The sequence below is a fragment of the Rhinopithecus roxellana genome, chromosome 5 (genome assembly GCF_007565055.1).
Source record: "Rhinopithecus roxellana isolate Shanxi Qingling chromosome 5, ASM756505v1, whole genome shotgun sequence".
In the NCBI taxonomy this organism is placed as follows: Eukaryota; Metazoa; Chordata; class Mammalia; order Primates; family Cercopithecidae; genus Rhinopithecus; species Rhinopithecus roxellana.
In genome coordinates this window covers 61,384,563-61,456,218 of record NC_044553.1, presented here as the reverse complement: position 1 = coordinate 61,456,218, position 71,656 = coordinate 61,384,563, and the positions used below count along the sequence as shown (strand labels likewise).

Genomic DNA, 71,656 nt, shown 5'->3' with positions numbered 1-71,656 from the left:
GAGCTGTGCCTTTGGCAGGTCACTAACCGCCCACCGCCTCAGTTTCCCAGTGGGACCAACTCTCTCTCATGGGTAGTTTAAGAACCAGGCTTTCTTTGGCATTGTATACCTGCCACGTGCCAGACTGTGTCCTGCTCTGGGGATTCAGTCTCTGTGCAAACTATGACCCCATACAGATGAAGTCCAAGAACAGGCAAAACGCATCACAGGTGATAGAAATTAGGGAACTGTTTGCTCTGGGGTAGGATGGATTGAAAAGGGGCATGAGGAAACCTTCAGGGGTGATGGAAATGTTCCATATCTTTATCTTGGGTGATGGCTAAATGGGTGTGTGTATATAGATACATCTCAAATGCATCATTAGTGCATTTTCTTCTACGTAAATTATGCCTCAAGAAAGTACTGCTCCCATTAAATACACACACACACACACACACACACACACACAAACACAGTTTCTGTCTTCAAGGAGCTAACAGTCCAGTGAGTAGTGGGTATGAAAGAGATGTGTTAACGGCTGCAATTGCAAGACAGAGGCTTTTGTTATTATACTCTCTTCAGGCAGGAGTCCTCAAGCCAGGCGGCAGACAGGATAACCAACTGTTTGTCCCTAAGTGTCACTGCCCCTCACTAGCCTTCTCTCCTGGGGCCTTTAATTTTTCTGAGTCCCCACGTGTTATTATTCACATAGAGATAAAAATACCTGCCCACCTATTCTCAGTGTTGTTGAAAGGACTGAAAGCAATCATGGGTGTGGAATGCTTAGTAAACTGAAATCCCAATGCAAATATGAAGTGCGAATGCATCAGAATGCCCAGAAAGACGAACCATGACCCGAGTGAGATGGGTTGGGTGGGGTCAGATGGCACTGCCATACTGAGAAAAAAGTGGGCTGGCTGCGGCTTCACGCAGCCCAGGACAGCTCAGAACTCCCCAGGCTATGCCGGTGCGCTGGTGTTTCTCATAGTGTGTGGCCACCTCTCCAGTCACTTCGGCCCCAGGAGCTTCTTGTTACATCATGATTTTGTCACTACCTCTGCAGCTTCCCACCTCCTGCTTCCAGCTTCTGGAAGGAAGCGCGTGATGGAGGGGAAATGACGGAGCCAGGAGACAGTGGTCAGGCAGGGCCGAGTTTCTGACAGAAGCCAACACTTCTGGCCCCACAGTGCTCACGGCCTCCCTGACTCTCTTCACATCACAGCTGAAAAGGCTCATGTCTTATCTCTCCTCTCAACCCCTGGGGGCTTCTCTGCTTTCAGAAGGACCCCCTGGAGCCCCTGGCAGGACACATCTGAAAGCACGGAGCCAGACCTCTGCACCCCCTCCAGCGGGCAGGTTCTGTGGGTAGCCATCTCCTCACAGGCCAGAACACCCCACATCACTCCAGGAGGGTTTCACCACCTTTGAGAAGAGAGGAGTCCAGTGTCTGTTTGCTCTGGAAACGTGGCCATGTTCCCATTCCAAAAGCGATAGGATCCGAGGAGGGATCATTCCCATTTTCAAAGCCTTCCTAAAATCCCACTGAGTAGTGGGGAAGAGTGCAAGTCTACCCTTTCCCTGAACCGCCCACATGAAATTTAGCAACAACAAAAAAGGAAAATATTACAGCAAGATCATATAAGCGTAAGAAGACAAGGTTGGCAGGACCTAAGTCTAGGTAGATGAAGGAATATGGTTTACATAATGGGAAGCACCTAGTCTCCATTTCATGCTTCCAGTCTTGATGGGAGGAAAGTAGGTAAACCTTAAAAGGGACTTCTTTCCAATGGAGGCTGCAAGATTCTATTTTTACCAACCTCTAAGGTGTCCACCTTATCCTTGCTGACCCAAGTTATTCCAGTGACTTACCAAGGGACATGGGTGGAACGACATCCTTATCTGGACTCCTTATTAACAATACCCTGCATCTGTACAACACCAAAGCAAACATCACCTCTTTTGATCAGAATGATAAACCCAAGTGGTAGGCAGAGTATTCTCTCCCCTTTTACAAATGAGATGCACATGGAGTGGCTTGCACAGGATCACGGTGAACTAGGCCCTGATCCCCACCAGACTCAGATCCCAGTCTTTCCACCAAACTCTGTGGACTCAGAAATACCAAGTGCTTCCAGATTCAGCCATCAGAGGAAGGAGCATGAACTGAGTGGCATTCTGAGGCCTCCTAAGACTAAGTGTCTTGTCTCCTGCCTCTGTGGCCCTTCCCTCTTTCTGACTCTGCCTGCATGGATTTGATCCCCCTTCAGGATAAGATCAGAATGGCAAAGCAGAGTTCTGTACCTTTAGGAGGCACTCCCTCAATAAATATCTGATGTTGCCAGGCGCGGTGGCTCACGCCTGTAATCCCAGCACTTTGGGAAGCCGAGGCGGGCAAATCACTTGAGGTCAGGAGTTCAAGACTAGCCTGGCAAACACGGTGAAACCCCGTCTCTACTAAAAATACAAAAAATTAGCCAGGTGTGGTGGCGGCCGCCTGTAATCCCAGCTACTTGGGAGGCTGAGGCAGGAGAATTGCTTGAACCCAGGAGGCGGAGATTGCAGTGGGCCGAGATCACGCCATTGCACTCCAGCCTGGGCAACAGAGCAAGACTCCATCTAAAAACAACAACAAAAAAAATCATCCACTACTCAAGCATATGCCAATGGGGATAACTAAAGTAATATCCAGACACACACCCCATGGCTAGTCCCTTCGCTGACTCTTTCTCAGCTGTCAGATCTCAGCCTAAAGGTCACCTGGTCAGAGAGGTCCTTCCTAACCACTCTAAGCAGCTCCCTCCCCAGCCCCATTTACTGTCACATTATATTGTTTACTGCTTCTTTCCTTTACTCCACTCACAACAAAATTATTTCATTTATGTAATAATTTGGCTCTCTTCCCTACTGGAATTTAAGGCTCAGAAAGTGAGGCGTCTTGTCCATTCTGATCACTTTTGTAGCACTTAACTCAAGGTAAGCAAAAATTGAAAGGAAGGGGTAAAACAGAAAGAATAAGCTCTGCCATCAGATGTCTCTTATTTACACCCTGACACTAGATTGGGGTTAAATGTTGATAATCATTGAAGCTGTTAGACATATGGGAGCTGGCTAGCCTTTTGACGTGTGTGTATACGCACACATGAGGGAAAATTTCAATTAAAAGTTAAAAACAAAGTTGTTTATCCCTGGGATTTAACAGTCCTGAATAGCAGGCCTCAAAGGGGGCTCCTAGGGTGCTCTCTCCCCTTCTCCTAGGGACAGCCAGGCCTGCCATTGGCCACCACAGTGCTTTAGCTGAAAGTCAGTGAAATGGATGTGCAGCTGAGGGAGAAAAGCAGTATGTCGTGGATCCTCACAGCTTCTGGCAAGCGCTGAAAGGAATGAATGACACATTTGTAGAGCAATTACATTAACATGTTTTCACGTACGTTTTGTTGGCATAACCACAGTATGAAGTATTATTATCCCCATGCTTATTTTATGATTTATCTCATTCAAAGCCTAACCCAAATGCTTTCAGCTAGACAGAAATAAGATTCAAACCTAACACTTGCTGAGTCTCCATTTCCTCATCAGGAAAATAAGAATGCCACCCACCTCCTTCATGCAATGATAGGGAAACGTAACTAACAGGAGGGTGCTTAACAGTTTGCCAGACATGTGGCCCACGCTCACTCACTCCTCTCACTCACTCCTCAACAGGAAGGGCTGTGTCTTATCTTTTCTAATGCCATGCACTACCTAGCACAAAGCCTAAGTGTGTAATTATTTGCTAAATTTTAGAGACAAAAGGTCAACAGACAGTGAGTGGCAGAACAAGTCCTCGAATCAACACTTTCAGATCAAAGTGTTTTCCGCAACACCAAGCTGCCTCTCTGGTGGTTTGAAAATACTTTTTTAAAATCCCATTGACAGAACTTGGACCTACCTATAAATTCAATGTAAGTAAATAAAATACTTCGTTTAGTCCTTCAAAAGCTTCCTCCCACTTTTTTCCTACTCCCTCCTCCAAGATCCTTGTTCTAGAAAGTGTTTTCTCCCACAGGAGAAATCCATTTTTTATATTTGTTAAAAACTTTTAAATAAACCGTAGTTATTAAGTCATTTCACACTCAAACTTTTATTATAGACTCCCAGAGCTGAGCTGCAACCCAACAAGACAGGAGAGCAGCAGAGTCTCCTGCTAAGTTTGTAAACAAGCTCCCTGGCCTCTCTAACCTCCAACACCAGGGAGCACGCCTCTGTGACCTCCCCAAGTATTTTCTAGCCATCACAACAAAAGTGTTTTGAAGCCCAAGATGAAAGGATGTGATCACAAGAGGCCGAAGGTATAGGCTGCTAAGAGAAGAAAACAAGAGAGATGGTTTCCATGTGATAGGGGCCAGGAAACGTGTGGGCAGGAGGTGCTCAGGGCTGGGCTTCCCACCACTGCAAAGAATGGCAGGGAATAGACTTTCCACAGTGTTTGTGGTGAATGGCTTCCGGCCCCATAAAAGAGCGCAGAAAATAAAAATAAACCACCCCACAGAGGTGTTAAGCAAGGGGGAGCAGGAAATGCTAGGGTCTACCTCACTCGCCATGCAGTAGTACTCAAAATCAACTCCTTCAACGCACTTCAGCTGAAACAACACCAAAGAATCAGAAACGCAATGGGGCTTGGGGGTGTGTCTTTAAGTTCGAGACAGGGTCTCGCTCTGTTGCCCAGGCTGAAGTACAGTGGTGCCATCATGCAGTCTCTACCTCCTGGGCTCAAGTGACTCTCCCAACTCAGCCTCCCAAGTAGCTGGGACTACAGAGGTGCACCATCATGCCCAGCTAATTTTTTTTGTTTTTGTACAGACAGGGACTCACTGTGTTGCCCAGGTTGGTCTTGAACTCCTGAGTTCAAGCCATTCTTCCACCTTGGCCTCCCACAGTTCTGGGATTACAGGGGTTAGCCACTGCACCTGGCGTTTTTTCAGTGTTGTTTCATTTTTTTTGTCGTTTTTTTGTTTTTGTGACTAAGTTTCGTTTTTGTTGCCCAGGCTGGAGTGCAATGGCACAATCTTGGCTCCCTACAACATCTGCCTACCAGGTTCAAGCGATTCTCCTCAGACTCCTGAGTAGCTGGGATTACAGGCACAAGCCACCACACCTGGCTAATTTTGGATTTTTAGTAGAGACGGGTTTCGTCATATTGATCAGGCTGGTCTCCTGACCTCAGGTGATCCGCCCACCTCGGCCTCCCAAAGTGCTGGGATTACAGGCATGAACTACCATGCTTGGCCTTTTAAGAACAGGGTCTCACACTGTTGCTTAGGCTGGAGTGCAGTGGCTACTCACAGGTCCACAGTTAATTCTTCAGTACGTGTGAAATTGAGAACCATAAAGCAAATCAACAGAAGCATAAAAACAAGAGTTACCTATAATGAGCCTTTAACTAAATCTAATCCCAAGACTTCTAAAGCAGTCTGTAGGTTTTACCCCTGAAGCGAATATTGGAAAGACACATCAAAGATGAATGTTTCCCGTTGATGGTAACTGGCTTGGGTAAATCACAACCTCTGAGACCACAGCTGACCTGGCAAATGGGAATTTAATACCTGTCCCATGTACCTCAAGATCATTATGAAAAAATAAACAAAATCTGTATATTAAAGACTCTGCAATTACAATGTCTTCCTTCATAAAATTACTATTATTCCCAGTTTTCAACCCATGTCTCAAAGTTCAGATGCTTTTCTTATTCAAAATTCCAATTTCTCTACACTAAAAATTATCCAAAAGCCACCTGATAAGGTCTATGACATCTGTATATAAGTTTGAAAACAGATTAGGCCAGGCACGGTGGCTCACACCTATAATCCCAGCACTTCAGGAGGCCAAGGCGGGCGGATCACCTGAAGTCGGGAGTTTGAGACCAGCCTGACCAACATGGAGAAACCCCCTCTCTACTAAAAATACAAAATTAGCAGGGTGTGGTGGCGCATGCCTATAATCCCAGCTACTGAGGAGGCTGAGGCAGGAGAATTGCTTGAACCCAGGAGGCAGAGGTTGCAGTGAGCCAAGATTGCACCATTGCACTCCAGCCTGGACAACAAGAACAAAACTCCGTCTCACAAAAAAAAAAAAAAAAAAAAAAAAAAAAGCAGATTAAACTGCTCAATCATAATCTCGGTGAACCAGTATCACTTAAGAATGGCAAACCATGACCCACATAGCCACAGCCAATTTTCGTAAAGTGACAGTGGAACATAGCCATGCCCATTTTTTAAGGAAAAGCTTGCTGACTCCTGACTCAGTGTGCTATCAGTTAGGCAAAGAGCTAATAAGGAACATACAGGCCCAACCTTTTCACTAAGTTCCTAGGTAATCTTGAGACACACCAAAATGTGAGAACCACTGCTCCAGATCAGGGCTTCTCAAATCTTATCGTCCACATAAATCACCTGAGGACCTTGTTAAAATGAAGATTTTGCTTCTGTAGGTTTAGGGTGAGGCCTGTGCTCCCAGGTGATGCCAATACTGGTAGTCAATGACTACATTTTGAGTAGCAAGAATCCAGAGCAGTGTTTCTCCGATTTGCTGTGCTCTGGAATCACCTGGGTAGCTTTACAAACTACAGATGCCACCCCAAGAGATTTTTACGTAATTGGTCTGGGGTGTGGCCTGGACGTCAGGATTTTCTTTTTACATTCCCCAAGTCATGCTAACGTGCAGCCAAGTTGGAGAAGCTCGCAACTCATCATTCTCGGTAGTTGGCTAAATTTAAGTAGTGGCATTCTCAACATAGCTTCCACCCCATATATAGCAACCCGACAGCACCCAAGATGAAAACAGGGCTGCGAGCATGACACACATCAATAAGCCCAGACTTCAGCCAGCAGACCTACGTTCCACCCAAGCTTTGTCATGAACTCTGATCTTAAGCAAGTCACAAATCTGAGTTTAAATTTCCTCACCTAACTAATGAGGACAGGAACCCCTAAGGTAATTGCAAGAATAAAATGACAGAATATTTGTGAAGGTGCTTTGAAGAATATCGTATCTTATAAGTCAATACATAACCCCATTTTTCACTGTTTACATTGCCTAAGAAAAACATACTTCACTTTTACCACTAAAACATGTTGAAACAGATGTAAATGTGGAAGCACATACTTAGTTCAATTTCTGGCAAAGTGCTTAATGATGCAGTTCCAGGAATGCACTGTTATAAGAGTGGAAGCACCTGTAATAATCGAAGGATTAGTAAAGGATTACCTGCTCCAGGAAGAAGACAAAGGACTGCCATTTCCCAGGGTTGTCATCACTGCCTTTTGCCATTAACTTCAAATACACTTAATGAAAACAAGGAGGCAGGTTCACAGATGTAAGTTACCAACTCATAGAGTTCAGCACAGCGGACTGAAGGGAAAACAAGGATTCTGATACCAGTAAAGAATAAAAACAGAGCCAGAGGCATAAAGAGGAGTGGCATGGAGTTCTTTAATTAGGAAGGCAAAAGGTTACATTTAATGAAACGCAGGTTGGATTAATAAATGTTTGTTAGAAAGTTGTTCTGACACAGAGTGAACTCTGGGCTTTTCTCCTGCATAAAAATCAGAGCTAGCAGTAAGTGCAAATCTGAAGAAAATCCATGTGTCCAACAAGCTGCCATCTCCAGGACTCTTATCCAGGAAATTCAAAGAGTGAACCTAGAAGAAAAAAGCAGCAAGGTTAAATGTCTTATGATACTAGAGACAGGGCCCCAAATCCTTCCATCTAAATTCTAACCCACCAGACAGTTATGGGGTTCCTACACTCAGGACAACATTTAAAACAGGCGAGAAAAACTAGAAAGAAGCAAGTATTTCTCAGAGAACGTTTTATGGGAGTACTATCCAGAAAAATTAACGTTCAAAACTGAATTTCAAGCACACCAAGGCAAAACCAACTAGGAGCTGGGAGACGTGTGTTCTAACTCCAGCGCTACCATTCATTAGCCGTGTGACTTCACAGAAGTCACTCTGACTTCCCTGGCCCACAAATTCTTTGAGGTGAGAGGGCTGTAGTTCAACCTAAAGAGCTTTCCGGAATCTAAAATGCTTATAAAGCACAGATTTCCATTGGCGGGGAGGCAGGGTAGGGAGTAAGGATTCAAGAAAGAAAGAAAAATTCCCAATCTCAGCTGTAACAAAGGACCAAAATACAAGAAATAATGTGGTTTTCATTTAAAGATAAGTTTATTTTTGGCAAGAAAAAGGTGAAGAAAGAGTAACCCCAACAGAAGTGGCTACATTGCTGCTAGAGCCAAATGGAACTGCTATCTGTGAGTTGTGAGGTGGAACCCTCACCACAAGACACAGGCTTCCTTTAGTCCCTCAAAGCACAGCCTCGCACCTACTGGACTCCAGCACGGGTCTGGCTGGAAAACCTCCGGCCCTAGGGGCTCCAATGTCTCCAGCCATAAGCAGCTGATTTTCCCAGTGTGCCATAAAAATACTGTAATCTCCTATGTGTACCATGACTCAAAAAAGCTGGGAAATACTACCTTTCAGAAGAACCTGGCTGCCCCAGGAGGTAAAAGGGCACTACCTTATTTGGTATATTGGGTCAAGTAAATAACCTGGAGATTCTGGCATCAGAGCTTAAAGGACAGATTTTAGACTTTCAGCCAGAATGCGTTTATTTCACTAACAACGGTATTTAGAGAAATGCTACATAATTGCAAAACATTCCTGAATCAGTGGTATTGTAAGAAATGTGTAAAAGAGCGAGCAGTAACAGGAAGCAAAAGGTGTTCATAGTGCCAAACAAAACCAAACAGACCTATTCAAACTCAACTATTCATTCCATCAAATTTCTTAAAGCAAACTCTCTGGCAACAGACTATAAACCAATGTAACATTACAGTTTTTTTCAAGACAGATTTTTGTGCTTATTGTCCAGGCTGGAGTGCAATGGCACCATCTCGGCTCACCACAACCTCTGCCTCCCAGGTTCAGGCAATTCTCCTGCTTCAGCCTGCTGAGTAGCTAGGATTACAGGCATGCACCACCACGCCCAGCTAATTTTTGCATTTTTAGTAGAGATGGGGTTTCACCACGTTGGTCAGGCTGGTCTCGAACTGCTGACCTCAGGTGATCCACCTGCCCCAGACTCCCAAAGTGCTGGGATTACAAGCGTGAGCCACCGCGCCTGGCTACATGACAGTTCTAATGGCCAAGGTGAGAGAGGACTAGAGCATAAAGCCATTTTCAGGGAACAAAGCCTTGACACTTTTAGAAATATAAAAGAAATCCTAGTTTAGTACAAAATCAAAGTTTCAAGATTTTATGATATTAAAACATTTAAATATAAGATGCTGAGGCCAGTCCACGTGAAAGGCAAAAATTGACTCATAAGTCTCTTTGATAGCGGTTTTCAGAAAATCCTATTTACAAAGATCTGCTCCCCCTCTTTTAAAGCAGATCTATTTACCAGACATTATTCTAAAAGCAGAGGTTCTAGGATTCTTTGAAATGTTAGCTCACACAATTGACTATTCAACAGCTAAGAAGAATGGTTTCAACTGTTAACCAGGGCATAAAGGTTTCAGGAAACTGACTAATAAAATCTCCTCCCCTGATATCAAGACATGCAAAATGGAAGACACCTACTGAGAACAGTTAGCGTGACTTCAGTCTATTTCACCTGGGCAGAAAAGACGGTGCCATTTAATCAGTTTGTTGTAATCATCTTAAAAGAAGGCAAGGCATAACACAAAGAACTGTTAAAAATGACTCTGTAGAGACAGAAAAGATAATGCCAGCCAGGGTCATTTCTATTTGGAATCTGTATTCTTCTCCAGCAACATCTCTATTCAGACACTAGCAATGGGCAGATATGTTCAAATACTGATTTTCCTTCAAATTCATCTCAATTATTCCTCGTCACCCAATTAAAACTGAAATTAGAAATAATGTGAATCAAAGACCATTCTGTAGAAATTCTAGGTTTACAGCTCAATTTGAATCACCAGTTTTAGAAAGCACAGACTGTATATTTCTAAAAAATGAAAGGAGCTTTGGAGATCAGCTTCTTTAATCCTTTCATTACAGAGATGAGAAAACTGTGACCTGACAGTGTTGACAAATTTGTCCAGAGCTGTGCTGTCCAACACCACAGCAATTAGCCACAGGTGACTATTTAAACTTAGTCAAAGTTAAATTAAAAACTCAATTCTTCAGTCTGTTAGCCACACTTCAAATGTTCAATAACCACATGTGGCTAGTGGTTACCATAACGCGCAGTGCAGACCCTGAATGTTTCCCCACTGCAGAAAGCTCTATTGGACAGTGCTGGTCCAGAATCACCCTCAGTAGCCAGAGTCAGGTCTCCTGACCTGCCTTCTCCTCCATTTCTCCTGGACCATATTAAGTATGGCCAACTATGCAGAAACATTTGAGATAGCCAGCCTTCATCCTTTCCTATCAATCTCTCCCAAATTTTTCCCATTTAAAAAAGAAAAGCATCCAGTCTGATGGTTCGGACGAAAATTTAAAATAAATAAAAATTTCTTAAAAAGAAAAGCAAATTTAACATTTTTAATGAAAACCCTCTAACATGACATATATATAAAGCCATCATCTGAAAGTCCTAAACATAACTGGAAGGAATTTAAAGGTTCAGAGTCCAAATGTCTGTTATCCAGTCCCCCTCAGTCACTTATTAGTTCCACGGCCTGGATACATCAACTTAAGTCTCACCAAGGTGTAATTACCTAGGTGTAAAAAGAGAATACTACTATTTGTCTATCTCCACATCACTGGGTAGGAAAGAAGGATCACACATGAGCTGATGTATGTAAAAGTATATGTGGAACGTATGTGAATCCTACAAGCTTGTTAATGTGGGAACTATAAGACATTTTACAAAAGTTTATTCTTGTAAAAAGTTTCATACAAATATGTGCATCTAGTTATAATCACATTTAACTTTCTACCTCCTATAAATTGATAATGGGAATCTGAAAATATGAATAAAAAGCAACAATTAAGGAGAAAACAGAAAGCAAAGCCCAATTGAGGAGTCACAAAAACAGTACAATCCTCCTCAAACACAAAAGAACCATCAAGAATTATGCTGAGAGGCATTAACAGTGGCAAGAGACTTTGATGAACATCCAGGCCAATCCTCTCACAGTGCAGACAGAGAAACTGAGGCTCAGAGGTAAGTTTATTTGTCCATTCAACTAGTTAACAGAGCAAAGGCTACAACACAAGTCTTCTGATTTTTTTTTTTTTTTTTTTTTTTTTTGAGACAGGGTCTCACTCTGTCACTCAGGCTGGAGTGCAGTGGCATGATCACAGTTCACTGCAGCCTTGACCTCCCATGCTCAATTAATTCTCCCACCTCAGCCTTCTGAGTAGCTGGGACCCCAGGCACACGTCACCACGCCCCTCTAATTCTTTTGATTTTTGGAAGAGACAAGGTCTTGCTATTGTATCGCCCATGCTGGTCTCAAACTCTTGGGCTCAGGCGATCCTCCCACCTTGGCCTCCCCAAGTGCTGGGATTACAGGCCTAAGCCACCGCACCCAGCCCCTCCTCGGACTTCTTGTCTCATGCTCTTCCCCACTCCGCAGCCTCTCCCACGAATCTCTGCCTTGGCTTTTTTTCTTTCGTAGCACCTTCCATGTTTTAGCATCCAAGTAACTTATGCTTTTTCTTGCAGTTAAAAATTGTTTATTTGGTCGGGCACAGTGGCTCATGCCTATAATTCCAGCACTTTGGGAGGCTAAGGTGGGCGGATCACAAAGTCAAGAGATTGAGACCATACTGGCCAACATGGTAAAACCACATCTCTTCTAAAAATACAAAAATTAGCCAGGCATGGTAGCACATGCTTGTAGTCCCAGCTACTCGGGAGTCTGAGGCAGGAGAATCGCTTGAACCCGGGAGGCAGAGGTTGCGGTGAGCTGAGATCATGCCACTGCACCACAGCCTGGGCAACAAAGAGAGACTCCATCTCAAAAAAAAAAAGAACAAAAAGGGTTTATTCATTCATACACTCATTCAACAAACACACACTGTTACTGTTCACAATTGAGTCCAGTGGACGAGAGAAGAAAGTGAATGAGTAGTTTCACAACAAGGTGATAAGTGCAGCATTGGAGGTATGCAGTAGACTAAGGGCCCGGAGAAGAGGCTCCTATGCAACCTGAGGGGTGGGAATGCTTTGGGTGATAGGAGTCATCCAAGCTGGGAGGATGGAGAAAATAAGGCAGTAGAGTTAGGACAGCAATGAAATTCATAAACACAATTCTATTTCGATATTCTTTTTTTCTTTGGTAGTCTTAAAAAATAGACTAAATATAAAATAGAGTTCAATAAACAAGTAGAGTCATCAATTAGCACTTTTTAGCAAATAAAAAAGTAGATTCAAAGTTTTAAGAATGAAAGGTAAAGAACTAATCTCAGAGCCAGGCACTGTGACACACCTGTAGGTCCAGCTACACGGGAGCCTCAGGCAGGAGGATCACTTGACCCCAGGGATTTCCCAGCTTGGGCAACATAGAAAGACCCCATCACATAAAAATATATATATAATTAATCTCACCACCTAAACAGAGAAAAATGAGTTGAAAAAAGTTATGATGTGACTTCTCACAAGATTTCCTACAAATTTAGGACAGTTCCCTTGGAGAGAGCTTATTTGGTGGCAGGACCTAATTCAATGTAAGGTGGAAATATCAAAGAGAAAATGAAATAAAAACTAAATGGGCCCCTCTACCAACAAAAAATTAAAGATTATTGCCAGTAGGAGGTCACCACTGAGTATAAAAGATGTAGACCAAACCAAAAAAGGAAGCTCTCAAACTGACAAGGTGAAAAAAAAGAAAACAAAGGGGAAACCTGAGGGTCTATGTGCACAGTCTTGGTCTTCCCCTATGCAACAAAATCTAGGGCCACTTTAGGGTTCTATGCCCTTTTGTTCCTAACTCGACATTGCCCACTTCTGGCCAGAATGTAAAGCAACCCCCAACCCAGCATCTAAGCCCACCTGGACCTCTGCTGCCCCCCAATGACTGGAAAGAAAGTAGGTTTTATAACACAGGTATCAGTAGCTTCTTCCCCCAAATTCAACTCCTCTTATGTTTTGTAGTAGTCTCTCAACACATGAAACATATGATCCACTAGGTGGCAGCAAAGCCTACAGAATAACATCAAGATCCCCTTCCAGAGGTAATTTTCTAGATTACTATACTTAACTGAATTCGAAAAGCCAACACAATTGCATGTTTGTAAACAGTGCTGCCAGTCAGTTTAAAACGTTCTGCCCAACCCTGTAGCCCCCTTGTTCCAGCTAGGATCAAACACTGAATTTTTTAAGACTTGTGTGAGAATGGTCTCCATTATAAAAACAAAACAACGCTAACCAGGCACAGGCATTTGGCAACTATCTGCCTGGGAGTTGAGCACATTTTCAAGCAAGGTTTTGTCCCTTTGGGCCCAGTTCACCCTTCCTTCTGATCCAGGGTCCAATTCATCAGGAACTTTAATTCTCAAACTGTGATCCAATCCAGTTCTGTCCTTCTTTTCCTCATTACCCTTCAGAACACCTGAGATGGACTAAGATTTTTTTTTAAAAAGTATTTCACAGGCCAGGTGCAGTGGCTCATGCCTGTAATCCCAGCATTTTGGGAGGCCAAAGCAGGTGGATCACGAGGTCAGGAGTTCGAGACCAGCTTGGCCAACATAGTAAAACCCCGTCTCTACTAAAAATACAAAAATTAGCCCGGCATGATGGCAAGTGCCTGTAGTCCCAGCTACTCGGGGAGGCTGAGGCAGGAGAATTGCTTGAACCTGGGCGGCAGGGCTGCAGTGAGCCAAGATTACACCACTGCACTCTAGCCTGGGCAAGAGAGTAAGACTCTGTCTCAAAACAAAAACAAAAAAAAAAAAAAAAAAGAATTTCACAAAGAAACACAGAAAAACAAACGAAAAAACTAAAGTATATAAATTTTTAAATACTGAAATCCACTGAGCTTCTTTCTGTCATGCATTCATTCAAAAATATGCTGCCGCCTACACACCAAAATCTGATCATCATTTCAGGTGTGCATGGATTTCTGGGGGTCAGAAGCCCACTGGGAGCATTTTTCCTTTTGTATTTTCATTTGTACAGTCTAAAAAATACTGAGTCTTTCTTGATGACCTGGATAGAAACATTAGTTATAAGATTTCTAGCAAGGCGCTCTTTTTTTTTTTTTTTTTTTTAAAAGACAGTCTTACTCCTGCCAGGCTGGAGTGCAATGGCGTAATTTTGGCTCACTGCAACCTCTGCCTCCCGGGTTCAAGCGATTCTCCTGCCTCAGTCTCCCAACTAGATGGGATTACAGGCATCGGCCACCACGCCCAGCTAATTTTTGTATTTTTCGTAGAGACGAGGTTTCACCATATTGGCCAAGCTAGTCTTGAACTCCTGACCTCAGGTGATCTACCTGTCTCAGCCTCCCAAAGTGCTGGGATTACAGGCGTGAGCCACCACGCCCGGCCGTCCTAGCAAGGCTCTCTCAACTTCAGTTCCTCATCTGTAAGTGAGAACAGCAAACCTATCCTCGTGAAATTATCCCAAAAATAAAATGATATAGAACAAGAAGTACTTAAAGCATAGCACACACTGAGCACTCATTATCTGTTAACTTCCTTACTTCCCCATGAATTATTTTTTTTTAACCCAATGCCATTTTCTTTTGATCTTCCTCTTTCAGAGTTGTTCAGAGTTTGTCACCCCCAAATTCATGTAAGATCAGCCATATTACAGATGTTTATTTTTTTAATATCAAACTCTCAACTTAGTTGGAAAATATGAAGACGTTCCATCTGTTTTGTTCTACCTTCTGAGCTGCTATAAATATTGAGAATTTACTTGGAACTGTTTTTAAAGTGCTGTGGCACACTGCACATATAGCTGAGTTAAAAGCACATAAAAGGAGCAAATAAAAGTATATGTTTAAAACCTGAGAGTAGGACAGTGTAGTATATGTCAAATGAAGGATCTCTATGAAAAAGAATCTGGGCAATCCCCCAGAGAGAAGGATTTTTCTATGAACATACTCTCCATAGAATGATTTAACACTGCAATCTGGGATTGAGGACTTTGCTATGCTTTGGGCCCATAATTCCCAGCTGAACAACAGGTGGTCCTAGGTTGTTAATATGGTCTGCAGTACACAGTTTCTGCTGAGACTGCTTTTTTGTCTCTGCTTTTGTCATAATTTTGAAATAACTAAGCTCTCTGCAGTACAGTCCTCCTCCAATCATGACAGCCCTAAGAAATAATTTTCCATGATTTGGTATCTCCCTGAGCCTAGAAAACATCCTTGAAATGTTTGCTCTGTCCCCTTCCTAAGTACACACCATGACTCATCTAGAAAAAAAAGAACTTCAGAAATCTAGAGTAAGCAATCAGAAGACTTATGACCTTTCCAGAAGGCTCTATCAGGAAGCCCAAGGGTTACTCATAGTTGCAAGCGTGAGAAGGTCAATGTTGGTGGGTCAGTTTTCTACCTGCATTCAAGGTTATCCACTGGTAACAGTTAATTGTAACTGGCAATAGTTGTTATCCATTGGTCAGATAACTCATCTGCTGCCCCTGCTCCCAGATGGTACAGAAGAGAAGATGCTCTCTTCTCTGGATTTATTGCAGCACTTTGTTCAGACCTTTAGTGAGGCCCTAACAAGGCTGTAAGTTAACTGTTATGTTTACATATTCTCCCCTACTAGACTGTACATGTCTTGAAGACAGAAGCCAGTTTGGGGTTTTTTTAAATTGAGATAAGTTCTTGCTATTTTGCCCATGCTAGCCTCAAATTCTTGAGCTCAAGCAACCTGTCCACCTCGGCTTCCCAAAGTGCTGGGATTATAGGCATGAGCCACCACGCCCAGCCAACAATATTGTTTATATTCCCAGCAACAAGACATTGGCGGGTACATAGAAGGGGAGGGAGGAAGGGAGGGAAGAGGACAACTCAAGTCTTAATCAGGTCTCTAAGGAGTTAAATTGTATTAAAATAACAGAACAAAGTGGTTCTTAAAGTTTTTCACTGAAATAAACCTCTCTCTCAACTTACCACTACCAAAATGATACCTTATCTGAACTAACAGAACTGTTTTTGAGGCACTATCAAAGGAAAGGATTTATGTAACATATTATAAGTAAATGACTAATTCACGTCAGAAAATGAAGTATAGTCACTGTCACATTATTGCATCCACTTTGCACATAGATGCTCTAAAACTCTTGTACTAGATTTCTGCTGATTAGTATAAAAATGACAGCTTTCCAAGTGGTGACAGGAAGAGGCTGGTCCTAGGATATCCTTCCCCCAAATAGGGTGAGATTTCCTAAGGTTCTCTTTTCTCTACCACCCAGAACATTAAATTTTGCAATGCAACGGCAAACATTGCATGCATTCATCAGTAAGCTACATGGGATACTGGAAGGAGTACTGGGCCAAGAACACCGCTAGACTAGAGCACTTCACTGCAAACACTTAACTATGCGGCCAGGGAAGGCCCATGGATTGTTCTAGGCCTCTGTTGTCCCATATATAAAGTAACAGTGTTGACATACGGTATGGAAACAGCCATATATTTATTAAAGCTTTAGAACTCTGCTTGGGAGGGAGGGATGCAGGGGAGGGCATACTATACATGAAGGGAAAGGCCAAGCAGAGAGGGCTTTTCAATTTCTGCCCATCAAAAAAACTCCAATTCTACTTCTGCTTTATATACCAAGATTCTTTTTGTAAAAGTTTGTTTGGGAGAAGGGAGAAAGAACACTACTGCTAAAAAATGGAAAATGGCAAATGAACCAAGCAGCATCCCATCTTACATTTTAAAGTCTTCTCCCAAGTTAACCCAATTTCCCCATTTGTTTCTACTTTAAGGCACATATTAGCAAATGCCCACAGTCATTCATTCAACATACACTGGATGCTATCAAATTTAAGTGCCATGAAAACAATGGTCCAGATTTAAAGTCATCTGAGATCAAAATCAGAAAAAAAAAAACTAACAAATCTAAAGCCAAAACCTACCATTTATGTCTCTTCCAAAATCTCTGAGTTATTTTCATGGAGTTATTGGTGCAGAAATTATTGTACTAGCTACAAACACTAATTTCCTGTTATCTTAATGATTTGAAGAACAATAAGACAAGGCAATGACCACGAGTGGTAGCACTGATTAATTATGATATTAATGCATACTTTGCAGACCAATGGAAAATTCTGCAAGTGTCAACAGCAGTATGGGAGACTTGCCAACCACGATCAAAACTAGTCCCATCCAATTTGTCTTCCTAAAATCAACATTACAGGACAAGGACTATGATCATCACTTACATTCTTTTAGTCTGCTACTCCTCAATTACGTAAATGGGAATGATTCAGCCAACAAAGTTCATGACAACAAGGTGCAGGATGGTGCTGGCAAAGAGAAAATCAGCAAAGGCTCGCTCTGGGGAGATGCCTTGGAAGTCCGCTTTGTTCTGTGGGTTGATCTGTATTCTCAGGCAAACTGCACAAGAAGCAAAACACAAAAAATGATTACATGGAAGTATGAAATAAATATGACTGCTAATGAATACAGACATACCCTAGGACCCAACAATTCTACTCTAACAGAAATGAATGCATACATAGATCAAAGGGCATATACACAAATGATAGCCAGATAGCCCCAAACTGAAAGCAATCTAAACATCTATCAACAGTAAAATGGATAAATTACGGCATATGCAAACAATAGAATATTACACTGCAATGAAGAAGAACTTCTGCTATACACAAAAATGGATGAACTGCACAAGTAAGTGGCGCAACACAATCAAAACTTTATTTTTTTGGAGGGCGGGGACAGAGTCTTGCTCTGTTGCCCAGGCTGGAATGCAGTGGCACGATCTCGGCTCACTGCAACCTCCACCTGCCGGATTCAAGCAATTCTCTTGCCTCAGCCTCCTAAGTAGCTGGAACTACAGGTATGCACCACCATGCCCGGCTAATTTTTGTATTTTTAGTAGAGACAGGGTTTCACCATACTGGCCAGGCTGGTCTCGAACTCCTGACCTTGTGATCCACCCACCTCGGCTTCCCAAAGTGCTGGGATTACAGGTGTGAGCCACTGCGCCCGGCCAAAACTTTATACACACTGGCTGGCCAAACCAGTTGGAAACTGGCAGGTCACCCAGAGGAAGCCAAAGCCAGAAGAGCCCAGCTCCCACACAGAGACCACAGGGCAGAGCCTAAGTAAATATGTTGGGGAACAAATGTACCCCCTCAATTAGATGAGGAATATTCTGGGATACAGCCATACGGAGCCACTGTGAACTCGGCAGGAGACAGGGTCTGGTTATGCTGCCCAGGCTGGACTGGAACCCAAAAGACCCTCCCACCTCAGCCTCCCGAGCAGCTGGGACCACAGGCATGGGTGAACACGTCTGCCCAGTTCCATGGTATTTTTAGTGTGACCTTCTATTTATGGATAATGATTCAGGTTTTCCATTATAAGTTTATTTTAAAAGTACACTTACTACAGTTAAAAAATGAATCAATGTAATTACTTTGTTTTTTAAGAAATGCACAAAAACCCTCATATACAAAATCAAACGATTTTCAACCAAAGTGACAAAACCACTCAATGGGGAAACAAATTTCCTCAACCAATGATGTTGGGAAAACTGGATATCCACAGGCAAAAGAATGAAGCTGGACCCTTACTTTATACCATATACTACAAAAATTAACTCGAAACAGATCAAAGACCTAAATGTAACACCAAAAACTAAAAAACTCTTAGAAGAAAATAGAGCAAAAATTTTATGGCATTGGATTTAGCAATGATTTATTGGACACGACACCAAAAACACAGTCAACAAAGGTAAAAATAAATTGGACTATATCAAAATTTAAAACTTCTGTGCACAATAAAGGTACAATAAAGAGCACAATAGTGAAAAGGCAACCTATGGAATGGGAAAAAATATTTGCAAATCACATATCTGATAAAGGGTTCATATCAGAATATATCAAAGTACCCCTACAATGCAATAACAACAAAATAATAACCAGATTTTAAAATGGGCAAAGGACTCGAATAGACATTTCCCCAAAGAAGATACAGGAATGGCCAACAAGCATATGAAAGATGCTCAACATCCCTAATCACTAGGGAAATGCAAATCAAAATTACAATGAGATATCACCTCTCAGCTATTAGGATGTCTAACATCAAAAAAACAAGAGTTGGCAAGAATGCAGAGAAATTGAAACCCTTGTGCACTAATGAGTGGGAAAATCAAATGGGGTAGCACTGTGAAAAACAGTATGGAGTTTCCTCAAAAAAATTTAAAACAGAATTACCATATGATCCAGCAATTCCACTTCTGTGTACATACCCAAAAGAAGTGAAAGCAGCATCTCGGCCAGGCACAGTGGTTCACGCCTGCAATCCCAGCACTTTGGGAGGCTGAACCAGGCGGATCACCTGAGGTCAGGAGCTCAAGACCAGCCTGGCCAACACGGTGAAACCCCATCTCTACTAAAAATACAAAAATTAGCTGGGTGAGGTGGGCAGGTGCCTGTAATCCCAGTTACTCGGGAGGTTGAGGCAGCAGAATCGCTTGAACCCAGGAGGTGGAGGCTGCAGTGAGCCGAGATCATGCCATTGCACTCCAGCCTATGTGACAAGAGGGAAACTCCATCCTGGGGAGTTGGGAGGGTGGAGGGTGGAACCAGGCTCTCAAGTGATATTTGCATACCCATGTTCACAGCAGCATTAGTCACAATAGCCAAAAGGTGAGAGTAACCCAAGTGTCAGCAGAAGAATGAATAAGCAAAGTGTGATGTATACATACAACGGAATACTCAGCCTTAAAAGGAAGGAAATTCTGACACCTACTACAACATGGCTGAATCTTGCCAGCATTATTTTAAGTGACATAAGCCATCATAAACAGACAAATACTATATGGTTTCACTTATATGACATCAAGAGTAGTCAAACTCCTAGAAACAGAATGTGCAACCGTAGATGCCAGGGACTGACAGAGAGGAGGATGAAGAGTTATTGTTTAATGGGGACTGAATTTCAGTTGCAGAAGACAAAAGTTCTGGATATGGATAGTGATGATGATTTTACAGCAATGTACATGTACTTAATGCCACAGAACTATACACTTAAAAATACTTAAAATGGTAAATTTTGTCATGTTTTATCTTGATTAAAAACAAAAAAAAAAAAGGCCGGGTGTGGTGGCTCACGCCTGTAATCACAGCACTTTGGGAGGCCATGGAGGTCGGGAGTTCAAGACCAGCCTGACCAACATGGAGAAACCCCATCTCTACTAAAAATACAAAATTAGCCGGGCATGGTGGTGCGTGCCTGTGATCCCAGCTACTTAGGAGGCTGAGGCAGGAGAATCACTTGAACCCAGGAGATACAGGTTTCGGTGAGTCAAGATTGTGCCATTGCACTCCCGCCTGGGCAACAAGAGCAAAACTCCATCTAAAAAAATAAAAAATAAAAAAACAAAAATAAAAAACAAGGGCCAGGCACGTGGCTCACTCCTATAATCCCAGCGCTTTGGGAGGCCGAGGTGGGCGGATCATCCGAGGTCAGGAGTTCCAAGACCAGCCTGGCCAACATGGTGAAATCCAATCTCTAATAAAAACTACAGAAATTAGCTGGGCATGGTGGTACACACCTGTAATCCCAGCTACTCAGGAGGCTGAGGCAGGAGAATTTGCTTAAATTCAGGAGGTGGAGGTTGCAGTGTGCCGAGACTACGCCACTGCACTCCAGCCTGGGCAACAGAGGCTCCATCTCAAAACAAAACAAAACAAAAAAAGTGTATGCTATATGATTCCATGTACAAAAAGCTTAAAACTTGGTAAAACCAATCTATGGTAAGACAGTGGTTTTTATCTTTCACAGGGAGAGGATGACTGGGAAGATGCAAGGAGGCTTCTATGGTGCTGATAATGTCCTGTATCTTGATCTGGATAGTGGTTAGATAGGTAAATTTAAAAATTCATCAAGTCGTACAATTAAATTTTGTACTCTGTTAAAGGAAGAAAAAATATGACTCTCAGAGTTATACTGAAACCTAGAGGCTTTCTCAGAGAGAAAAAAAAAAGTATAAGCAAAAAACCCACAAAGCTCTCTTATCTCCTGATTTACAGGTTTCTAATTATACCTAGATGGGGATGCATTTGAGGCAACAACGAAGGGTCTGGGCTGAATGATACAAAGTTACAAAAATGTGAATTATTTTCTAATAGAATATTCACTTAATGGGTAGCAGAGTTTATAAAGATAGCACGCTCATTCACAAGGACCTCACAGTTGTCGATAAACTATCTTTGATCTCGAAGTTCCAGCAGCTGCTTATTTGTCTCAAAAAAGGCAGAAGACCTAAGCAATATAATTCATGAGAACTCTCCACTGCCACACTCTATGCCCTTGAAGATTCTTACAGTCACCATTGACAAAAAAAAAAAAAAAAAAGTAGTTCCAGGAATACACTCTTCCAAAGTATCTTCATGCCTGTGATAAATTATTACACTGCTTAAGAAAACCTAAACTCGCTTCAGGCTAGCATCATCCCATCATTAACTAAGAAAAAGCAACAAACAAATCTAATCCAAAGGCCAGAAAACTATCAGACTAGTTCTCCAGAGCCTGTCACCACGGCAACAGTTTTCATTATGCTTAAACATGTAAACACCATGGAAGCACTATTGATCTTTTCAGGTATCCAGACCCTTAAAAATATTAAAGACAATGACTGAAGCAAGGGTACCAAGTAAACCCCTGCTGTAGAAAGTACAGATTCGTTCATCCATTTGGGAGAGCAACTAGCAATATCCATTAATATTTCAAATGATTTTACCTTTTGACAAAGGAATTTATCTTACAGAACAAAGACATTCTGAAAGTATGTTTGTAAAGTCAAAAAAAATTAAAACAGTCTAAACATCATATACTACTGACATGCAATGAAATCCCATGCAATTATTCAAAAGAATAAGGTAAATTCTCTGTACACTGACAGCAAACATATCTAAGATTTATTAAGTGAAAAAAAGCCAATCTTTTTTTTTTTTTTGGAGACAGGGTCTCATTCCATCGCCCAGGCTGGAATGCAGAGGTGCAATCATGCCTCTCTGCAGCCTCCACCTCCTAGGCTCAAACAATCCTCCCACCTCAGTGCCCCGAGTAGCTGAGACAACAGTCATGCACCACCATGCCTAGCTAATTTTTTTGTTTGTTTTGGGTAAAGACAAGGTCTCCCTACGTTGCCCAGCAATCCTCCCGCCTCTGCTTGCCTAAGGGCAGGGATTACAGATGTAAGCCCCCACACCCAGCCCATTCCTTATTTCATTTGGCCAGGGCATGGTGGCTCACAACTGTAACCCCAACATGTTGTGAAACCAAAGTGGGAGGATAGCTTGAGCCCAAGAGTTTGAGACCAGCCTGGGAAAGACAGGGAGACCCCCGTCTCTACAAAAAAAAATGTTCTAATTAGCCATGTGTGGTAGCACACACCTATGGCCCCAGCTACTGGGGAGGCTGACATGAGAAGACTGCTTGAGTCCAGGAGGTAGAGGTTGCAGGCTGCAGTGAGCCACAGTCATGCCACTGCACTCCAGCCTGGGAGACAAAGCAAGACCTCGTCTCAAAAAAAAAAGTAAAATATTTTATTTATATATGATATGCATAATTATCTTGTCATTTCAGTTAGAATCTAGAAAAAAAATCTGAAGAAACAGAAAACTATTAATACTGGTTACTGGGGTAGAGAACACAGTGTTGAGTTTTGAGGAAATACGAGGGAAAAAAAGAAAAATTATCCATGAAGGTGGATAAGGTAATAAATTGATGTTATCATTATCGTGATCATGGTAGCCAGATTATTTCAGTGAAAACATATGAATCAGAGTCACACAAAGATGGAAAGGACCTCAGAGGTCATAAACACCAACACCCCATTTGATGCATACAATGCCCAAGAGGTGTTGGGGTGGGCATGCTGGGGGAGGCTGTACTAACCACGCAGGAAGCTTTCCCAAGGATACTCACCACATACAGAATCTGGTAAGCTACCTCCAGATGGAGGATTATCAACTTTCCAGGGCCTGTGTTACTGATTAGGGTATCACATCTCTCAGATGCATTGGAAACAAAAAAAGCAAAAAAAAAAGCCTGTTCAAAATGCTCCACTACAAATGATCCTTCAGTCTCTCCCTGGGCACTTCCAAAGATGGAAATTTACTACCTCTTCAAGTAGCCTGTTCCATTTTAGCAATTCTGATTTACTCTATCCCCTTAAATGTCCATTTATTCCAAGAAATATTTACTAAACATGTACTACATGATATGCATCATTTCAGGTGCTAGGAATATGGCACAGAACAAAACAGTCTGGCTCTCAAGGAACTTCCACTCCTATGGAGAGAAACATATAATCAATAAGTTAACAAATAAACCAGGAACTACTAGACAGAGATATGTACTATGAAGAAAATAAAACAGGATAATAAAGAGTGACTGGGAAGCTTTTCTTAAACTCAATCATAACAGAAGGTCTCTTTAAGAGGTTGCTATTTAAGACCAATATTTGAAAGATAAGGAACCAACCATGCAAAAATTTGGGGGCAGAGCATTCTAGACAGTAAGAACAATCTTGACATGTTATAAACACAACAAGAACAAACGCCAGGCACGGTGGCTCACACCTGTAATCCCAGCACTTTGGGAGGCCGAGGCGGGTGGATCACCTGAGATCGGGAGTTCGAGACCAGCCTGACCAACATGGAGAAATCCCGTCTCTACTAAAAATACAAAAAATTAGCTGGGCGTAGTGGTACAAGCCTGTAATCCCAGCTACTTGGGAGACCAAGGCAGAAGAATCGCTTGAACCCAGGAAGCAGAAGTTGCAGTGAGCTGAGATCATGCCATTGCACTCCAGCCCGGGCAACAAGAGCAAAACTCCATCTCAAAAAAAAAAAAAAAATCAAGGACAGACTAACAAGACTATGGTGATCAAGGGGAAACGGACAAGGGCCAAATCCTGAGGGGCATGGTAAGCCTTAGGAAATAGTACGGATTCAGTTATAATAGCAGTGGAACAGTATAATGGTTTGCAAGGTTAGAAAGCAGAATTACTTAGGACGTAAAGAGCTCAGGGTAATGGTAATAAAAATGGACAGAAATGAAGACATACAGGCTATATTTTGGAAAAGACAGAGCTTGCTGATGAAACCGATGCAGGAGATACGAAAAATCAAGGGATCCGGGAAACTTAAATCTCTTCATTTAAAAACACAACCAGCCAGGCATGGTGGCTCACATCTGTAATCCCAGCACTTCGGGAGGCTGAAGCGGGTGAATCACCTGAGGTCAGGAGTTAGTGACCAGTCTGGCCAACATGGCGAAACCTCATCTCTACTAAAAATACAAAAATTAGCCAGGCATGGTGGCGCTTGCCTGTCATCTTAGCTACTCAGGAGGTTGAGGCAGGAGAATAGCTTAAACCTGGGAGGTGGAGGTTGCAGTGAGCTGAGATTGTACCACTGCACTCCAACCTGGGTGACAGGGCGAGACTATGTCTCAAAAAAAAAAAAAAAAAAAAAAAAAAAAACTGCAACCAACATTGACACCATGTACTAACTGGTGAAGAGGCAGATGGCTGGATGAGCAGGTTTGATCTTGGACATGTTAAGTTCAAGGTACGTATCAGACATCAAGTGAAGACATCAAGTTGGCAACTGGATTTACTAATTTGGAATTCAGGGGACAGTTCAAAACTAAAAATATAAAGCAGTAGTTGTAGGTATACAGGTGTTATTTATCTATTCAAAAAAAAATACAAAGTGAAGGTATCTACAACCATGCACTCAGTCAGAGACGTGCCCAGCACAAAACAGCAGAAAGGAAAAAGCAGTGAGGTGAGACAGAACAAGCAGGAGACTGTTATATTCAAGAAGAAACTTTCCTTTTACACAGAAGCCGATGCCTAAGTTAAATGCTAAACATGGCAAGAGTAGTTTCAGTAAAGTAGTAAGGACAGACCAATACCAAGAGTGGTTAAGGAATGAATAGTTAAGGAGGTAGGAACATTAATTATTCTTTCAAAAATTCTGTAATGATGGAAACGAAATAGGATGGTAGCTAGAAGAGTATCTGTGGTCAAACGGATTTTTTAAAAATAGACAATATTAGAACATGTTTGTATGATGAGAATGATCCAGGAGAGAAACAGAAATGACACAGAATGGAGGAATAATTGCAGAAGTGGAGTCCCTGAGTGAGCAAGGGAAGACTGGATCCTCTGCACAGGTGGAGCTTTCACAGGAAAGAGACACATCACCCATCATGAGAGGTCAGAGAGTATGGGTATAAAAGCCGGTGATCTGTTATGATTCAGTGGTGAAAAGATGAAGGAATTCTTACCCACTTCTATTTTTTTAGTGAAAAAATAAAAGCAAGATCATCAACTAAGAATAAAGGAAAAGAGGAAAAATAGAGTGATTTATGAAGCCTATTTTGGGAAGGCGAACATATAAGAGAAACATTATTGCAGGACCACTGGCAGGGTTGGGTGCACATTGTGTTCCCATTCTCACCAATAATTCTCCATCAGCACCATATCCACATTTACTTGTCTGTATTCCCCACTACATTACAAACTCTGTGAGAGTAGAAGCTGTATCTGTGTGCTTCACAAGTTGAATTCCCAGCACCTTGGCAGAGAACCTAGCACACCATTGCTCAGTATTCCTGACTTGACTATATGCCTGCTCACCATTTAACATGTACAGTGTTCAGTACTGAGGATGAAGAGATGAGAAGACAGCCTCCGCCCTCAAGGGCTCACCTACCAGAGGGAAGGCAGACACCCAAATACAGCACAGTGCCTTCTCTCTCACACACACACACATACAAGGTGAAAAAGGAATAAAGTGGAAAGACCTCAATCTGCTGGAGAGTCAGGGAAGGGTTCCAAAGGGCAATAAGCCAGGCATAGGGGTATATGCCTATAGTCCTAGCTACTCAGGAGGCTGAGGCAGGAGGACTGCTTGAGCCAAGGAGCTTGAGGCCAGTCTGGGTTACACAGCAAGACCTTGTTCACTTTAAAAACAATAACAAAAAAAGGAAATTGCACTGAGCTGAGAAGTCTAAAAAGTGAAAGAATTTTGAAGGCAGTCAAGCAAAGGCAAACAGTTTGACACTTGAGAGTGTTCAGAGAATGACAAGTAGTTCAATACTGTTGGAGCATAGAGTATAGAGAAGGCAGAGGCAAGAGATGAAGCTGCAGACAGAGAGGAAGCCAGATCATAAAAGAGCCTGTATGTCAAAAAAACATTTTTAATTTTACTTTGGGAAACACAAATTGTACATGGGAGCGACACAATCAGATTTGCAAGTCAAATCAAACCTGCAAACATAGTAGAAGATGGACTGGAAACCAGAGGCCAGAAGACCAGTAAGGAGGATTACAGTAGTCTACATAAGAGATATTGAGAGGCTAAAACAGAGGATGAAAACGTAGCAATGATATGAAAGATATTTAGAAACAAGACTATCAGGCACAAGGGTGGCAAACTTCTAATCTCTTGGATAACAGTTATGGGAGATAATATTAGGATCCACAGATCTGATGGATAATTCCAAAGGAAATGCTGGGCCCCAATCCACAACAGCCCAATAGCTCCCATGAGACAGAAAACTCTGGACTAGGCCTCCTTGCCTTACAAACTGGTTTTGAATTTGTAAACTAGGAAAAACAAAACTATTTTTTAAGACAAAATTACCTCATATAGATTAGAGAACAGAACAGATGACAGTTGGGAAATGACTCAAAAACTTGTTTCAAGACCAAAGATTTCTTTTGAGGACAGTCAATGTTTTCCACTTATCCCTTCGAAATAGCACTTTAAATGAGCACAGCTTTCAGTTGGGCAAAAAAGGAAACCAAAGGGCTGCCAACACTGGAACATAACTCTAAAAAAGGGACAGATGTCCTCTTCTAGAGATATCTAACTACAAGATAAACAGCTAACTGAGGATGTTTGAAATCTGTCTGAAGTAAGAAAAATATTCCACCTCTGAGGTCCTTTTAAAGCCAATATATTATACTCTGATGATCAAAAAAAAAAAAAAAAGGGATCTCTCAATGGCAACTTACTACCTCTGGTTCCTTCTTGAAACCATGGGTAAGTCTCTCAGCTATGAGGGAATAGAAGAAAACAGACCATTTTCATACCATTAGGCCCAATAACAACAGGTTTTTAAAGGTTTGGTAGCATTCTGAATTGGTTTAAAATGTACTGGTCAATTTCCAAAGAGCATATGCTAAACTAACACATGCAGAGGGAAGAGAATAGACTGCCAAAAAAAAAAAATTAGGGCAGATTCAAGAACATTTCCCTCCAATTCACCCTACATGCTAACACCAATTTTAAATCTCTCCCTTTAAAAAAGCATCCTCAGAAGCTTTACTGTTACCTACAGGATAAAGTCCAAACTCCTGGCTGGGCGAGGTGGCTCATGTCTGTAATCCTAGCACTTTGGGAGGCCGAGGCAGGCAGATCACCTGAGGTCAGGAGTTTGAGACCAGCCTGCCCAACATGGAGAAATCCCGTCTCAACTAAAAATACAAAATTAGCCAGGCGTGGTGGCACATGCCTGTAATCCCAACTACTCGGGAGGCTGAGGCAGGAGAATTGCTTAAATCTGGGAGACAGAGGTTGCAGTAAACCGAGATCGCGCCATTGCACTCCAGCCTGGGAAAAAAGAGTGAAAATCCAACATGGGGGAAAAAAAAGTCCAAATTCCTTGGCCTGGCATTCAAACACCTAATAGCCAGCACTATCTAATCCTTCAACAGTATCTCCTACATTTCCCTCTCACAGCTCACTGGACTCCTCCATTCTCTTGCAACAGGAAACTCCACAGGAAAGTTAGAAACCCCAGCACCATAAAAAGGAACAAGGCTACCTTTACCAACAATCAAAACAAAGGATAAGCATCCAAATTTCCCATTAAAATCAGTCTCCGGTTGATGATCTAGGCTAACAAATGGCAGATTAAAACCAGTCTCCAGTTGACAATCTAGGCTAACAAATGGCAGAAGAGGCAGGATTTAGGAAAGTCAGTGCTGTCAAAAGAAGTGTAAATCATACCCTTCTGTGGCAAATAAGAATTATCATGAATCCCTTCTTTTCCTGAAGTTGCTTTATTTCTCTGGCTCTATTACCTGTTATCTAATATATCTGGAAATTCTAATCCCCCTTATTGGCCCCATTATTAATATCCCCTTTTACTAGGTTTTTCTTCAATGACAAGCCACCTAGTTCCTGTTGCAGAGGAGAAAGGCAGTCCAGTCTGCTAATTCAATTTCAGCCACAACGGGCTCAAAAACAGGTCTTAGCGTAAGCGAAAGTCATTTGCTCAAAAACCCTTCTGGCTTTATTACACTGATAATCTGTAACTCGAGTCCATGCCAACTCTTCAGCAAACCACATTCTTCAGTGCATCCATGAAAAATCATTCTTAACCCTAGAGGCTTATGAAGGCAGGGTGACTTCTACATGGAGAAGGCATCTTTTTAAACTCAGCTTTCAGACCCTGCCTTGCTCCTACTCTTCCAGACCTGGAAACAAAAACATCAAACAAAATTAATCAGAAGTTCTCATCAAGGTTCCTTCTCCGGGCTGGCTAATAAAAACATTTAGTACTGTGGTAGAAGGTGGTGGGTGGGTGATGGAGAATACTTAGAGCAGAGGGTAATGTATCTGGTCTGATGATGGTTAACACATCCTGAAGGCAAGGATGCCACTACAGACAACCAGGTCTTGGTCATCTAGGACAAAAGTCAAAGATGGTAACTAAATATCCAATCAAAAGGCTAATCTGCAACTTCAGTACACAAGTCATTAGATCCTCAGGCCTGTTTTAAATTCTGAGAAGTATCTCTGGTGTGTCAGAACTAGCAATGTAAATGTATAAAAAGCATTCTATAGGTCTGTAACTTTAAGCACAGCACCACTGTCTCCAGACTTCCTTTTTTTTTTTTTTGAGGCTGAGTCTCGCTCTGTCACCCAAGCTGAAGTGCAATGGAACGATCTCGGCTCACTACAACCTCCACCTCCCGGGTTCAAGTGATTCTTCCTCAGCCTCCCGAGTAGCTGGGATTACAGGCGTGCGCCACCATGCCCGACTAATTTATGTATTTTCAGTAGAGATGGGGTTTCACCGTGTTGGCCAGGTTGGTCCTGAACTCCTGACCTCAAGTGATCTGCCTACCTCGGCCTCCCAAAGTGCTGGGATTACAGGCATGAGCCACTGTGCCAGGCCTCCAGACAATTCCAGTGCTGTACTTTGAGTGTACCCCAACTAGACCATAAACTCTTTAAGGACAAAGAACATGTGCCTGATGTATCCCCAAAGCTTTTACCATAATGCTTCATATTGGACTGAAAATACAACTGATGACCTGACTGATGATCACACTGAAAAGAAACCATGAATGCTGGCAATTTTTCAAAGTCAAAGTAGCAGGGGATACCAGCGATAGAGGCCACGCCTGTTTTCAGTATTCACTGAATCCTCGTTGGGCAAGAAAAGTCAGATTTTGACAAAAATTGATGGAGACAGTTCTCGCTAAATACAGCAGTCTACAAGGTTACCAAATCCTGGAATCAAAAGGAAAAATAAGGCTAAAATAGAATTATGTGAACAAAAATTCGGTTTAGGACAGTGAAATAACAGCTTCCTCAATAAGAAAAAAAGTAGTAGCAGCTAAAAGGCAAAATCAAGTAAAGGATGATTCAACAAGAAAAGCACCAGCATTTATATTCTTCGCACTTTCATTGAAACATTTTACCGGAGATTGGTAGTGATTAGGTCAAGAAGACAGAGATGATTCAAGGTTGGGTTTTTCATTTGAAAAGTCTACTAATTTTAGAGTTGTGTTAAACCTAAGTTAAAGTTGGAATAGGGTTTTCCCCGGACCAATATTAAGTGAAGTGGATCACCAGGTGGAGTAGCAGCACGAAGGTGGTTTCTTTAGACATTTAAGTCCAACTCCTACACAGCCGTTTGGTATTAGGCATATGATCTAAGCTTTCTGGGCCTCAATTTCCCCATTCACAAAAAAAGGGCAATCCAGGCTCTTCTCATAACTTCAAGGGGCAGTGGTCTGATATAGAGTACTATGAAAACAAAAGCAGCACACCAAAGTAACACATTATTATTATGATCACTTATAGAACCATTACCCGCTAGGATGAAACTCCCCACACAAGAGATGAAGCCCGAGAGAAAAGAGTTGAAGGGGAAGGTTCCCACGAGGAGACAGTAACCGAATTGCAGCGCCCCGGTCAGCAGTATATACAGCAGGTACGCGTCCAGCAACTTCAGACGCTGCGGAGTGGAGCTCAAGTACTCTTCTAAGAACCGCGAAATGACAGACACTACCGACGCCGACATAACTGCACGCAAGGTACTCCGGTCTGCGCGCCCCAAACTCCTAGAGGACTCGTCGACCACGCCGGATGTGCTGTTTGCGCATGCGCACCGTCGTGACCTAACTCCGTCCCCCCCCCCCCCACCCCCCCGGTGTGCCAATTTGCGCAGGCGCTGAGGCAGGCCAGGTCGCGTAACAACTACTGCGCAGACGTGGACTGCATCAATAGCCCCAACTACAACTCGGAAAAGTTAATGCGTCTGCGCAACGGCCCTATCAATGAGCTGGGGACGTGTACTCTTTGTTCTGTTTCCGCCCGTCAGATTGGTGACGCCCACAGTTGCTCTGGCAACAAGACACAGTGGGAGGAAGAGGGGAATAGGCTTTACTGCGGACGGCGTAGCTAACCGGAGGGTTCCGGCTCTCTCTGAGTCCTGGAAGATTTAACGGTTTGCATCTACTTTGAGGCATTGCCTGGCGTTCCTGGGGTTTGATACCAGCCTGACCCTAATTCTGTTAAGGGCGCTGTCTGCGGATGTCTGTCACTTCATTGGAACAAATCAAGTTCATCCGCAATGAGACCCAGCCGCGGCCAATAACTGTGCAGGCCCCAGTTTAGACTTAATTACTTGGGGGAGTGAGTGGGTGTGGTGAGGGGCGGGAGGCAGGGAGGAAACCTGACCTCTGCAGGATTCTGAACTGGAACTCGGGATCTGGCCCTGCAGTGCCAATATTTATTGGGCGCCTCCTTGGGGCCCGACGTTGTACTCACTTGTAGGGACTCTCACGTGAATCAGATATATTTGCAGCCTTAAAAGAGCTGGTGAAGTGAGGGATAGTGGTCGAATATCGTGCAAAAAGCACATGGCCAAGTTTAGCAGCTCTCTTTCCACTAGCTGGTATCTTGAACCTGGTGTAATATCCCAGGACGTCAGCGCCGAAAGGCGCAAAAGAGCATTCCTGGTTAAACCCTACTGTTTGCAGAAGAAACTAAAATAGTTTCAGGTTTTGTATTTTAACAAGTGGGATTAGTTTGAGCGTTTTAACTGTTTTGTTTGTTTGTTTTTTGAGTCTTGCTCTGTTGCCCAGGCTGGAGTGCAGTGGCGCGATCTCGGCTCACTGCAACCTCCGCCTCCCTAGTAGCTGGGACTACAGGCGCGCGCCACCATGCCCGGCTAATTTTTGTATTTTCAGTAGAGACGGAGTTTCACCATGTTGGCCAGGCTGGTCTCGAACTCCTGACCTTATGAGCCGCCCGCCTCGGCCTCCCAAAGTGCTGGGATTACAGGCATGAGCCACCGCACCCGGCCCGTTTTAACATTTTTTTTTAAAAAAACTTAAGTTCTGGCTTTCGTCGCCCTTTTAATTTCACATGAATCCGACCTTGTAGACCTAGTTCATCTTACTTTTTAGCTGTAAGTTTTTGTATACATAACCAGGTACTTTATTTTCAGCTTCTAAATAATTTGAACTGTATGTGAGCAAAATTCGTAAAACAGCAAGTGAACAACAGCATTCCAACCTTTTCACTTTTTTTTTTCAGATGAGGTTTTGCTCGTCACCCAGACTGGAGTGCGATGAATGGCACGATCTCAGCTCACTGCAACCTCTACCTCCTGGGTTCAAGCCATTCTCCTGCCTCAGCCTCCTGAGTAGCTGGGATTACAGGCACCTGCCACCACGCCCAGCTAATTTTTGTATCTTTAGTAGAAACAGGGGTTTCGCCATGTTGGCCAGGCTGGTCTCAAACTCCTGACCTCAGGTGATCTGCCTGCTTCAGCCTCCCAAAGTGCTGGGATTACAGGAGTGAGCCACCGTGCCGGCCCCTTTTCACTTTTTATTTGCCTTTAGACTGGAAACTCTATACGCATTAACTAACACATGTATTATCAGTGGTCAGCAAAGCCTTACTTAAGTTCTAGAAATAAGAGAAATAACCTAAGAAACCTTTACAGTCTAATTGAAGACATAGATTTATATTCATCCCCATGGAGATTTGTGCAGCTATATGAACATAAGTTCAGCCTAAACCTATGTTGCCGAGAAGGAAAAAAAAAAAAAGTGGATAACAAGCTGGTTCCTATTTCAATATAATATGGCAGGAAGCATAAATTTCTCTGACAAGTTGAACCTTTCTCTCTGCCTCATCAACAAGTAGGAGGGTAGCTTCCTCACGAATATTCAACTTCAAACTTTACAGGGTAGGCTGATGCTTTTTAATCATTCAGGTGTGGATTCTTCAGGGAGTTTCTGTTCCATCAGCCAGGCTCCTTCCAGCGGTTTCTCCCTTATGTTTTGTCTGCCTTTGATGTATGTCAACTATCATCATTAAGATCTCCCCAGGAACTCTCACAGGAAAGAAGAAGAAGAGATGAAAAACATCAAATGCACTTATTGAATGCATTTGTTTCTGAGACCTGCTAGTCACAGCCAATATGTTACACTAGGGCTTTTCTGAACTACTTAAAACAGCAAGAAAAGGCCTATTCGGTTTATGATTCTATAATCGTTGAAACATTTTTAACTGATTTTAATTTCAATAGGAAATTGCTAACACTAGTGTTGATTTCAATTAGTTTAAATCAGAATATTAATATAGTTAAAAATTCTTGTCCAGAATAGTGGATAAGAGTGCAAGCTCTAGAATCAGACAGTCCTAGGTTTGAACCTTGATTCTGCTGTTTACTAGTTGTCTAATCTGGAGTTAAGTTATTCAGTCTGACAGTCTCATTTTCCTTTTCTATGAAACAGAAATAATACCTGTCTCATTGAAATGATGTGAGGATTAAATGAGATAATGTTAAGCATTAAGCACTTAGCATAGTGTTTGGCAGACAGTAAATGTTCAGTAAATGTTTGCTCTTATTAACTATCATTAATCCTAGTAATTAGCCATGTCTGCTTCTCCTATTTCTCTGAATGATTAAAAGTTGGCGAAACTACAGTGCCCCCAATAATTTGGGTATGCAAGAGATAGCACTGTAGGGACTGCAACTCAAATGGCTCTTAAAGGGCAGATCTAATTTATAAGCTGAAACTGAAGTCAGAGTATACTTTAGGGGTTTCATTACTAAAATACTCAATATCATAAAACAATGGAAGAGTGGAGGAACAAGAGGGTTCCCTTAAGGGCAAAGTCTGTGATTTTACATCATTCATCTCTCTACAAAAAGAAATCACATTATTTACCAAAAGAAACACAAATCCTCCAAAGTTTAAGTAGTAAATGACTCTTCTAAAGGAAATCTCCACATGGAAAAGAATGTCTTTTCCAATTCCTTTCCCTTGTGTTGTCACTTTTGCCTTAAGATTCCCCCCTTTGCTTCTGTTTACTACTATTGCATAGATCACCTCTACCTTTTAAACTTTGGCCCCAGCGTGACCAAAACCCCCTCTCCTTGTTTCCTAATAGAACAGATAAAACAGGTTATTATTTTCAAAAATAAAAATATAAGGAGAATCAAGTTGCAAACAACACAAAGTCAGATTTTTGACGTATCGAATTTCTGATCAAGTCCTAGTAAAGCAGTAAATATCTTCAGTGAACCCATGTCCCTTCATCCTTTCAGTTTCTGATGAAGTGGAACAAATTTTCAGCTCCTTTGTCTGGTTCCCCTCCCTCCTAGCTGTTTGGGAGTCTCACAAAAACCTCAGTTTTGCCCCCTTGCGGGCACCCAAAAGTGAGTCCACCATATTGTCCTTTCCAAGAACAGATCACTCACCACAACATGGGGCTAAAATCATCAGTGCCTGAGCAACACTGTGCGATAGAATTTTCTGTGATAATGTCTCTGCACTGCTCAGTATAGTAACTGCTAGACATACATGGCTATTGAGCACTTAAACTACAGTTAGTGTCGTAACTCAAATGCAGGTTCAGTCTCTCGCTGCTTGCAGAGTCCACTTAACAAGAGTGAGATCTGGTATAAAGAAAATGATATTTTATTCCAAAGCTACCTTAGGGGAGGAAGTATAGGTTTTCTGCCTTAAGGGTACCACTTCACTTTTGGAGCAGAAAGAGGGTGCTTTTGAAATGGGGCCTGGAATACTGGCATGAACGGCACACAGGGGAGGAAGCAAGTGGTTGAGGGGTCTGCATACTACCTTCAGTGCCTTATCTACTGGACGGTGACTGCTGGTGCCTTTTGTGGGCAGGACTTGGTTGTAAAAGTGGCCAAAACTCTCCAGGTAAGAAAAAGCTTTGTAGCAGGCATACTTTGGGTTGTAGATGGACTGTTGTCTCTCAAGGCAACCTCCCGGTGCTTCTAAGTACATAGTTAGATGAACTTGCCCCATAGGGAGTGTCTGGTAAAGAGGAGGTAAAAGGCTACAATTGCATTTCTAAAGAGCTAAGGAAGAAGTGAGGAGAAAGGGGAAAAGAAGAGAGATTTTTTAAAAAGAATCATTAAACTATCCTCTTAGGAAAATAGGGATACTTGGTTATAATGTGACTAAGAAAATTTTATTTGGCTTTTATTTAAATCTAAGTAGCCACTTGTGGCTAGTGGCTGTCATTGGACAGAGCAACTTATGAGCTATTCCACGCATTTCTATGTTCAATCAAAGAGATATACCTTGTTCATAGTTCATTCAAATGGCAGTGATACCCATTTGAAACAAAAGAATAATCTATAGCTGCCAGGCCTGAGCTATCAGTTTATCAGCCCCACCTATTTTTGGAATACTTAATGATAACTTACAGTCAAAGAAAGAGGGTTTGTAACTTCCCAAGGAGTTCACCTTGCCCGCTGCCTAGACAGAGCCGGTTCATCAAGACTGGGCAATTAGAATGAAAAAAGAGTAATTCATGCAGAGCCACCTGTGCAGGAGTATTATTACTCAAATCAGTCTCCCCAAGCGTTTTGGGATCAGAGTTTTTAAGGACAACTTGGTTGGGGGAAGCCAGTGAACCAGGAGTCCTGATGGTCAAGGATGAAATAATGAGTCGAGGCTGTCTTCTTGCACTGAGTTCCTGGATGGGGGCGCCACAAGATCAGATGAGCCAGTTCGTCAATCTAAGTGGTACCAGCTGATCCATCAAGTGCAGGGGCCGCAAAATATCTCAAGCACTGATCTTAGGAGCAGTCCAGGAAGGGTCAGAATCTTGTAGTCTCCAGCTGCATGACTCCCAAACCGTAATTTCCAATCTTATGGCTAATGTTAGTCCTACAAAGGCAATCTAGTCCCCAGGCAACAAGGATGTCTGCCCTGGGAAAGGGCAGTTATCTGTCACAAACCACAAACTATAAGTTTCTCCAAAGTTAGTTCAGCCTATGCCCGGGAATGAACAAGGACAGCCTGGTTAGAAGCGAGATGGAGTCGGTTAAGTTAGATCTCTTTCACTGTCTCAGTCATAATTTTGCAAAGCTGGTTTCAGATTTGTCAAATTAATTTCCATCCACACTTGTTGGAGTCTCATACTTGCTCATGGTGTGCTTTGTCCTGATGATAAGGAGAAAAAAAATAACTTCATTTTCTCCCCAGAGGCCTGCCTAGAGTAGGCTCTGAGAGTCCTCTTTACTCTGTATAATTCTAGCAGATCTATCCCAATCCTGAGATATATCAGCATTGGGGATACTTTAAAAACTGTAGTAACTTTGGTTATTAAAGGCATTTTCCATCCATTCAAGTTTCCTACTTCCAAGAAACCTCTACTTTAAAGCTGATTTCACACATGAAAACAAAATACGAACACTTCTCTGCACTGCCTCCTGAGAAGTGGTCTAGAGAGCTCTAATACCAGTTCATGTGCAGTTGTCCTTGCCTCAAAAAAATCTCACAACTTACAAGTTTTCAGAAAAGTGGGAGATTTTATTGTCCTGTCTAGGAGTGATACAGTATGGAATTTCCTATTTGGTACAATTTAGAATGCAGCTCCCAAAGCCTTTGACATTTAGCATATTGTTTCATAGGTAATTGTGTATGCTTCTGCCTCTTCACTAGACTTTTCTTCATTTACCCAACAAATATTGAGTGCCTACTCTGCCACACCTTATTCTGGGTGTTGGGAGCACAGCAGATTACAAGACAGAGAGGGTCCCCCAGGAAATTTAGTCTCTAGTGGAGGGAAACTGATAATAAATGAGTAAAAACAATCCAAGATAATTTCAGATAATGTTATGTGTTATGAAGAAAATAAAAATAGGGTAATGTGACAGAGTGGCAGGGGGCTCTCTTTAGATCCTGTGGTCAAGAAATGCCTCAGATGAGGGCAAGTTTGAGCTGAGCTCTGAATACAAAGTTACCAGCTCTGCAAAGCCAAGAACAGCCTAGGGTAGCAACAGCTAGAAAGTCGGTGTTCACCACTAGAGCAGGTTATTTATTTCCTTTTGATAACTGCTTTTTTCTTTTCTTTTTTTAGAGACAGAGTCTGACTCTCACCTAGGCAGGAGTGCAGTGGTGGGATCATAGCTCACTGTAACCTCTAATTCCTAGACTCAAGTGATCCTCCTGCCTCACCCTTCCGAGTAGCTGTTACTATTGGCATGCATTGCCATGCCCAGCTAATTTTTTTCATTTTTGTAGAGACAGAGTCTTACTATGATGCACAGGCTGGATAACTGTATTTTTAGTGCTCAACATAATTCTTGGCATTGAATAATAGCAACAACAAAAATAAGTAATATTCGTAGCACAAGTAAGTGTACCACATGTTTATTTGAATTATCTTGGTTAGTTTTCACAAGATACAAGCCAGAGGAAGAAATTAAGAGATGCTAAATAACTTGGCCAAGGATTTACAATGGATAAGTGGCAAAGCAAATACTGACCTTAACCAGGCTTCTGACTCCGGAATCTATACTTCTAACTAACAAGTGAGTCTCATGGAACACCAGTATCTGTGGTGCTTCCTAAAAATGCAGCTTTCTAGCATCAAACCAGACAACTGAATCCGAATCTCAGAGGGTAGGGACTAGAAATCTGAATTTTTTTTTTCTAAGATGGAGTCTTGCTCTGTCCCCCAGGCTGGAGTGCAATGGCACGATCTCGGCTCACTGCAACCTCCTCTTCCCGGGTTCAAGCAATTCTCCTGCCTCAGCCTCCTGAGTAGCTGGGATTCCAGGCACGTGCCACCACACCTGGCTAATTTTTGTATTCCTAGTAGAGATGGGGTTTCACCATGTTGGCAAGGCTGGTCTCGAACTCTTGACCTCGTGATCTGCCTGCCTTGGTCTCCCAAAGTGCTGGGATTACCGGCGTGAGCCACAGCACCCAGCCCAGAAATCTGAGTTTCTGATAAATCCACTAGACGATTCTTATGCATACTGAAGTGTAGAACCACTGTGCTTTGTTGAAAGGTTGAATGAAGCCAAGTTTGTTGGCTCACCCCGGTAATCCCAGCACTTTGAGAGCCCAAGGCGGAAGGATAGCTTGAGCCAAGGAGTTTGAGACCAGCCTGGGCAAAACAACAAGACCGCATCTTTACAAAAACTAAAAAAAAAAAAAAATTAGCTGGGCACCTATAGTCTTAGTTGCTTAGAAGACTAGTGCAAGAGGACCCCTTGAGCCCAGGAGTTCAAGGCTGCAGTGAGCCATGATCATGGCACTGCATTCCTGTTTGGGCAACAGTGAGAATCGGTCTCAAAAAAAAAAAAAAAAAAAAAAAAGTTGCATGAAGAGACAAGTCCTCTGTTAGTTGTACTGCTTTGCACCACATCTGGCAAATTCCTAAGCCCCTAAGCTCTATAAATGCTGGTTCTCCTAAACGTTAAGTCTTTATAATTATCAGCTTAACACTGTGTTGCAACAAAGAAAAAATCTCAGAATCATCTGGGTCCTGCAGGAAGGCTAAAGAAAACTGCCTTGATAAACCCCCGTGCACCAGCATTCTCTCACCCATCCTCCACCACTCCCCAGCCTGGTTGGTTGGTTGGTTGGTTTGCTTGTTTGTTTGCTTTTGTTTTTGTTTTTTGAGACGGAGTTTCGCTCTATCACCCAGACTGGAGTGCAGTGGCACAATCTTGGCTCACTGCAACCTCTGCCTCCTGGATTCGAGCAATTCTCCTGTCACAACCTCCCCAGTAGCTAGGATTACAGGTGCCTGCCACCACACCCGGCTAATTTTTTGTATTTTTAGTAGAGATGGGGTTTTACCATGTTGGCCAGGCTGGTCTCGAACTCCTGACTGCAAGTGATCCACCCACCTTGGCCTCCCAAGGTGCAGGGATTACAGGCATGAGCCACCGCACCCTACCCCTAGTCTGGTTTTAACTAAGGGGGTGATCTGAAATCTGACAGTTCCAGGGAGGTCAGGCCCTGTTTACCAGTGCAAGCAAATTCTGCAGCCAGCCCCAAGATTTAGCTCCTCTGCTGAGCAAACTGAAGTGTGCTCAGGACCTTGGGCCAAGCCAGCCTTATCTCCCTGTCCCCACACTTACATACCTAAAGCAGACCTAGCGTTATGGGTGAGTCCTTCAACTATTATCCTCCAAACTGAGGGTGACCTGGAGTTGAGCTGTGTTTTCCCTGGAAAATAGATTGGGGTCAGATTCAACTCCAGAGCAGAGATATGCCCATTTTTGCAGATGTCATATAGGTTTAGGTTTACCAGAGAAAATACAGGATGCCTACTTATGTCCTAAGTACTGCATGGCCCATACTTATTCTAAAAAATTATTTGCTTTATTTAAATCTGGAATTTACATTTAACTAGGTGTCCTGTATTTTAGTTTCAAAATCTGGCATCCAGGCCCTTTGTAGGAGCATTCAACCAATGGTGGTGTCTCCACAAACATTTAAGCCTCTTATTAGAAGGAACATTAACAAGAGTCGATTTCAGGAGGACACAGTTATAATAGGAAGCCCAAAGAGTGGGTGTGAGTGCAGGAGTATTCTATGACTTTTTAGTTGTGAGAGAACGGAGGGCTGTTGGAGCTCCTGCAGGGACTCCCCCAAATGTGTGACCAGGATCACCATCCTATTCTGAGACCCTCAGAGACATCTCTGCCGGGACACATGCCAGTAATTGGAAACATAGCAAGGGCCCCACTAGCTCAAACCAAGTTGTAGAGTTTGAAAGTCTCACCCGCCGGCCGCCCGCCCGCCGCGAGCCCTGCCCCCTGCGCGGCCACGCCCCCTTTTTCCTCGCGGCCTCCCGGGTCAGCTGGTGCTGGCGTCAGGCGCAGGGCGGGCTCGCCAGGACCTGGCAGGGCTTGTTTACTATGGCCGATGATCTGGAGCAGCAGTGAGTTAATCCTGTCCCTTTCTGTCTTTCTGTCTGTCTCTCTGGGCCATGATCCTGGGACTGTCTGTGGCTGAGAAACAGTTGTAGACACCTTCCCGCCCTTCCTTTTCCAGGTCGGCCTCCGGGGAGGGCGGGGGGTGGGTGCGTTGCTCGCTTTGCATTTGCCCAGAAGAGGCAGCGGCTGAGCCTGGGGAGCCATGGGAGACGCGCTTGCCCGCAGCCCGGGGATCCTGGCTTTCTACCTTAGTCCTCGCGAGTGCCCTTCATTCTCGTCTGGTCTCTGGAGAGATTCCGTGTTAATGTGTGAGATCCCCGAAAGCAAGCTTGTGGGACGCGGGTGCAGAGGTAGCAGCCAGGCGTGCTCGTCTCGACTTGCCCCAGAACGGGGGTCATGGGGATGGAGGGAGCCTCCTCCCTCCGCCCGGCAAGAAGAAGGTGTGGAGAGACTGGAGAGGTCTCCACCGCGCTGAAATTGGTGTGGAACAACGGGCTGGCAAGTTTCTTTAGCTGTCACCCACCGAGACACGTAGCCGCATGTGATCCTAGTTGATAATGCTTTTAATAATCATAACATTTTTTATGCGATGGTTTCACATTTAGAGCTATTGGGATTTGCTACCACTCTCTCAAGGGCATCAGGTTTGGGATACCACCTGTAGGTGGTGTGACTGGCAGTTCGCAATCTGATAGGAGCAAGAAAAAGTTGCTACGAGAAGAATGACTCAGCTCCCAGCCGAGCCTTGGTTTCACCAGAACTGGCCCTTTCCTGGACCCTACTGGGTCCTGCAGAACTGGAAGTCCGGGAAACTAATTAACTTTATGACCATAATTAATAGCTTGCTGGGCTTGAAAGAAATGTCCAGGGGAATGTTTCACTTTCTAAGATGACTTTTCCAAGACGAAATTTGCAATACTTTAAAGGACTTAGGGAACCAGAATATTAGAACTGGAGGACATGCAGGTAGTTCAGCTCCTTTTTACAAATGAAGAAGCTGGTGTCCATAGAAATTAGGAGACTTGTATTTTTTAGTAGAGACGGGGTTTCACCGTGTTAGCCAGGATGGTCTCGATCTCCTGACCTCGTGATTCGCCCGTCTTGGCCTCCCAAAGTGCTGGGATTACAGGCTTGAGCCACCGCGCCCGGCCAGAGCGAGACTCCATCTCAAAAAAAAAAAAAAAAAAAAAAAAAAAGAAATTAGGAGACTTGCCCAAGATCACAGAGGTCTAGAACAGGATTCTCTCCCAGCACAGAACCCCTTGTGCTTTACCATCAAGTTGACAGAGACCATCCTAGCCAGGTTAAGTTCATGGCTGAATGTCTTTTCTGCTCCTTGCCTCAATTTCCCACCCCAGCCCTTACCTCCCCCATAGTTTTGAGCACATACAGTGTGCCAGACACCATTTCCAGTGCTTTACTTGTAACATGTTTGGTGAAGAAGGAAAGCAAAGTAATTCTCCCACCAAGGACTATCTGCTGAGCAGTCCATGATGCTATTCCTTGGGTAGCGTTTCTCCTGAGCTCTGCTTTGGACAGTAACAGGACAATGTGGGATCCAGGTGTTATGATCTGACTTGTCACAGCCTGTGATTTGGAGAGAAAATTTGTCTCTTAAGGCTGGCAAAATCCTGTGGTCTTGGTCGCCGTGCTTCAAGCCTACAAGGAATTCCACTAGAATATTAAAAGGATTCTGAGTCTCCCTAGGATTAGATCGATTGATATTGACAACTCTCATCTGGCTAAAACCATTGATGTATCACTCCCAGTTGCAACCCCAGTTTTTCTTTCAAGCTTCAAACATCCACTGAGAGTTGCTACTTGCAAAACACTGGGAATGTAGACAACTTGTGATTTAGCTGGGGGGAAGGAAAGTTTATTGGGAGTTTATCTTGTGCTAGGTATTATTCTATGTGCTTTAGATGCATTAACACATTTAATCTTTATGGCAACCCTATGAGGTAGATATTATTACCTCCCTTTTAAAGATGAGGAAGCTGTGACACAGAAAAGCTAAATAATGTGCCCACAGTCACATTGCTGGTAAATGACAGTGCTAAAATTGGAACTCTGGCCTTCTGAGTTTAGATCATACCTCCCTTGAGAAAACAGAGATAAGTGTAAAAATGTGACTAAGTTCTGTGAATATTTGTATATGACCTTGAAAAGCTGAGGCTTGAAGGTTTAGGGAGAGAAACCTGGATTTGAGATAAGGGGTTCTAGTTCTGGTTCTTTTTTCTAACTTGTATGACCTCTTTGGGCATCAGTTTGCTCATCTGTGAAACACAGAGGCTAGACTAGATGATTCCTAAGGAAACATCCTAATCTAAAATTCTGTGCTTCAAATGATGTATCAGGATGCCCAGTGTGTGCCAAGGGGATTTGATCATTGTTCCCCTCATTCCCCCTTAGAGTGCCCTACCTTGAGTATGCCAGTGTTCACAGGCCCTTCCTATAGCTGTAGATGTCTGTCCTGTAACTCAGGCAGAGTTCAAGAAAAGAGAAATGTCATATACAGTTAGCAAGGAATAATACAAACTGTCATTCATTGAGCATCTCATTTGTACTGGGCAACTTACAAGTGTCCTTACATATATAGATGCTCAAAGACAGGTTATTTAATGGGCCAAAGCCATTCTGCTCACCCATGATAACACCATGATTCAGGTCCAGGAGATGTGTGTGTGTATGTGTGTGTGTGTGGTAATTCCAAAGCTGGTGCTTTTAACCTCTACCTTGCAATGACTTAAGGTCACTGGGTGTGAAGGAGAAAGCAGGATGAGTTATCTGTTTTACTGCATGTCATGGGAGGTGAGGACATAGGTGAGCTTTCTACTCATTTTACAATCTAGAAAATAAGACCAGAGGGAACCTGTGTCCTGTCAGTGAACCATAACAGAACTTGAATCCAGGTCTCTCACCTCCTCCTCCCTGCCTACCCCATCTCCATGGGTTGGACTGATTGATTACCTGAGAGATCAGTTGGGCACAACACAGTATTCCGCACTTCTAGGGGCTTGGAAGAGGGTGCACATAAACACCAAGCAGTGTCCTGCCAGTAGGGGAGATGGCATGGGAATTTGTCCTACTGTTAAGAAACAGCTAGTACTGAAGACAGCAAAGGATAACTGAAACATTAGTTAAAAGATGCCTCTCCCTTTAATCTCCTTGAACATAAATTATGATAATCAGTAACAAAGAGAAATTAGAAAGCTGTAGTGAGATAATAAATGTGACAGAGCTTTGTAAACTGTAAAGTATTGTATACAGGATGTTCTGAATATCTATTGAAACAAGGGGCATGTTGTTCATATCCATTTACCAAAAAGAAACAGTCTATCAGGCAGCTAGGGAACTGCTGGCTGTCATGGTGGGCAGGTCTCCCGAGGCTAGGGAACACCCTGCCTCCTGAGAACTCTTTTGTAACTCTCAGCAAGGTTAAGAGCATCAATGTTTCTTTCCATTGTTGCCAATGAGTGTCTCTGTCTCCTTCTCCCAGGCCTCAAGGCTGGCTGAGTAGCTGGCTGCCCACGTGGCGCCCCACTTCAATGTCTCAGCTGAAGAATGTGGAAGCCAGGATCCTCCAGTGTAAGTAGAACGGACAGCTTGTCCCACCTTCCTCATGGGGCCCAGGAAGGATTCAGGATCTTCCCAGAGCCTGCTACATTGAGCCCAATGATTCCTAATTAACAGTGTGTATGGAGTGGGAGGAAAGGATGTCAGTTGTGTGAGGGAAGAGGTGCATACAGAAGGCACCATATCCAATGATAGTGCTTCCTCAACGTCTCCCTAGCCATGTGGATGGTTCCTGTCACTTCCTGCAACTTCACCTCAAAACCTATGCCAGTGCTAGCTAGCATACACAAACACATACATTCTCTGGTTCTTCCTTCCTTCTCCCCCACTTCTCTCTTCCTCCTTCTCTCCTTCTCTCTTCTCACCACACAAGTACTTCTTAGATTTACCACCTGCAGACCCTCGGACCAACAATCTTGCATTCTCTGATATTACTATTCCCGCGTTCTACCTGGTTTTGCCCCCCACCCCCCATCTGGTTACCACAGTAGTTTGTGATTTGCAGACCAGCTGTCATCAGCACTGTTATATTGCAGCAGGGCATCCCACTAGCAGCAGCAACCACTCACTCAAACAAGCCCCTCAAGCCACTTCTTCCCATATTTCCCATATGATCTTCTCCACCACACCCCTACTGCCCCAGCCATTGCTACCCTTTCTCTTCTGGGCCCGAGTAAGTGCAGACAAACAGCAGCCAGAGCTTTCAAGCCTCTGTCCAGGATCCAGGCTGCTTCACCCAGGCAGCTCTGCCCAGGAGACTGCTGTCACACCAGCAGAATAAGCACTGTCCCACCTCCGTCTCTCACCTGAGGCTCAGTCCACACCCATCACGCCCTCCAACTGGCTGGACCACAGTTCTGTCCATCCATCAAGCCCCAAGCACACACAGGTTCAAGAGCAATGGATGCAAGAGCTCTGTGTGGTTGGTGGTGTCACTACCACCCTGGGCCTAAAGGGAGCTGGGCACACTGTTTCAAGGATTAAGACGGTCCCGCTTACTACATACAGACTAAATGATCTACAAATGTGATTGGAATTGAATTCTTTAGAGTGTGTAGTGTTAAAGAAAAAGTGATTCTGACAGATTAAATCAGTAAAGATCATTCAAGACTATTGCAACAGAGGAGAGAGATCAGGCTCAGCTCTTGAATACAGTAAGGACTAGTAGGGATTTATAACCAAGCAGCAGGGTGAGGGGGGTCAGTGGATAGAAAATTACTGAGGAAATATCAAAGATAAGGGGAGTTCTTTTCAAACCAGTTTAACAGAATCATTGCTGAAGGGAAGGTCAAAGGTGAGGGATGAGGAACTTGATCAGATATGAAGGAATTCTTACTAACTGACGTAGTATGACTTACTAATCCTGACTTAGCAGGATTCTTGCTAAGACTGAGCTAAACATTTGGAAGACAGGGCAGGGGCCAAGGTCAAAGCCTAGTCAAGAAGAGGGCTCAGAAAGGCTTGCCTAAAGTTTGGTTCAGGAGAGAGTCGTTTTCAGTGGTCAGAGGGTTGTGAAAGGAAGGAGCTGAGGGAAACTGGGGAGGGTTGGGGAAGGGAGAGATGTGAAGAGTGGTAGTCCAGGCAAAATGATGATACTGTCAGGAAACAGACTTGTTGACTTGCCATGGGATTCTTTCCTCCCCAGGTCTCCAGAATAAGTTCCTGGCCAGATATGTGTCCCTCCCAAACCAGAATAAGATCTGGACGGTGACTGTGAGCCCCGAGCAAAAGGACCGCACCCCACTGGTGATGGTGCACGGCTTTGGGGGCGGCGTGGGCCTCTGGATCCTCAACATGGACTCACTGAGTGCCCGCCGCACACTGCACACCTTCGATCTGCTTGGCTTTGGGCGAAGCTCAAGGCCAGCATTCCCGAGGGACCCAGAGGGGGCTGAGGATGAGTTTGTGACATCGATAGAGACATGGCGGGAGACCATGGGGATCCCCAGCATGATCCTCCTGGGGCACAGTTTGGGAGGATTCCTGGCCACTTCTTACTCAATCAAGTACCCTGAGAGGTAATAAGGAGATGCCTCCATCCCTTGTGACCTAATTCCTGACCTTAATGGGAACTTTCCAGTATTCGTTTCCAAAGTTCTCTCATTCCCAGGTGATTTAAGGGGCTATGGCACCTACCAGAGAATATAATGTGTCTTCTCCTCTTTCTGCCTTTAACATAGAGTTAAACACCTCATCCTGGTGGACCCATGGGGCTTTCCCCTCCGACCAACTAACCCCAGTGAGATCCGTGCACCCCCAACCTGGGTCAAAGCCGTGGCATCTGTCCTAGGACGTTCCAATCCATTGGCTGTTCTTCGAGTAGCTGGGCCCTGGGGTGAGTAGCCTGTAGTATCTCCTTAAAGGAAGGCTGTAACGTTCTAGAAGCCCTACTGTGTCTTTCCCACTTATTCCTAAAAAGTGGGAATGGGCCTAACCTTGTTATTTAAAGCTGTTAATCTGAACCAGATCACTTTGTTCAAGGATTGAGAAGTTTTTTGTTTTTTGTTTTTTGTATTTTTCCCTTCATCGGCATGGGAAAGCTTTTCCTGTGCCAGGAACAGGTGGAGCAGAATAGCTACCAGAGTTTCACTCTGTCTCCCAGGCTGATGTGCAGTGGTGTGATCTCAGCTCACTGCAACCTCTGCCTACCGGGTTCAAGCCATTCCCCTGCCTGAGCCTTCTGAGTAGCTGGGACTGCAGGTGTACCCCATCACACCTGGCTACTTTTTGTATTTTTAGTAGAGATGGGGTTTCACCATGTTGGCCAGGCTGGTCTTGAACTCCTGGCCTCTAGTGATCCATCCTCGTCAGCCTCCCAAAGTGCTGGGATTATGGCCGTGAGCCACCACACCCAATGTGTGTGAAATTTTATGAAAACCTGCTGGTGATTCATGCTCAGTAACCACTGAATCCTATCCCTGTGGTTCACCCAACACCTGCAGCAGGGAGAGGTCAGAACCAAAACCTCCAACATAACCCACAGTGGCAGGCAAGCCCCTCTGAACCATGCACTTGTCCAGGCAAGCACCACATCTTCACCTGCTCCGTGTCACCTAGCACTTAGTAACTGTCAGCAAATTCTGTCGGTAAAAGGGAGAAAAGGAGGTGGAGGACCATGGGGAGCCAGCCATAATGAATAGTGTCAGTATCTCCAGCCTTCTGACCTCACAATGCCAGCACCCTTCTCTGCTGGGGAGCTTTTTACTCTGATGACGGGAAAAGCAGATTCCGTTATGGAAAAGATTGATGACACCTATCTTGTACTAATGGTTGTGATTACATAGTAATATTCAATAGCCAATTATTATGAGTTAATTGCTGATAGCTAAGTAAGAGTTATCTCTCTAGGTCCTTCAATAAAAACAGAATCATTCCAGATAAAGAAAAAAAGCATTTGAGTAGAAGATAGGAGTTTAGGAGTTCTGAGAGAGAGGGAGGACACCAAGACGCAGGTGCCAAAGGAGAGGAAGTGGGCAGAGGTTCCCAGCACTGTGGTCTCCAACAGACTCTATAGTCCTTTGCCAAAAAGAAGGCCTACTTGAGCTACTCTCCCTTCTTCTCACCTCTGGCCAGGCTCCTGCAGGAGCATCAGAGCTATCGTGGTTGTGGAAGTTGGCCCGCAGTCATGAAGGACTATGCAACAGGGAGGGCCAGGCCCATGCAGATCCTCATGACACCCCCCACCCAGCCCCTTCTTACCCCCTCTTGCTTCTCATAAACAGAGAGAAGACCAGAGAGAAAGAGAGAGAGATCAAAGATCAGAAATTGATCAGTAGATCAATTGATCAGTAGACCCAATTTTTACAGTCTGTTGTTGGATGTGTGTATACCATAATGAGGTGAAAGGAACAGATGGTTGTGGAACAGTGCCCTGGGTCTGAGTCTGAGAAGTGTTTAGTTCACCTCTCCACATATTCTACTACAGGCCTGAAAATGAGAGTGCTCTTGGGAGGTGGTCTAGTTCCATCTGCTGCCATCAGAAGATTAAAAGGCCATAAGGGTGTCTAGGAGAAAGAGAACAGAGCTCAGGCTCTAAAAGAAGAGCATCTCAGCCATGGATTCTGATGGGGAGGGCTTGTGATTCTTGCAGGGATAGATCTTGGGACTTCATTGAGCTGAAAATAACCTGGCTCCTCAGTGATGTTAGACTGTCTCTAAATTCTTTGGTAATGAGCTGACTTTGTCATTTGAAGTCACCTGGACCTTGCCAGTAGATTCCTGCACTCTTTCTGCTGCTGTAATGTTAAATGAATAAAGCAAACAAATCCTTAGGAGAAATAAGATTTTGTTAAAGTTGTTAAAACATACACAGGCAGGAGTCTTCCCTGCCCCACCTCCCAAACTGGCCACTCTGTGTTTTTCTATCCCCTCCCAGGGCCTGGCCTGGTGCAGCGATTCCGGCCGGACTTCAAACGCAAGTTTGCAGACTTCTTTGAAGATGATACCATATCAGAGTATATCTACCACTGCAATGCGCAGAATCCCAGGTGAGGGCGGCTTCCCAGGCTGGCTTGGGGCAGACAGTTGTTAGGAGAAAAAACTCTTAGCTGCTGGAGTTCTGGGCTTTATTTCTTCTTCAACAAAGCTCTGACTCAGGGAAACATAGGCACTAGCAAGCCTCATCATTTCCAGAGAGTACCCCAGGGATAGACCCAAAGGAACATAGAAGATAATGGATTCATTAAACATGCTGCCCGTCTCTAGAGGAAGGCCCTCCCTGTTCCCTACAGGTATGCAATTGGCCTGATAAGCAAGAGTCTGGAAAATACTAATATTTTAAAAGATGTTTTTAATGGAAAAGGTGATACAAACATGTTTTTTTTTTTCTTTTTTAGGTCAAAAATAATTAGCAAAAACATGATATTTTTCAAAAGGAAAAGAAGTCTTCTCCTGTCCCAGGCATATAGTCCCTAAATTTCCTTATTATTTCCAGTCTAAGATAGCATGTGTGCCATTTCTTCAGAGGGCCTCCATGTACAGATTCCTTTGTACACACGTGTGACTGTATCTGTTGAACACATTACTACAAATAGAATTTCTCAATGAAAGAGCATGCTTTTTAAAATTTAATTATGTGCCCTTGAAATGCCTTATCATTGGGACAGAAATTTCTTTGCATCTTCGGAAGATTAGGGGATGTCCCGAGAACTCTGAGAAGTTCCTATCTGGTGCTGCTTATTGACACAGCTGGCCCCACAAACCTACCTCCCTGCAGTTTGGGCAGCATGGATGGCAGGGCAGTCAGGGAGGCGATCCTTTTACGTGGAACTGCCCTGTGACTGGCTGATACCACGAGGCCATGTTGGTGACACCCCGAGCTGCTGGGAGGCATCTCAGCAAAGGCAGGCTTACTGCCCTGCCCCTTTCTAGGGCTGTCCAAGTCACTTGTTGTGAGCCCAAAGCTGTGAAAAAGGCAGAGATTTGCATTCCAGCAATACTGTCTCAGCATTAACCTCAAATCCAAATAGCTGTTGGGCAGTGTGTGAGCTGTCTGTCCAGCATTCCACATGAGCTCAGCTAATTGAAGAACCCTGATCAAACAGTATTATAGAAACTCCTAGCTCAGCAGTCACATCAGGTTCCCCTGTCTTCCTGCCCTTGGCCCTTCTCTTAGCCCCCATGGGCTCAGTGCCCATTTCATACCCACCTGAGGCCCCACAGGCCCAGCCCTAGCCCTTTCCCCAGAACTTTCCCCATCCCAGACCTAGTTCTGTACAATGTCCTCCCAACCTAAGCCACAGAGTATAGAACTCTGCAATTCATTTGTGTCCCAGAGGAAGCAAAGGTGACATCAGTGACAACCAGTTCCCTCACCCACAAACACCATCACTCAATTTTGTAACTTCCTGAGTTTTTTGACTTTGTAACCCTGACAAGCTCATGGTAACACTTCCTTGGAAAACATTTCCTTGGAAAACATGAAATTTGACCAATGTGTTTAAGGGTATCTACTTCACCTCACCTAAACTTAGGGGCTTTGTATATATTTTTATTTTCCTAATGATGTCCTAGTGAAGTAGGTATAATACTCTACATTTATAGATAAGGAAATTAAAGTATATTCTGGTTGCATGACTTGCTAAGGAAACACAGCCGAGGATTTGAATTCATTTGACTCCAAATTCCATACTTTTTCTGCTATGTTGCAATATCTTAAGAAAAAATTATCTATTTCTGGTGGCTTGGGCAGAACTCAGGTTCCCGTTCATCTGTACATGTAAAAGAGGATGGAGATCTAACAGTACTAAACAGGCCAAGCCTAGGAGGCAGCAGTGTCCCCAACCTGCCCTATCTCTAGCAGAAGCTGCAGACCAGCCCAGAAAGCTGGCTCTGTCCCAGCCTTGTGGACACCTCATGATACGGCCTCAATTCATTCTGCCTGAGCAAATGACCAGGGGATGAAATAGATTACATTGGCATTTGTTGCTTCTTGCTTAACAGAAATTGCTGCTCCCCCAGGCCTTGGAAGACTGATTTTTAATTCCAGAGTCTTCTTAGGAAGCCCTTTTTACTACTATAGTACTCACTTTTAAGCATTCACCTCAGATGAACTTCTGACCATCTCTCTAGACCCCCAACATGCTAAATCCCCAGTCTGTGTTTTCATAGCACCCAACCACCTTTTCACCCTTCTGGGGAAATTTTAAGTTGTATTTGTTTGTTTGTTTGTTTTTGAGATGGAGTTTTGCTCATTGCCCAGGCTGGAGTGCAATGGCACGATCTCAGCTCACGGCAACCTCTGCCTCCCAGGTTCAAGCGATTCTCCTGCCTCAGTCTCCCAAGTAGCTGGGATTGCTGGCATGCACCGCCACACCTGGCTAATTTTGTATTTTTGGTAGAGATGGGGTTTCACCATGTTGGCCAGGCTTGTCTCAAACTCCCGACCTCAGGTGATCCGCCCACCTTGGCCTCCCAAAGTGCTGGGATTTTAGGCATGAACCTCCGTGTCCGGCTGTTTGTTTGTTTTTTTGAGACGGAGTCTCACTGTGTCGCCCAGGCTAGAGTGCAGTGGCATGATCTTGGCTCACTGCAACCTCTGTCTCCCAAGCTCAAGCAATTCTCCTGCCTCAGCCTCCTGAGTAGCTAGGATTACAGGAGCACAACACCACGCCCCACTAATTTTTGTATTTTCAGTAGAGACAGGGTCTCACCATGTTGGCCAGGCTGGTCTTAAACTCCTGACCTCAAATGATCTGCCCGCCTCAGCCTCCCAAAGTGCTGGAATTACAGGTGTGAGCCACCGCGCCCAGCCCAAGAAATTTTAAATTAAATAACAATTAATCATATGATTATTTACTTAGTGCCTACCTCCCTAACACAGGAGCTAAAGTGTGTGAGCTCCAGGAGGGGCAACACCCTACCTTTCTTGTTCCTGTGTCCCCTTTCCCAGCCCAGGGCATGACAGATAATATTTGTTGAGTCAATAATAATCCATTTCATTCTCAGATTCTTGGACAGTTCGTACTGTCATGGGGTTGTTCATAAGTGTTCCTCTGAACTCTTCTGTGATAGGAGGCCTCTGGAATTTTGGTCATCTGCTAATCTTACCAATATTTAATGAGCCCGGTGTGGGGCTTTGACAGGAATACAAAGATAACTAAGATTCTGTCTCAGTATCTGAAGAGACCAACAAGTTGACATATTCTGCTGTGAAGCTTATCTGTTTTGCTTCTGACAGTGGTGAGACAGCATTCAAAGCCATGATGGAGTCCTTTGGCTGGGCCCGGCGCCCTATGCTGGAGCGAATTCACTTGATTCGAAAAGATGTGCCCATCACCATGATCTATGGGTCCAACACCTGGATAGATACCAGTACGGGAAAAAAGGTGAAGATGCAGCGGCCAGATTCCTATGTCCGAGACATGGTATGTTGCACCACCCAAGGAGTGGAAATGATGACTGAGAGTCAATCAGCTCTCAGCCTTGGGGTAGAGAAGGGTGATCAAGAAGAAAGAGGAATGGACAGACTGAGATAGGGCAGTAGATTTGAGAAGTTTGGAAGCTCTCTTTGTAATATCTTTTTTTTTTTTTTTTTTTTGAGATGGAGTCTTGCTTTTGTTGCCCAGGCTGGAGTACAATGGTGCAATCTCGGCTTACCGCAACCTCCACCTCCCAGGTTGAAGCAATTCTCCTGCCTCAGCCTCCCGAGTAGCTGGGATTATAGGCATGCACCACCACACCCAGATAATTTTGTATTTTTAGTAGAGACGAGATTTCTCCATGTTGGTCAGGCTGGTCTCAAACTCCCGACCTCAGGTGATCTGCCCGCCTCGGCCTCCCAAAGTGCTGGGATTGTAATATCTTAATTAGGGGCTTCCTACTTTTCACCAGTTCAGCTAAAAGGCTGGTTGTTGTCTAGCAGCCAGGTACCTGCTGCTACTCCAGCCCCCATGAAGTTCGTACCCCAAAACCAGAGCCATGGGCAGTAGAGTGAATAGTAGAGGCTGCCATGAAGCTCCCCACCACACCTCCTCCCCTTCTTTCTTAGCCCTCTCCACCATGTGCCAATGAGTGTGCTTAATGAGGCTGGGTGCCAACCATGGGCCCGGGTTTACTGGACCTTTGGATTAAATGAGCAGATCAGTGGTGGGGCTAACATGGAAGGAAAGACATAGTGAATATTCATCAAATAGGTAGAATGGGATATTGGGATTCATTGGCTGTCAAAGGAAAATACCAAGATCCAAGCGAGAAAAGTGGAGCATTATTTCTGATAAGAACTGGTGGGTGGCAGGCAAGCAAGTCTAAGGGGAAAATAAATAGTGTGAAGGCTTCCCAGTGCCAGGAAATAAAGGGCCATCGCACCCCTGCGGGTCCTCTCTCCACAGGAGATTGAGGGTGCATCTCACCACGTCTATGCTGACCAGCCACACATCTTCAATGCTGTGGTGGAGGAGATCTGCGACTCAGTTGATTGAGCCACTCTCTGAAGAGGAAGAGGAGAAAGCCAGAGAGTCACTCTTGCCTCCCTGTCTGCTTACTCACCCACTCTGTCCTTTCCTCACCAACTAACATGTGCCAGCCAGGCAGAGTCTTGGGCTGTTCCCAGAATAGGAGTACAGTGAAAAGAACACTCTTGATCCCACACTGAAGGCTGAAGGCAGAAGCCACAAGAGGCCTTGAGTGCCACCCCCAGGGAAGAGCATAAAGGGTTGCACAATGTCACTCATCCACTCCTTGCCAAGTGTTACCCAGATGGTGGAGGATGTGAAGGGATTGCACCGAGCCACATTCACTCTCTCTGCAGCCTTTCTTCCTCTGGGCAAAGAAGGGCTTCCAGTGGCCTTTCCTAGCTCTGCAGTGTTTGTGGGGATAGGTTCCATGCAAGAACACCTTCCTCCTCCATGCCCCACTTCACCTCATCCCATACCAGTTCCATCCAGGGTCTGGTTAACTGCCAAGAGCAGGTCCTGGAGTTCCTTTCACCTGCAGAGTCCTTTTCATGACCTAGAATGTCTTGTTCAAAGCCCTCATTGACAGAGGAGGAAACAGGCCAAGGCAGGACATGGCTGGACCATGGTGATACAGCTCTGTGTGATTCAAGTTCTGGCTAGAGCCCAGGTCTGCCGGCACCCTCTGCTTGTTGCACACTTGATTTGCTAAGGCTTGAGACAGGCACCATTGCCAAGGGGCTGGTCCTGGTCACTGGCTGAGGATAAGCCCGTCCCTGCCCCACATTCTAGCCCCACTATGTGGGGGTGCTGTTGTCCTGCCTGTGTCTCATCCCTGGCTGCCTAAGCTAGGGACACTCAAGTGCTTCCTTCCTTGCCCCATCTTCCTCCCAACTGGAGGCCTCGGAGCCTCCCCTGTGCCTTGGGCCCTGAAGCCCCACATGTAGTATAGAGCAAAGGTGGCTCCTTTTGAAAGGGTGGAAAGGCCCTTCAGTCCCAGGGCCATGTCTGGGTTCTCCATGCCCATCAGTCCCTGCAGTTCCTCTACCTGCCCCCAGAGCTGAGGCCATCTGCAAGCCCCTGCCCATGGCCCAACGGGGAGCCTCCAGCCACCAGTTCCCTGTCCTTATCAGCCACTGGGTGGTTCCCACTGCATGACCCTCTATCCCTCCAATCTGTCCCCGTGGCTTCCAGCTCAATCCACCCCCGACCCACCTGTCAGCCCTCTCCCAGGGAGCTGTTTCAGGGGTTCTGGGCAGTAGGCTGGGCCTGGCCTCAGAACCTGGCAGCTCCCGTCTGCTCCTTCACTTTTGTAAAACCAACCCTGTCACCAGAATGGCATTAACTCCTGGTGCTTTGTACTACTGGTCCAGCTGCCCTGGGCTCCTTTTCTATATTAATAAACAAATGAGTAAAAACTGCCGGTGGCGATGATGTTTAAAATTGCTCTGACAAGAGCGCTGGTGGTGCTGAATTCGCAACAGCCTGTGTGATGCCTGAGAGAAGGGAGTCCTGAGGGTTGCCTGCCTACCCATGACTCCTTCTCCTTTTAGTGTGGCATTTGCCTGCTAGACCCAGCCAGAGTCAAGGTCAGCACAGGCCCTCTCAGCCAACCACTCATGACAAATGAGGAGTCGAGATCTAGAGTGTGGATGGGCCAAGCCCCAGTTCACAGAGAGAGGTGGAGCTTAGTACTTCCTGCTGCCCATTAAGCATCCTTTCTTCCTAAGTTCAAGGGAACGCACGCGTGTACTGCTCCCTACATCCTGTTCTAACTTCTACTCATCCTCTGGATCTCAGCTCAAATATTCCTTATGCAGAGACGCCTTCCCCTCATTCCCTAGACTAGACTCGGACCCCTCTGTTCTGCATCTCTGTGGCATATCATCTGCCCCTTTTGTAAAACTTACAAACTTGTGGTTACCTATTTAATGTCTCTTTCCTCCTCAGACCATAAGCAACATAAAGACAAAGGGCACATCTAGCACATAGTTCATGTTCAATAAATGTTTGTTTTCATCAAGCCATGGGAAGTGAGATATACCAAGTATTCAAAAAAAAGTGTTCAAATCATTGCTAACAGTGCTTGCTCTGTGCTGGCTGAGTCCAACTGGGCCCAGAATTCCACAGTTCTAAATGGCGCATATTCCATGTTCATAGGCTGATTGAAAAAGTATTAAAAATAAATTTTTAAAAAGGCACATGATACTGCATATGTCATGATGAATGAATAGGTAGAGCTCCTCCTGAATATAATTACAAAGTTCTGATCCATCTCAGGACCCTGTGTCTTCTCTGAGGATTGTTATAGGGAGGAGAAGGCAGGTATTTAGAGCTTACTAAATGCCAACCACTAGGGCTACAATAGTGAAGAAACAGATAGTCTCTGCCTTTGTGAGAAATTCCAGTTCGTTCAGAGAGATGCAGCTAGTCAAAATATTATGTAAATCAATGTAAAATTGCTAAAGTGCTACCCGTGAGAATTGAGAAAACCTCCTGCAGAAGTGATGGCAGCTGTGCCTGAAGGCAGGACCAAGGAAAGGGGAAGGAATGTCTGGAGAGAGGGGCGACTGCGCAGGCAGGTGGCTGGGAGAGAAGTCTGGTGAGATCAGTAGGGACCAGCTCAGCAGATCCTCTGGCCACATGAAGAATGTTGTGTTCATTCTAAAAAGCAATGGAAGGAAATGAATGAGGGTCAGGGTGGGGTAGGGAGTGTAACAGAATCAACCTGAGATTGAAACAGCCATTCTGGCTGCTCTGTGGAATTCAGATGAGAGGGGGATGAGAACTTTGAGGCTGCTGCGGTGGTCCATGCCAGAGTTGCTGGTAGTTTGGACTTGGCTAGGGGCTGATGGACACAGAGAGGGGAAAGATTCAAAAGATGCTTAGGAGGTAAAATCTAAAAGACTTAATATCAACACTGCATGACCCTACTACCCTCTTGAAGAATGGGCCAAGTGAGGCAGTAGTTACCAAACCCAGTCACGTAACAAAACAACCTGGGGGTATTTTTTTTTTTAAATAGAGATTCCTGAGCTGTATTCCCCAGAGTTTGATTTGGTTAACCTGAATGAAGTCTGACCATGAAATCTGCATTTAAACACATTCCTAGGAGATTCTGGTGCCCTGTGTCTCAGGAACAGGTCTAAGGGACTCTGTCTCTGACATTTGACCCAGAAGGCTGGGTAGAGTAGGGCCTATGCCCCCGAGAGTTTATTCTGCTTGCTCCAGAATCACTTTGTTTTTGGAGGTAGCACATCATGATTATCTGCTTTTTCCAAATCAACACGAGGCAAACACATTCTTCAGGAGCAGATGCAAGAAGAGTCTGAGAAAGGTCACCCAGAGTGCCCTGTTTATACTACATGGTCTGCATGCATGGACACAAGCCAGCACTCAGACACGCACCCCATCTGACAGGAATATTCCTAACATTCCACTAGGTGGGACTAAGAAATTACTATGAACATTCCACCCAGTCAGCACAGTTTCCGGGTGGGCACTAAGGATTTATGGTAACATTTCAAACCGTAAATCCAGGTTCCTCAAATGCCTAGCAGTTTAAAAGGAGAGATTCCACAGATAGATATTAAGGACTGTGACTGAACTTAAGACCCAGGAGGTACTGCAGTGTTCAGCGACCAGTGGGAAATGTGCTAAATTTAACTTCCTCCTCGGTATAGACACCAAAGTATGTGTGCTAAAAATGTTGTCTGGTTTCATTGCCAAAAGGGTGATGAAATCTTGATGAATACCTCTTTCTACTCTGATCCATGACCCTGCAGGTACAGTTCATGGCCAGAGAGAAGAGACTCCTACTTTTTTTTTTTTTTGAGATGGAGTGTCGCTTTGTCACCCAGGCTGGAGTGCAATGGCGTAATCTCAGCTCACTGAAACCTCTGCCTCCTGGGTCCAAGCAATTCTCCTGCTTCAGCCTCCTGAGTAACTGGGACTACAGGCGCATACCACCATACTCAGTTAATTTTTGTATTTTTAGTAGAGACGGGGTTTCACCATATTGATCAGGCTGGTCTCAAACTCCTGACCTCAGGTGATCCACCCGCCTTGGCCTCCCAAAGTGCTGGGATTACAGGCGTGAGCCACAGCGCCCAGCCTAAGACTCCTACTCTTAACTGATAACAAATACAATGTCCAGTGAATGGTACACAACATTTTTTCTCATTTTGTGACTTTTCAATTCATACAGAGTCCTTGGATGAGGTCTGGAGGGTCCTTTCTCTCAGTCTCCCTTCTTTTTCTGTCCTTCCTCAGGGTCCTGGTCTATCTTGCAGAAACCAGAAAGACACTTGAGATTCCGAGGGTCTGTCTCAACCCCATCCTAGTGAAATATCTCAAGATAAACCATCTCCTCTCTTGCTATTATAATATTGGCTGCTTTTCATAGCATAAGTTCAGCATTGTTATGCTTGAAAGATCCTTGTCATCGTCCTACTAAATATCACTCTTCACTAGAGTTAAGGAGGAAAGACAATCCTCATTCCTGGACAGAATACTAAGGAGGATTAGCAGATGTCAGCAGGTGCACAGTCTGTTTCCCCATCCCACCGAGGACCCCATTCCCTTGGTTGGTGACTCTGCTAAAGTCCTAGGAGATCTGCAGACCTTACCTTACTGGTGGTTGGTGCTCCTTCCTCCTGGAGTATTCTGAGGCCTGATGGAGAGTTTGTTATAATTCAGCAACTACATGTTAGTTGGTATATGTGTGTCTTAGTCTGTTTGTGTTGCTATAAAGGAATACCTGAGGCTGGGTAATTTATGAAGAAAAGAAAACCTGTCAGTTCAGTAGGCTGCACAAGAAGCATGGCATCAGCCTCTGCTTCTGGTGAGGGCCTCAGGAAGCTTCCACTCAAGGTGGAAAGGTGAGGGGAACTGGAGTGTGCAGAGATCACATGACAAGACAGCGCAGGCAAGAGAGAGACAAGTGAGGTGCCAGGCTTGTTTTAACAGTCTCTCTCAGGCACTACTAGAGCAAGAACTCACTCATAACCACACGGACAGCACCAAGCCATTCGTGAGGAATCTGCCTCATGACCCAGACACCTCCCATTAGGCCCCACTGGGGATCAAATTTCAACATGAGATTTGAAAAGTCAAATATCCAAACTATAGCAATATGAGGTCAAATTATACACAACCAGAAGAAACCTAGGACATGCTAGTGGCTGAAGAGGATTCCGAAGGATATGGCGTTACAGGTAATAGTTTCATCTTCTCAGTTTGACAAGCTGACAACATGTGTAGTGCCTGGGAACAGAATTTTTGAGAGGGCTCACAACTTACGGTAGATTTATGGGCCTCTGATAAATTATGAGGTAACTAACACAAAAACTGGGCATCATGTACTTTCTAAAATTTTCAAGGAGATTACAGGCATGAGCCGAATGTAACTGCAAAACCATATATTATAGCAGTGGCTTCCTACATAGATATGCAGACTGGAGCTGGTCCATGATAAAGTATTTCTGGTTCATAACAAAATAGTGCCTTTTCTTTTTAGTATTTTTAAATTCTGAAATTATATCCTTTCTAACCTTTTCAGGATTAAAGTATTGTTATTTTATAAAAAGATGCTGATACTCTATGATTTTTGGGGGGTGAGAGGGAATGTCATTTTTTGTTTCCAAACATATCAATTTTAGAATTTTTTCCTGTATTTGTAATTAATATTATCAAAATCCTAAAGTCTGGGGAGTGCTGGCTGTATTACAGAAGACCAGAGTGGGAAAGGAACTTGAATTTTATGACAAGATAAATAAGTCAATCATGTGGATCCCATGACTGGAGGAGACCGTGGAAAGATAACGCTGTTCAGAGGAAGTGAATCTAATTGAAGGGACTCAACAATAGCGTGTATGTCAAGAAGGAAACCACCGAACTGAAGATGGAAATGTTTGATTGGGGATAAAAGGAGAAACAAGCAGGAACAGATACTAAGATAATTGAAGGACACAGATGCTGCTTTCTTAGTTCAGACTGCAAAACATCAAAAGCAAGTTACAGTAGTGCCAGAGGCCTCCAAGAATCAGGACACTAACCTGAGTCTCTTTCTGCCAGACGTAGAGCACCTAGTAAATGCTTGCTCTACTCACAATTGTGTTTACTAGAATGTTGAAAAAAGATTGTCAGATGTAATTTTTATAGATTTCAGGAAGTCAGATTTCAGAATGTTCCAAGGAAAATTATCTAGAGTGCTTAAAAGGGACAGGGCATTCTAAAACATGAAGTTTCAGTTGTATCTCAAAGAATCCTGCTGAGGAATAATAAAGAGGCTTCAGCAATCAGAAAGCGGCTGCACAGGTTGTTTTCTGACATGATCAAACTGTGGGCAGAGATGAATGTCAATTCTTTCACATGAAAAAAATGAACCTTGGCCGAGTGTGGTGGCTCACGCCTATAATCCCAGCACTTTAGGGGACTGAAGCAGGAGGATCACTTGAGCCCAGGAGTTCAAGACCAGCCTGAGCAATATGGCAAGACTCCATATCTTTAAAAAAAAAAAAGAAATTTAATTAGCTGGGACTGGTGGCATGTGACTGTAGTCCTAGCCACTCGGGAGGCTGAGGCAGGAGGATTGCTTGAGCCCAGAAGTTCAAGGCTGCAATGAGCTATAAAGCTATGGAGTGCCACTGCACTCCAGCCTGAGCAGCAGAGTAAGACCCTGTCTCTACAAAAAAGAAAAAAAAAGAACCTCGCCCAGCATGGTGGAGTGCACTTTCAGTCCCAGCTACTTGGGAGGCTGAAGCAGAAGGATTCCTCGAGCCCAGGAGTTCGAGGCTGCGGTGCTCTGTGATTGTGCCTGTGAATAGCCACTGCACCACAGCCTGGGCAATATACTCAGATGCTGTCTCCAAAAAAAAAAAAAGATAGAAAAAATGAACCAAACTAGTAAAGCAATGGCAGTTAATGTGAAAAGATTAAACCATTGTGAAAGTTTTAGTGGGCTAGAAGCTCTGTTTCTGGCAGTAAAGGAATGAAGCTGCCCCAAAAGCTAATGGAAAGCTAGGTCTCATTCCCTGCATTGATTGGGGGACTCGATGGTTTCACTGTAACCTGATTTGAGTGTTGGGTTCAATTCTGAGAACATTTTTCCTTTATTTAAATGTAAACAAAAATTTTTAATTGCACAAAAATAGGACAAAATTAAAAACACTTTTTAAAAAATCTATAGTTATACTACCCACAAATAACCATTTTAAATACATTGGAATATATTCTTTCAGATGATATATATGTTATTGTGTATATAAATATGTATTTGCCAGAATGAGAGCATACTAGCAAAGTGCTTTATAAAAATTTTTAACTTTATTGTTATAAATCTCTTTCTACACCAACAAATATAGAATCCATAGAAATATATCATCATTTTTAATTGTTGCATCTTCTTCCATTGTGCGGATTTACTTTAATTCATTTATCTGCTTCTCTATTCTTGGATTTTAAATTGCTTCCAAGTATTTGTATGTTATAAACAACGTACGCTAAGTCCCTTGTACGTACATATTTGCATATTTGACCAATTATTTCCTTCCTTGAGGTAAGATTGCAGGATTGAAGGGTGTGCAAAATGAAGCTTTTGTTGTTTGTTTGTTTTTTTTTTTTTTGAGACAGAGTCTTACTCTGTCACCCAGGCTAGGGTGCAGTGGCGCAATCTCGGCTCACTGCAACCTCCACCTCCCAGGTTCAAGCAATTATCTTGCCTCAGCTTCTTGAGTAGCTGGGATTACAAGCACACACCACCCTGCATGGCTAATTTTTTGGTATTTTTAGTAGAGACAAGGTTTTTCCACGTTGGCCAGGCTGGTCTTGAACTCCTGACCTCAGGTAATCCACCCTCCTCGGCCTCCCAAAGTACTGGGATTACAGGCATGAGCCACCACGCCCAGCAAAATAAAGCTTTTTGATAAGCAATGAGAATAGTTTATAACAAGCGATAAGAAAAGGAAAAGCAACCCAGCCGAAAAATAAATGTTTTATTTTTGTGTACATGGCAAGAAATATGAATAAGTAATTTACAGAAGAAGATATACAAATGCCCAGTGAATGATCGCTTCTCGGCCTTTTGGCTAAGATCAAGTGTACAAATGACCAATGAAGCCAGGCCCAGTGGCTCATGCCTGTAATCCCAGCACTTTGGGAGGCCAAGGTGGGTGGATCATCTGAGGTCAGGAGTTCGAGACCAGCCTGGCTAACATGGTGAAACCTTGTCTCTACTAAAAATACAAAAATTAGCCGGGTGTGCTGGCAGGTGCCTGTAATCCCAGCTACTCGGAAAACTGAGGTAGGAGAATCACTTGAACCCGGGATGCAGAGGTTGCAGTGAGCTGAGATCGTGCCATTGCATTCCAGCCTGGGTGACAAGAGCAAAACTCCATCTCGAAAAAAAAAAAAAATGAGACCAGTTGTGGTGGCTCATGCCTGTAATCCCAGCACTTTGAGAGGCCAAGGTGGGTGGATCAGCTGAGGTCAGGAAGTCAAGACCAGCCTGGCCAACATGGAGAAACCCCATCTCTACTAAAAATACAAAAATTAGCTGAGCGTGGTGGTGCACACCTGTAATCCCAGCTACTCGGGTGACTGAGGCAGGAGAATTGCTTGAACCCGGGAGGCAGAGGTTGCAGTGAGCTGAGATCATGCCATTGTACTCCAGCCTGGATGACAAGAGCAAAACTCTGTCTCAAAAAAAAAAAAAAAAAAAAAAAATGACCAATGAACATATGAGAAGATACTCAACCTCACTAGCAATGGAAGAAGTACATAACAATAATAACATACTATTTTTACATGCAGGTTGACAAAAATTTTAAAGATTGACAATAGCTAGTAATGGCAATAGTGAAGAAGATGGATATTTTTATACAATGTTGGTGGGAGAGGAAATTGTTACCACACTTTTGGAGACAACTTGGCAGAGTTTATCAAAATAATTACTGAAATTTAAAATGGTCATACACTATAAGCCATGAGTCCTAATAGCAGGAATTTATGCTAAAAAAAAATTTAGCACCAATAACAAAATAGAAGAGATGTGTCTTCATTGGTTATAAAAGTGACATCTAAAAATGAATTATATAATTTTATGGGTACTGTAAGCCAAAAATAAAATTCTAAGCACCCCAAACCAACTAAATGGACCCCTCCTCTCGACCAAGGGCATTCTAAAGTAAACTTGAAACACTAGTTCAGGCCATGATGAGAATGGGTGGTCAGACATGCCTCATTAAACCTTCCTGCCGTTGGAATTCAGGCACAGCTGACCAGCGTTAACATTAAAACAGTGTTATACGTTAAAACAGCACAGATTCTTGGTAGCAATAAGATACCAATATGACAGATAGCAGGCCCTGGAAGAAACCAAAGTATTTTGCTCCAAAATATATTACTTTAACATATTTTGAAATAACCCTGCAAAGCTGTCTCTTTAAGCCTGATAAGAAACAGGCTCTGTTCTCTCTGAACCCTGCTACCTGAAGACTTCATCTACATAATAAGAACCTTGGTCTCCACAACCCATCTGAACCCAGACACTCCCTTTTATTAATTCCAGGGCTTTAGATAAACTGTCGGCCAATTGCTAATCAGAAAATCTTTGAATTCACCTTTGACATGGAAGCCCTTCCTTGTCCCCACCCCCGCCTCACTCTCTCCACCCTCAACCCCCTCCCTGCTTTGAGTTGTCCCACCTTTCCAGACCAAACCAAGGTACATCTTACATGTATTGGTTGATGTCTTAGGTCTCCCTAAAATGTATAAAAACAAGCTGTAGTCTGACCGCCTTGGGCATATGTCATCAGGATCTCCTAGGGCTGTGTCATGGGCCATGGTCACTCACATTTGGCTCAGAATAAATCTCTTCAATTATTCTACAATTTGACTCTTTCTGTTGACAGTATTTACATGGAAAGATTTTTAAAACTCAAGTTGCAGACAATTCATATAATGCCTTCTGTTTTGTAAAGTAAAAGTTATATGTGTGAATATGAATGAATATATATATATATATGTTCCTATATATATATATATATATATTCTAAGCATAAAATATGTTTAACTAGGCCGGGGGTGGTGGCTCACACCTGTAATCCCAGCTACTCAGGAGGCTGAAGCAGGAGAATTGCTTGAACCCAGGAGGCGGAGGTTGCAGTGAGCCGAGATCGTGCCACTGCACCCCAGCCTGGGTGACAGAGCAAGACTCTGTCTCAAAAAAAAAAAAAAAAAAAAAAAAAAAAAAAAAATATATATATATATATATATATATATATATGTATATATATGTTTAGCTAACAATGTTGACTGCTACAGAATGGAATTGGCTGGCAGGACTTTTCACATTTTACTTTATACACTTCTGTACTGGCTGAGATTTTACAATGAATGTGGATTTTCATAATTAAAAATATTAAAAACAAAAAAGTTTTCGAAAATTGATTCTAACTTTGGTTTACACCTATGATGTCAGTTTCAGGAATGAGCCCCCTCAGATGGGAATCAGGTCTGCTCACCTTGTTTTGTAGGGGTCCTGCATGAACATACACCTAAATTGGCAAAGCAGACAGACGCAAAGAGCATTGGCAGAATGTCTCCCGCCCCTCCGTCAAGCCTCAGGGCTATGTAACGGCAAGTGCAAATTCAAAATAAGTGGCTTATTTCTCTCTGTTGAAAATAAGGGAAGAAAGTTCTCCCTCTTCCCTTTCCTTATGCATTTACCTAAAAAAATTTATGACTTCTTTCTCTGTCTCTTTGAACTATAAATAAATCTTTTTAAATGGTAACTAATCCTCTGAACAGCATTACAACCCATGAATGTCTTTCTTAGGGACCTGGGAAATATCGCTTTGGAATCATCAAGGAAGATAGCACCTCTATTCCCAGTCCTGGTGGGAGGGGAGGAACCTAACTTCAGAACCTCTTGCTCCTAAATTACCTCCTGTTACAAAGATATGTAAAGTTTATTTTTCCTTTGGATAAAGCCAATTAGATAGAACAGATGATTCACCCCAATTACCAAGTGAACTGAGGACAAACTGTGTGTGACAAGTGGGGTTGTCAAGTCCTTTTACTTGAGGATTAGTTGTTATTTATCTTGAGAAAATGTATGCAATGAATTTTATTAATATATCTTTATAAAAGGGTGACATTTATTTCTGTCTTTGCAATCTTTTTAGAAGATTGCCTGTGATGAGCATTATATTCTGGTTCAATGCTTATTCAATAATAAAACTGTTTTATTTCTTTTCTACCTTTGTGGGCCAGTTTTCTGAGCTGGGGATAGATTTTGTTTTTAATTCTATTTCCCAACAGTTACAGAGTGCCACACCCCCTTGCATACCTTCAGAAGCCAAGGCCACCCCCGGCCCCCTAGATTCTGCCGGCTGCATCCTGGAGAAACTCTCTGGAGCCACTGGGAGAGTAAATGAAGGCCACAGGCAGATGCAGGCTGTGGAGGCCACAGTTATATTAAAGAATAAAAGTCATGTCATAGACTAGAGAGGTCTGTGACACTTTGACATGCTCCCCCAATCCCCAGACTTTCTGGGACTGGACCACTGGCCATCTTTAAGGCTCTGTTTTCTAAGGAGTTTACAGCAGAAGCTACCTCCCATTTGGTCTTGGAACTAGAATGAGTGTAGAAGTGGGAACAAGTACAGACAGCTAAGGCAAAGTGTGCAAGCAGAAGAACTTTGCCCTCATGCCCCTTTCCCTGTATCTGAACCCATTTCCATTTCCTGATGCTCGCTGCCCCTCAGGGGGTCTTCCCGGTGCCTGCAGGCTTCTTCCTCCTTTCTAAGGGGCTGGACTGCTTTATTTAGTGGGAATACCCCAACCCAAATCCAAGCTAAAATTTACATTTTCAAAAAGGACTCTTGCTAAGCCGCACATATTTTACCTTTATTTAGTAAATACTTAGCATATCTGGTGTGTGAAACACTGATGTAGGTTTCTGGGAGAAAGGGTAGGAGATCCCCAAACTAATATCATCCAATCTTCTGCACTGAAAGGGATTTGCTATTTCTTGGGGAAGATGTTACAGGTAGTTAGGCATGAGCAGGGCAGGAGAGGGCTATCCCCCACCCACTGGGAATGTCAGGTGATGGTTCGGCATTTGTCACATTGCCTCTCTAAAAGTGATAAATTGGCAGCCAGGGAGAGGCCATTATCCTGAGGGTTCACACCTGTTGCACTAAAGTGTTAGTTGAATGCAGATGCCAGGAAGAAGCAACTTTTTGGGCATGCACATTAAGAGACAAAATGGCGGAGTATGACCTTCCAGGGACACTCCACCGGAAAAGGGAAGAAAGCCTCAGATGGGCATGGGTACAACTTCCTAAACACGCTGTGTATGCTCACTTCCCAAGAGTAAGGGGGGCAGTGCACATACAGGCAGCACACCCTAAGGGAAGAATCATGGGAAAGGGACCAGCCTATAAAGTCCTAGGATCAAGGTTAAACACTGCACTTTACCTCGGTGCCCGCTTGGGTGTCTTCCAAGCATACTTTCCTCTCTTTACTGTTCTAAAGCCTTTTAAAATAAATTTCCACCCCTGCTCTGAAACTTCCCATGGTCTCTTTTTCCATCTTATGCCCCTCAGTCAAATTCTTTCTTCTGAGGAGGCAAGACTTGAGGTTGCTGCACACCCGTATGGATTTGCCTCTGGTAGCTCAGATGCCTTCCATGGCTAACATATTTGGTACTGTGAGACTCAAATATTTGCCACCCATAACAAAGACAAACCAACACACCAACCCCACAAGGCATGGAAAGGCCTATAAGAAGGAAGTGTTTGCTGTGGGCTGAGAATGGAACTGCTAGGCTAAGGGTTCACCAGTGGAAACTTGGACGTATGTTGCTGGTTTTAAATCCAAACTTAGAAGCTTTAGGTCAGTGGTTTGAAAGACTTCTGAGAGAGTCTATGAGTCCCCAAATGTTTTAAGTGAAACATTGCTGGTAGAGAGAGCATGGGTTCTGAGGCCATCTCAGAGTCCTGCACAGGGAAACACCAAAGTCTAGCTTGTTCCTCTCCACTAATCTGATCCTAGAGACTCATAGAAGTCTCCGTAGAAGACTGGGCCTCACAGTCTAAGTGCTTTGCCAGATGTACAGTAACTGTGGGCTTCCTCTAGAGGCACAAGGTGTCCTCACAAGCCCTACTAGCCAAAGAGCCTAAATCTTGGGGCTTGGGGTCCACTCAAAGAAGCAGAGTGTTTGGCACATGCAAGACATCCTCAGTTTCTACAGCTCCCATTCCTGGCCTGCAAAACCCCAACAACGCTCCGTTTACCTGAGCTCACCTTTCATCATCTGTTCTCACAGGATCTGGTTTTCCACTTTGGGAGGATTGTCCTTCTGCTTAGACTTTAAAATGTTATATGAAATTTCAAGGTTGTAAGAACTGAGAGACTGAATATAAAAGTGGACAACAGCCAGATCATATATGACAACAGAACTCTGACTCAGAAACTCCAAAGGGACCCTCGAGGGAAGCCAAACCACAACCAAACCTCTGAAGCACTTGGCCCAGAATGGACAAGACTTGTTCGTGACTGCCCACTTTCCTGTTTTCTGAAGCCCCCTCCCCTTCCACACTTCTTTCCAATTCAAGACCAATCAGAGAAAGCCAAATATGCTTCCCAAACCAATCCCCTAAGATGTCCTGCTTCTAGTTAGCTCACCTCCAGCTCCCCATGCCAAAACCCTCCAGTCAGTGGATACCCGGACCTTCCCTGTTTTTCCTACTATGAAGCTTTCCACGCAGCTGCCTGCCTTTGACTCTCTGCCGAAGGCAAATGATGGTGGCTGACTCCCCTGATATAGCCAGCTGTGAATAAGTGGTATCTGTGCTCATTTGAGTGGTCTTCATTTATGTCCACAGAACTCTGCAGCAGTTCCTGAGGTATGCATATGTCCTTCTGACCAGTTCCACGCAGAGCATAGGGGTTAATTTAGCAAAGTGGATGCTGCAGCACTGGTGGCCAAGCAGGACAAGAAATTCAGCCTCAGAGATTCTGATGACATTGAAAAGCTGGTTTGCACTGAGCTGAACCATAGGCCCAGAGAGGGGCCAGTTAAGCATCCCAGGCAGTGTTTGGGCACCAAGAATTCAGACTAGGAGTGCAGTTAAAAACAGATTCTTGGCTGGGCGCAGTGGCTCATGCCTGTAATCCCAGCACTTTGGGAGACCGAGGTGGGCGGATCACGAGGTCAGGAGATCGAGACCATCCTGGCTAACACAGTGAAACCCCATCTCTACTAAAAATACAAAAATTAGCCAGGCATGGTGGCACACGCCTGTGGTCCCAGCTACTCAGGAGGCTGAGGCAGGAGAATCACTTGAACCCAGGGGGAGGAGGTTGCAGTGAGCCGAGATTGCGCCACTGCACTCCATCCTGGGTGACAGAGCAAGACTCCATCTCAAACAAAAAACAAAACAAAACAGATTCTTTTTTTTCTCTTTTTTTTTTGAGACGGAGTCTCGCTCTGCTGTTGCCCAGGCTGGAGTGCAGTGGCGCCATCTGGGCTTACTGCAAGCTCCGCCTCCCGGGTTCACGCCATTCTCCTGCCTCAGCCTCCCGAGTAGCTGGGACTACAGGCGCCCACCACCTCACCCGGCTAGTTTTTTGTATTTTTTTTAGTAGAGACAGGGTTTCACCGTGTTAGCCAGGATGGTCTCGATCTCCTGACCTCGTGATCCGCCTGTCTCAGCCTCCCAAAGTGCTGGGATTACAGGCTTGAGCCACTGCACCTGGCCCAAAACAGATTCTTTCCAGGTGTATGGAGCCAGAAAAGGGGAGAAGCTATGCTTGGTGGAGAGATAATGAACTTTGTAGTCAAGCTGCTTTTTGGTCACAAGAATCTAAGACCTTCTCAAGATGGCTCAATAAAAAGGGATTTGATTTACAGGTACAGGCAAAACACATCAAATCCAGGAAGAGGAATCAAAACTCTACCAGCTCCAGGCCTAGGAAGCCATGAGAGAAGAGGGCTTTTTGTGTTGTGCCTCTGCAACTGAGTGGGCTCTCATCTGTCTCTTCTGTGTTTTTCTCTATACATCAACTCCATTCTCTCTGAGGGGCAGACTGGTTTCCTCTAATTACTCATCAGCTTGTACCTGGCACCAAAGTGGCCACTCCAGTCACCAAGCCTATTTCTGCTTCCAGGGGAAGCATCACCCTTGTGTGGAATAATCTCTGTGTTTTTTGCTTCAATTTCTCAAAAAAGTGGTTATCAGTTTGCACAGCTCATCTGGTCCAGCCAAGCCACACAGGTCATAGTCATTGGCCAGTCTCTTACGTGCGTAAGTATCCTTGCAGGTGATGGGTTATGCCTTCGGTCAGATTATCCATCCATGGATCAATCATTAGTGGCTACGGGAATAGGGCCATGTCTTACATAAGAACACTAGCATATTGGATATTATGAACATGTTCTATTACAGAAAGCAATATTATTAAATAACACAGATGACATACACCCATCACAATCATTGCAAATGCCCACTAAGAAAAAAAAATGGATTACAGGATATGACAGTGGATTAGAGAATAATGAAGGTTATTTCTAAAAAGATCCTGCAGAGGATGGAAAGAAAGAGGGTCCATGCAGAGAAGTTCAGGAAGGACTTTGTGTCAAGCTGATAGAACAGTTGTGTTTGGGATCCATAAAGAAGTGGGGCCAAACATGTTAGGACTTTAGGAGGAAATAGACTGCATGGCCCTTCAATTCTTATAATATTCAGTGTGGATAGTGTCCGGAGCCGTGATGCCCGGAAATTGCCGCAGCCTCTGTTGCTTAAGCTCCGCATTGCGGAGACAAGATGGCGCACTTCCTGGTTCTTCATCATCAACTTTTCCCGAGCGCGCGAACTTTTCCCACGCGCATGTAGATAACTTCCCGCGCCCGGGAAAGACTAAGTCTACCGAGCATGCGCCTGGTGACGTCTCTCATTATTCTCCTCCCCTCCTGCTCTGCTGCACTTCCTCTTTCTTACCAGCCTATATAAGCTGTACCAAAGCCCTCAATAAACGAGACTTGATCAGGATACCGTCTTGTCTCCATTTCTTGTGTCTCTTGTCTCTCTAAATTCCCACCCCCTCCTCCAAGGTCTGTGTTAAGGATCCCGCTGGACGGGACAGATAGGACTTAGAGATCATCAAGTCCAGCTCTGCTGCACTTCAGCTGAGAGTACTGAGAGTCAGAATGGCTGGTGACACAGCTGCGGTCATGGATTAAAGTTAAAACCAAGGTCAGAGTTCAAGTCTCTGTCTCCACAGTCAGTCTTTCCACTGTAGACTATAGCTAGCTCACTCTTTCACTAAGGCAGCTCCTCTCTTTCTAACACTGGAGCTTTACACAATACATACATGGTGGAGAAGAGCAAGCCCCTCCTTGGTGGTCTTTGTTGGAGGACAATCTGCTCCTCAGCACTGCCCTCATCCTGTTTTCTAAAACTCCTCAAACCCTGACGCACAAATCCCTGAGGACTCCCTGCACAGCGTCATTCCTCAGAGTATATATAAAGGGATTGAGGAATGGAGTCATCACACTGCTCAGAACTGAAGGGATCTTGTTGATCTCCAGATATTCTTTCTGGGAGGAAGTCACAAAGATACACACAGTGATACCACTAGAAATGATGACTATGGTCAGGTGGGAAGCGCAGGTATTAAAGGCCTTCTTCCTTCCACTTGCAGAAGGAATGCGCACTATTGTCAAGATAATGTACCTAGAGGAATAGGTCGCGAGGACTATGCAGCAGCGGATGACCATGGAAGAAAGCATAAAATCCATCAGCTCGATGGCAGTGGTGTCTGCACAGGCCAGGGCCAGCAAGGGTCCACCGTCACAGAAGAAGTGGTTAATGATGTTGGAGCCACAGAAGGGCAACTGGGAGATGAGGATGGTTGGAAAGAGCACAGAGGGGAAGCCTCCCACCCAAGAGAACACAACGGTCTCAATGCAGACAGGAGGTCTCATGATGGTGGTGTACCTCAGAGGGGAGCAGATGGCGGCATAGCGGTCATAGGACATGACCGCCAGCAGGAGGAACTCAACTGTGCCCAAGGAAAAGTACAAATAGCACTGGATGATACATCTGGCAAAGGAGATGGTTTCATCCCCAGATCCTAAGTTGGCCAACACTTTTGGAGAGATGACTGAGGTGAATATGATATCCAGGATAGAGAGGTTGCACAAGAAAAAGTACATGGGGGTGTGGAGGCGGGAGCAGGACAGCACAGTGAAGATGATGAACAGGTTCCCCAGAAGAGTCAGCAGGCATGTGGGCAGCAGGAGCACCAGAAACAGCAGCTCCGCCTCCCTGCTCAGGGAAAACCCCAGCAGAACAAACTCAGTCACTGCTGTAGTCCAGTTCCCCATGGGCCTGGTGGGCCTGGCTCAATTATTCTAACAGAACAAAGGGAGGTAACACTTAGGAGAGTGTTCAGTGTATGAAAACCCATGGTGCTCACTAGAAAAATATGAACATAGAACATGACGACTGCCAGTTAGACATGTCATCCAAGTTTAGCTTGGCTTTCAATTATTTGCCTATCAAAATGGACAAGGTTTTTGAAGATAATAATGTACACTGTTAACAAGGGTGTCCTGAGACCTACACTGTCACAGAGTTCATACGAACTTTCTAAAAGATAATTTAGCGATGTGTATTGAAAACCTTAAAATTAAGCAAATTCTTAGATTCAGAAATTGTACTTCCATCCTGAGGAAGTAGTCAAGGATATGTTAAAAAGATTTTGCCACAAGAATATTCACCACAGAATTTTTTACAATAATGAAAATTTGGCAACAACTTTAATATCCAGAAATGGGGGATGAAATAAATTATGGTACCTTTAAGAAATAACACATTATGTAGCCATTAAAAATTATATTTTACAGTAACATATAAATGACAAAACATTCAAAACGTATTATTAACTTTTAAAGCATTATTTTAAGCATTATTTAAGTATTTATTATTATTAGGTTTTAAAAGTGTTTTTAAAGCAAGTTATAAACTTGTACTGACATTGTGATGCCATTTTGGGGGAGAGATGTAAATTAGCAAAGGTCCTAGAGTAGCCAAGAAGACATTGCTGAAGAAGAAAATCACGGAAGGGGCTCGCGTTGGCAGATATCAAGACTTATAAAATTGGAATGATTAAGGCAAGATGGTATTGGCACAAATACACATAAAAATGACCCATGGAACAACATACAGAGCCAAGAAACAGACCCACACAGATGTGGAGCAGTGATATGTGTCAGAAGTGAAAGAAGCTGGTACTGATGCTTGTCCTCAGGGGAAAAAGTAAAATTGATTTCCAATCTCATGTCAGACACTAACATCCACTCCAGATGGACAAAAAAACTTACGTGTAAAAATCAAAACTTTCAGAAGAAAAACTAGAAGAATGCTGTTTTGACCTCAGAGTAGAAAAGAATCTACTAAATAAGACCCAAAACAGTGCTAAACAGAAAAGAAAATATTAATAAATTAAGCTACGTTAAAATGAAGAATTTCTATTAATTAGAAGATCCTTCAAATAAAGTTAAAGGAACATCACAAACAGGAAGAACATATTTATGCCACAGATAATGGACAAACTTTAGTACTCACGTAATTAATATTTTGATGCATACAAAGCAGTAAGAAATAGATAAGCAATCCAATAGAAAGATGGGCCAAACATGCTACCTGAACTCCATTAAAGAGGAAAGAAACATAGCTAATAAATGTACAAAAAGATGCTTGATCTCATTAGTAATTAGGGAAATACAAATTAAGACACTAGCAAGATACAATTTTATATCCACTATATTGTCAAGAAGCAAAAATATGACAATAACAAGTGTTGACGAGGATGTAGAGCCTTAAAAAGTTTACACTGCTAGTGGGAGTGTAAATTTATATAATTGCTTTGGAAAATAATTTGTCATGACCTTGTAAAGATGAACATTCACATACTCTGTGACCCAATAATTCTACTCCTAGGTAGAGAAACTTGTACGTATGCCCCAGGAGACAAACAAGAATATGTATAAAGAAGGGGGAGAGGGGGAGGGAGGGAAAAGAGAGAGGGAAGGAGGGAGGGAGGGAAGGAAGGAAGGAAGAAAGGGAGGGAGGGAGAGAGGGACAGAGGGAAAGGAGAAAGGAAGGGAACGGAATGGAAGGGAAGGAAAGGAAAGGTGGGAGGGAGGAAGGAAGGAGGGAAAGAGAGAGATAGAAAGAAAGAAAAGAAAGAGACAGAGAGAAAGAAAGAAAAAGAAAGAAAGAAAAAGAAAGAAAGAAAGAAAGAAAGAAAGAAAGAAAGAAAGAAAGAAAGAAAGAAAGAAAGAAAGAAAGAAAGAAAGAAAGAAAGGAAGAAATATCCTAAAATTTTATATATATATATATGTAATTGGTTGGAGATATATATATATGGTTGGATTGAAAACGTATATTAGCAAACACATATTGAGTGCCAACTATGTTGGGGGGCCTGTTATTGATGAAAGTTTGTAGAGGTGGTAAAAAATTGCCTGCCCTCACA

The 71,656-nt window shown here is 43.7% G+C and overlaps 3 protein-coding genes across 3 annotated transcripts; 1 reads left to right on the top strand and 2 right to left on the bottom strand.

Moving 5' to 3' along the window:
- Nucleotides 1–7,426: 7,426 nt before the first annotated feature.
- Nucleotides 7,427–30,591, bottom strand: DAD1 (defender against cell death 1). Its single transcript, XM_010378345.2, has 3 exons — nucleotides 30,272–30,591; nucleotides 17,333–17,507; nucleotides 7,427–7,655 (listed from the first exon to the last, which is right to left on the bottom strand). Exons 1-2 carry the CDS (start codon nucleotides 30,480–30,482, stop codon nucleotides 17,377–17,379), a joined length of 342 nt encoding a protein of 113 aa, XP_010376647.1. The 5' UTR covers nucleotides 30,483–30,591; the 3' UTR covers nucleotides 7,427–7,655; nucleotides 17,333–17,376.
- Nucleotides 30,592–39,553: 8,962 nt separating this feature from the next.
- Nucleotides 39,554–53,523, top strand: ABHD4 (abhydrolase domain containing 4). Its single transcript, XM_010378346.2, has 7 exons — nucleotides 39,554–39,643; nucleotides 43,138–43,226; nucleotides 44,860–45,232; nucleotides 45,395–45,549; nucleotides 47,590–47,701; nucleotides 50,893–51,079; nucleotides 52,043–53,523. The coding sequence occupies exons 1-7, from the start codon at nucleotides 39,621–39,623 to the stop codon at nucleotides 52,130–52,132; spliced, it is 1,029 nt and encodes a 342-aa protein (XP_010376648.1). The 5' UTR covers nucleotides 39,554–39,620; the 3' UTR covers nucleotides 52,133–53,523.
- A 14,933-nt stretch (nucleotides 53,524–68,456) lies between these two features.
- LOC104674128 (olfactory receptor 6J1) lies at nucleotides 68,457–69,500 on the bottom strand. Its single transcript, XM_010378348.1, is given in 1 exon segment — nucleotides 68,457–69,500. A coding segment is annotated over 1 exon segment (1,044 nt).
- Nucleotides 69,501–71,656: the final 2,156 nt, after the last annotated feature.

What these genes read in the sequence shown, in the direction of transcription:
- DAD1 (XM_010378345.2), bottom strand. Translation starts at nt 30,482, where the DNA reads ATGTCGGCGTCGGTAGTGTCTGTCATTTCGCGGTTCTTAGAAGAGTAC. An exon ending in GGGGAGTTTCATCCTAGCGG is followed by an intron (nt 17,508 to 30,271) that starts GTAATGGTTCTA and finishes CTTCTTGTGCAG; the next exon opens with TTTGCCTGAGAATACAGATC.
- ABHD4 (XM_010378346.2), top strand. Translation starts at nt 39,621, where the DNA reads ATGGCCGATGATCTGGAGCAGCA. An exon ending in TCGAGTAGCTGGGCCCTGGG is followed by an intron (nt 45,550 to 47,589) that starts GTGAGTAGCCTG and finishes ATCCCCTCCCAG; the next exon opens with GGCCTGGCCTGGTGCAGCGA. An exon ending in TGCAATGCGCAGAATCCCAG is followed by an intron (nt 47,702 to 50,892) that starts GTGAGGGCGGCT and finishes TGCTTCTGACAG; the next exon opens with TGGTGAGACAGCATTCAAAG.